The sequence below is a fragment of the Heterodontus francisci genome, chromosome 9 (assembly GCF_036365525.1).
Source record: "Heterodontus francisci isolate sHetFra1 chromosome 9, sHetFra1.hap1, whole genome shotgun sequence".
Lineage (NCBI taxonomy): Eukaryota > Metazoa > Chordata > Chondrichthyes > Heterodontiformes > Heterodontidae > Heterodontus > Heterodontus francisci.
The window spans coordinates 33332541-33404629 of NC_090379.1; the positions used below are offsets into that span (position 1 = coordinate 33332541).

The 72089-nt window shown below is 42.9% G+C and overlaps 1 protein-coding gene across 1 annotated transcript; it reads right to left on the minus strand.

Annotated features, from left to right (window-relative positions):
- Window positions 1–17642: 17642 nt before the first annotated feature.
- Window positions 17643–57961, minus strand: golga5 (golgin A5). The gene is made up of 13 exons (XM_068038756.1): window positions 57783–57961; window positions 50382–51003; window positions 45810–46028; window positions 42673–42892; window positions 38130–38253; window positions 32540–32743; window positions 31446–31616; window positions 26647–26775; window positions 25048–25146; window positions 23860–24082; window positions 22265–22370; window positions 22039–22102; window positions 17643–18025 (listed from the first exon to the last, which is right to left on the minus strand). The coding sequence occupies exons 2-13, from the start codon at window positions 50959–50961 to the stop codon at window positions 17939–17941; spliced, it is 2226 nt and encodes a 741-aa protein (XP_067894857.1). The 5' UTR covers window positions 50962–51003; window positions 57783–57961; the 3' UTR covers window positions 17643–17938.
- Between the last annotated feature and the right edge of the window lie 14128 nt (window positions 57962–72089).

The following is a 72089-nucleotide window of genomic DNA, read 5'->3' on the forward strand; positions in this document are numbered from 1 at the left end:
CAGCATCCCCTGTGGGAGTGTTTTGAAGGGCTGTTACAAGTGAATTTAGAAATTTTTGTAACAGCTGTGGGTGAGAAATTCTGCTCGTGTTGATGCGCGGGTGGCCCTTCTGCTTGGAATGATGCAACTTCTTTGGTCTGAGTCTAACCTTGCTGCACACCAGGGAGTGGTCGGTGTCGCAGTCCGCACTGTGGAAGCTGCGTGTGATTTGAACACTGTTTAAGGCGGCTCGCCTTGTGACAATGAGGTCTAGCTGGTGCCAACGACGTGATCTTGGGTGCCTATATAATGATGTCTTAATCAATAGCGACCATTTTACACTATCACCCAAAGCCAAAATTACATCCAAGGTCCATAATTAGTAGTCATTTTCTCACTCTCAAACATGCACACCCTCTTTAAATTAATACTTAATGCAAATTTTACCTCAAGCTTTTGAAATTTAAAGTTGTTTCTTGATGCACTGGCTAGCATATTGATGTTAAATCCCTTTCAGCCATTTTGACTAATTTTCGTTCAGCTTCTCATGGATAAATGATAACTTAATATGACTTCTGAAGAATTTATACAAACACAGTGATTAGAACATTGTGATTGAAACTGTGCCTGAGTGATTGCTTCAAATGAACCATGCTTTCAGATTCCTGGCAATCCCTTTGTGTGTTGCCTGATTTGGTGGAAATGAATGCATGCAGTTGCCCTTGGCAAGATGGACTTGCCTGTAGGAACGATTGTAGTACAAGTGACTCAAACCATTTGTCTTCTAAATTGCTTTGATGCAGTTGATTTAAATACCCAAATTTTAAAATATTAATCTGCGACATTCTTCAATGTCCCATTTTAACGATGCTATAAATGGACAAAAATGGAGGCTCAGCAAGTTACTCCATCAAGGAACTGAGATATACACCCAACGAAGGTGGTTTAGTACTTGGTTACCTGAATGTGAGGCAATATTTGTGATACTGCAATTGGCCTCAGCATAGAGTTAAAGGACAATTCAGACTGCTTTGGCATTGCTGATGGCTTTTATTGACCACTAGAGGTGGACATCGGCTGAAAATTGAATCAGATCTAACAATGATGCAGTTGGATGGGCTGCCAATAATGTGTTGATTGATAGTAAGTGGGCCATTTGTGTGACAACGGAGACTAAACAGCCTGCAGAACTATTCCATAGCCAAGGAGTATATAAAAAATAATGGTAAATTTAATCAAAATTAGTGCAATTTGTAGATGGAGCAGTTTAGAAATACAGAGAGATGTGTTTAAGTCGATTCTTCCTGGCATCACATCAGTAAAGGTAGAACTCAGATGTATGTGAACCAAATTGCTGTACCATCATTATAATAAAAGCAAAATACTGCAGATGCTGGAAATCTGAAATAAAAACAAGAAATGCTGGAAATACTCAGCAGGTCTGGCAGCATGTGTGGCGAGAGAAGCAGAGTTAACGTTTCAGGTCAGTGACCCTTCATCAGAACTCTGATGTTTGTGTTGATTGTTCTGATGTTCATTTCCAGCATTTCTTGATATTATTGCTATACCATCATTGTCCACTTGAGGGTAGCTATGAGCATGGACTACAGCAGCAGCTAGCAATGCCCAGATGAATTGAGCCATCTTTGTTGAAGACAAATTAAGTAAATAAGAATTGCCATTGAATTTGCAACACAAACTCAGTACAATTTGAGTAATTATGTAAATACAATTGAAATAAATACAAAGGAAGGAAATCTATGGTAAGCTGGCCCACAAGAAAATTTAAGAGATGATTTCTGATATTGGATCACTGAAGGGAAGCTAAGGAGATCTATTCTTGGAGAAAATACATCAAGGAAATATATTATTACAACTTTCAAAATAAGATTTTATGCAAAACAGCATAGATAAATAGAGGCCATGGTTATAAACAAAAGAAGCCATAAACTTAAACCTTTGGGGTGAATTCCCAACTTCACTTTCTTGAAGTGCCTATTGTAAATTGGTTCATGCAGATCAGTGTGAAGCTCTGCACAAGAAGCACTACACTGTAAAAAAAAAAACCCTCAATATTTTAGCTTAAGTCATTGACTTATGAAATAAACCGTCACCTAGATATCACCTACAATTGCAGCATCCAACAGGGAAATGGATCAATTTTCAATCAACTAGTAGTGCGTGTGTGTGTGTGTGTTTGTGAGAGTGAGAGTGAGTGAGCGAAAGAGACGGACGATCCTAAAACATTTTTTAAACATATGAAAGTGCAAGCAGTTTGCTGGGTAAAGCTAAGCGTTTTAAGGATCCAAAGAGAAATTTTTAAGTAGAGGAGAGAACACGCAAAGGTATTAAATGAGTACTTTGCTTCTGTCTTCACAAAGGAAGCAGATGTTATGAAGATTACACTAAAAGCAGAGAGGGAAGTTATAATAGATAGAGATGATGTATTAAAAGGATCAACATGACTGAAAGTTGGTAAGTCACCAGGGCAAGGTGGAATGAATTCTCGGTTGCTGAAAGAAGAAATGGTAAAATAGCAGAGGCATTGGTGTCACGGACCTGTAATTATTTTTTCTCCTTGGATTAAAAACAGTGTGTGTGCCATTACAACTTTGTTAAAAACAGTGCGGGAGAAAGTTCTGGAATTTCTGAGACACAATGTACCAGCTGCATTTTCTGTTACCCTGAACAACAGCAGGAGAGGTCACATGGGGCAAAGTGTCCACTTGGCTGTGTGTGGAACTGGCAGAAACCAGTTAGTTCTGAGAGACTTTCCAGTGAGGCAAATTGAAGATAAAAGGAGCTGTTTTATTCTCTCTCAGCGGAAATTCTACAATGAACTACAAGCCAAGTTAATTCCCTGAATAAAGAAGAAAAACCTCCTTTTTCAAGACACCGTTTGAATTGCTGTGCTCATTGTTCAAAGAACTGTTTAATTGCTAGCTGCAGCTGAAGAGTTGAATGCTTATCTTCTGAAGGACTATTTTCATCAAATGCACATCAGAAGACCTCATCCATCAGGAACATAACCTACAAAGACTTGCTTATTTATTTATTCCTAAGAGACAGCTAATTTTTTTTTAAACTCCACTTTTAAAACCGGTTAACTGTTAGGTTTTGAATGTATGTGTGTGAATGGGGAGTTAGATTAAAATAATTTATAAGGTCTTTAGACATAGGTTTATCTTAATAGTGTTTAAGATTTAGTTTTTTTAATAAATAGTTAATTTGTTGTTGGCTAAAGATACCTGGTTTGGTCTTTTTCATTCTGGGGTTACTAGAGTGTTTAATTTAGCTGTTTTTCCAATTGGATGTGAAAGCTTAATGACGTGCTGCGACCTGTGGAGTGAAGGGACTGAATTGACATGCGTCGCTTCTGCCGCGGTCGTAACATATTTAATTGGGCGACTCAGTCCGGTATCAGAATCATTAATTGCTCGTCTCTGGGACAACACATAAATTGGGGTCTTGCCTCTGGCATCATATTAATTGGGGTCTTGCATCTGGCATCATATTAATTGGGGTCTTGCCTCTGGCATCATATTAATTGGAAACTCAATTATCAGAATCCAAATCTAACGCCAATTATGAAAAATAAAAGGAACCAGGTTTCTTGTGTAATAAGGTACAGTCTATACCATTATAATGGCATTAGTAGTTGCAGCAGAGTTTCTTGGTAAGGAGAATGTTTCCCTCAGTGACGTGATAACTTTTAGCTAAGAATAAGCTAAGAGAATTGGCAGAAAAATTGGGGTTAGAATTGAAATCAGGTGCCAAAAAAGCAGAGCTATTTGATTTAATAGTCCAACATTTAAAATTAGAAGGTGATGAGGAAAAAGAAGGTAGTTAGTCATAGACTAATGCAGTGGAACTAGCCAGAATTCAGTTAGTTTAGAGATACAGCACTGAAACAGGCCCTTCGGTCCACCGAGTCTGTGCCAACCATCAACCACCCATATATACTAATCCTACACGAATCCCATATTCCTACCACATCCCCACCTATCTCTATATTTCCCTACCACCTACCTATACTAGGGGCAATTTATAATGGCCAATTTACCTACCAACCTGCAAGTCTTTTGGTTTGTGGGAGGAAACTGGAGCACCCGGAGAAAACCCACGCAGACACAGGAAGAACTTGCAAACTCCACACGGGCAGTACCCAGAATTGAACCCGGGTCGCTGGAGCCGTGAGGCTGTGGTGCTAACCACTGCGCCACTGTGCCAAAAACTTGAAACAGAAAAAGAAACAGCAACGTCATTGGAAAAACTTAAGCTTCACCAAGAAAAAGAAATAGCAATAGAACTGGAAAGGCTTAGACTTGAATTTCAAAGAGAAAGTGAAAAAGCAAAGGAATTTGAATGAAAAAAAATGGAACTAAGACAAAGGGGTGGTCTTGAATCCAGGGAATATTCTGGTCAGGAAGAATCTGAATCCAGCAAAAAGCAGTTTAAAAATTTATACAAGCTCTTCCTAAGTTTGAGGAAAGGGACTTGGAGGCATTTTTTACATCTTTTGAAAAAATAGCCTAACAGATGAAATGGCCGAAGGAAAGCTGGACACTGCTCATGCAAAGCAGGTTGGTAGGCAGAGTTCATGAAGTTTATGCCATACTTCCTGACGAGGCTTCTGCAGATTATGAGATGCAAAAAAAGGCTATTCTCGCTGTGCATGAGTTAGTTCCTGAAGCTTACTGTCAGAAGTTTTGGAACTTACGGAGATTGGCTGTGCAGAGGTATGTAGAATTTGAGAGGGTGAAGCAAATTAATTTTGACCGTTGGATACTGGCATTAAAGATGGACACCATATTTGAGAATGTTCGAGAGTTGATACTCTTGGAGGAATTTAAAAACTCCATTCTTTCAGTAGTAAGAACTCACGTAGATGACCTGAAAGTTTTGAAAGCTAGGCAAGCAGCGGAAACTGCTGATGATTTCGAGCTTGTGAATAAGCCTAAATCTTTGGTCCGCCACCCCCTTAAACCACAGAAGGATAGAAAGTGGGAGAGTGAAAGGAAGGCAAGTAGCCGGGGACAAGAAGGAACAGCTGGGAATGTCCCAGGATCACCTCCTGAGGCCAGGAAGGACGGTGCTGAGGATAGGAGTGAAGTTTGCAAGCCGAAGTGTTATCATTGCCACAAAATGGATCATATTCATTCAGAATACTGGAAATTACGAGGTAAACCCATAGGACTTGTTGGGGTACGCAAAGCTAATACAGAAGAAAAGACTGTGACTCACAGTATAGCAGACCAGACAGCTTGAATGACAGCTGTAAAACCAGATGCAAAAATTAAGGAGAGTGTAGAAGTTAAGAATAAGATACCTGAAAGATATAATTAATTTTTGTCAAAGGGGAAAGAAACTCCATATTCTGTAAGTGAGGCAGGAAAACCTATCATTATACTCAGGGATACAGGAGCAACCCAAACACACTTGCTGGGGAAAGATATAAAGTTTCCACCAGAAAATGCCTTGAATGCTAAAATTTTAGTTAATGGGGGAGGGGGAGTATATATCTGTACCATTATATAAAGTATGCCTAGAGAGTGACTTAATATCTGGGATGGTAACTGTAGGAGTTATCCACAGTTTGCCAGTAGAGGGAATTGATCTACTCCTGGGAAATGATTTGGCTGGATCAAAAGTATCAGTTTCTCCTATAATTACAGAGGAACCAAGTAATGTTGGGGAAACAGAGCAATTACAGGAACAAGTTCCAGGAATATTTCCTGCGTATGTAGTCACCCGAGCAATGGCGAAACAGGATCCATTGTTGGAGGTAAAAGTGGCACCACAGGCAGATAGCCAAGTATCTGAAACCTTATTTGGGGATTTAGATAATCCAAATGAGATGTTTAACAGAACAGGGCGGCACAGTGGCGCAGTGGTTAGCGCAGTGGTTAGCACTGCAGCCTCACAGCTCCAGTGACCCAGGTTCAATTCTGGGTACTGCCTGTGTGGAGTTTGCAAGTTCTCCCTGTGTCTGCGTGGGTTTCCTCCGGGTGCTCCGGTTTCCTCCCACATGCCAAAGACTTGCAGGTTGATAGGTTAATTGGCCATTATAAATTGCCCCTAGTATAGGTAGGTGGTAGGGAAATATAGGGACAGGTGGGGATGTGGTAGGGATATGGGATTAGTGTAGGATTAGTATAAGTGGGTGGTTGATGGTCGGCACAGACTCGGTGGGCCGAAGGGCCTGTTTCAGTGCTGTATCTCTAAAAAAAAATCTTCTATAATTGCAGCACAGCAAGCTGATCCAGAGATATGCCGACTAGCACAAATGGTTCTGACAGAAGCTGAGGCGAAAGGAGTTCTGGAAGGCTATTACATGGCAAATGGAGTTTTGAGGAGGAAATGGAGACCCCCTCATAGATCTGCGGACGAAAATTGGACAGCTGTTGAACAGATGGTGGTACATGACATTCCTTTTGTAGGATATAGGGGAATTCAGAAGACCAAATCACATTTAAGCCAACATTATTACTGGCCAGGTCTTACAAAGGATGTGAGACAATTTTGTAGGACGTGCCATATATGTCAAATGATTGGAAAACCACAACCAACCATAAAACCGGCACCATTAGTTCCCATACAAGTGATTGAGGAACCATTTAGCAGGGTATTGGTAGACTGTGTAGGACCCTTGCCAAAAAGCAAAACCAGGAGATCAATACATACGTACTATCATGGATATGATTCCTCAGCTCCAGATCCAGCAATACCTCCTTAGGGATGTGTTCTTGGGGAATTTATCACTTTTGCAAAACAGTACATTAAACACTTCAAGAATACTTTCAAGATGGCTCCTGGGCTGGAAGCTCCCTAGCTGTTCAACTCTATCCATGGCCATCTGCTCCCATCCCTAACGTTTTCTTCCCCAATCTGCCCTCTTAAACTGTTTAAATTCCCCTGGCTCTTTAAATCAGTTCATTTTAGCCCTATCTAAAAGTTAACAGTTAGTTTAGTGTATGTTACCTGGGCCCACTGCCCTCCCCCAGCCACACCTGCTCTTTGTTTTCTCAATGAAATTGATCCGGATGAAACTGACGAGAACAGCTGCCGATACTTTAATCTCCGATCCTGCTGTCTTCACAGTCCAGAGTGTTTGCAGCCACGGCATGCGGTAAGTCCATTGAGGTGAAGAAGGAGCTGCGGGACCCGAGAGAAGTCCTGAGAAAAGGTGCCCCGAACACCCAAAACATCCACGAACGGCCCCCCCGGCCGCAACTTCAAAGCGCCCGCGGGAGATGGCTCGGAGAGCATCTGCAGCGCACTGTCGGCAATGCTGCATGCCTTTATTTAAACCACGGCAAAAAAAAAAAACCCTTAGCAAATGTAATCACCTCTAAGTCTGCCAAATGATGCTTCACCTCCCGAAGGACGTGGATGAGCATTCCGGACGTCGATGGTGGGCACTGAGGAAATGGCTTATTACCTGCACCAGATTCCACCCCCCCTCCCCCCCCCTTTACCCCCCTTCCACCCCCCCCCACCCCCGTCCCCGCTCCACCCTCTCAGCTCACCCCCTCACAACCCCGTCCCAGCCCGCCCCCCCCTCGCACCATCTTCACCCCGCACCCCCTTCCCCTGCACCCCCCCCCCCCACCCCCTCCCTCTACCCCTCCCCCTTGCATCCCCTCCTCCCACCGGCACCATCCTACACCTGTGTAGGGGCCCCAACAACCCCACTGCCTTGTGGGCGTCTCGGGAGAGACCAAGGCTAAGGGAGTAAACCCTAACAGAAAATCCGGAGCGGAACCCCGTAGGCGGTCATGTGTCACCTTTGGCATGTTTCCGGCAGTTCCTGCAGCCATACTGGTGCCAAACGTCGTGTCCTGCACTCCTTTGGACCCCACCAGAAAGGCCGAGAGGGGGGTTTTGACGACTGGGCAACTCTCAACCTCCATAAATTTGCCCAGGCATGCGCCATGGAGAGGTCACTCCATAGTTGCCTCACAGCGACTGAAACAACACGGAACGCAGCAGTTACGGGTTATAAGTCCAGATAAATTGGCGTAGAAACTGGGCGCCACGGGTTGCCTTTGTCATGGGAGAGGTCATTGCACCTCACTGGACAGCTACCGCCCGCCTCAAACCGGGCAGCCCCCGGTCAATAAGGTTCTGTCCCGCCACAGTCTGCCTGCTTCAATGGGTGCTTGGAGCTCAGGGTCATTGCCCGAAAGGTGGACTGATACACCACACCAAACAACATGAAAAAAGGAAAGAAGGTACCAGCCCTTCGCTTTGCAAGCTGGAACGTCAGAACTATGTGTCCTGGCCTGTCGGAAGACCTTACACAAATCAACGATTCTCGGAAGACCGCCATCATTAACAACGAGCTCAGTAGACTCAATGTAGACATTGCAGCACTTCAGGAGACTCGCCTCCCCGCGAGTGGCTCTCTAGCAGAGCAGGACTACACCTTCTTCTGGCAGGGCAGGGATCCTGAAGAACCAAGACAGCATGGAGTGGGCTTCGCCATCAGAAACTCCTTGCTCAGCATGATAGAGCCTCCTTCAAATGGCTCGGAACGCATACTGTCCATCCGACTGCTCACCACCTCTGGTCCAGTACACCTACTCAGCATCTATGCTCCAACACTCTGTTCCGCACCTGAAGCTAAAGACCAGTTCTATGAACAACTCCATAACATCATTAGCAGCATCCCCAACACCGAACACCTATTCCTGCTGGGGGACTTTAATGCCAGGGTTGGGGCCGACCATGACTCATGGCCCTCCTGCCTTGGGCGCTATGGCGTTGGAAGGATGAATGAGAACGGGCAGAGACTGCTTGAGTTGTGTACCTATCATAACCTCTGCATCACCAACTCGTTCTTTCACACTAAACCCTGTCACCAGGTTTCATGGAGGCACCCAAGATCACGTCGTTGGCACCAGCTAGACCTCATTGTCACAAGGCGAGCCGCCTTAAACAGTGTTCAAATCACACGCAGCTTCCACAGTGCGGACTGCGACACCGACCACTCCCTGGTGTGCAGCAAGGTTAGACTCAGACCAAAGAAGTTGCATCATTCCAAACAGAAGGGCCACCCGCGCATCAACACGAGCAGAATTTCTCACCCACAGCTGTTACAAAAATTTCTAAATTCACTTGTAACAGCCCTTCAAAACACTCCCACAGGGGATGCTGAGACCAAGTGGGCCCACATCAGAGACGCCATCTATGAGTCAGCTTTGACCACCTACGGCAAAAGTGCGAAGAGAAATGCAGACTGGTTTCAATCTCATAATGAAGAGCTGGAACCTGTCATAGCCGCTAAGCGCATTGCACTTTTGAACTACAAGAAAGCCCCCAGCGATTTAACATCCGCAGCACTTAAAGCAGCCAGAAGTACTGCACAAAGAACAGCTAGGCGTTGCGCAAACGACTACTGGCAACACCTATGCAGTCATATTCAGCTGGCCTCAGACACCGGAAACATCAGAGGAATGTATGATGGCATGAAGAGAGCTCTTGGGCCAACCATCAAGAAGATCACCCCCCTCAAATCTAAATCGGGGGACATAATCACTGACCAACGCAAACAGATGGACCGCTGGGCTGAGCACTACCTAGAACTGTACTCCAGGGAGAATGCTGTCACTGAGACTGCCCTCAATGCAGCCCAGCCTCTACCAGTCATGGATGAGCTGGACATACAGCCAACCAAATCGGAACTCAGTGATGCCATTGATTCCCTAGCCAGCGGAAAAGCCCCTGGGAAGGACAGCATTACCCCTGAAATAATCAAGAGTGCCAAGCCTGCTATACTCTCAGCACTACATGAACTGCTATGCCTGTGCTGGGACGAGGGAGCAGTACCCCAGGACATGCGCGATGCCAACATCATCACCCTCTATAAAAACAAAGGTGACCGCGGTGACTGCAACAACTACCGTGGAATCTCCCTGCTCAGCATAGTGGGGAAAGTCTTTGCTCGAGTCGCTCTGAACAGGCTCCAGAAGCTGGCCGAGCGCGTCTACCCTGAGGCACAGTGTGGCTTTCGTGCAGAGAGATCGACTATTGACATGCTGTTCTCCCTTCGTCAGATACAGGAGAAATGCCGTGAACAACAGATGCCCCTCTACATTGCTTTCATTGATCTCACCAAAGCCTTTGACCTCGTCAGCAGACGTGGTCTCTTCAGACTACTAGAAAAGATCGGATGTCCACCAAAGCTACTAAGTATCATCACCTCATTCCATGACAATATGAAAGGCACAATTCAACATGGTGGCTCCTCATCAGACCCCTTTCCTATCCTGAGTGGTGTGAAACAGGGCTGTGTTCTCGCACCCACACTTTTTGGGATTTTCTTCTCCCTGCTGCTTTCACATGCGTTCAAATCCTCTGAAGAAGGAATTTTCCTCCACACAAGATCAGGGGGCAGGTTGTTCAACCTTGCCCGTCTAAGAGCGAAGTCCAAAGTACGGAAAGTCCTCATCAGAGAACTCCTCTTTGCTGACGATGCTGCTTTAACATCTCACACTGAAGAATGCCTGCAGAGTCTCATCGACAGGTTTGCGTCTGCCTGCAATGAATTTGGCCTAACCATCAGCCTCAAGAAAACGAACATCATGGGGCAGGATGTCAGAAATGCTCCATCCATCAATATTGGCGACCACGCTCTGGAAGTGGTTCAAGAGTTCACCTACCTAGGCTCAACTATCACCAGTAACCTGTCTCTAGATGCAGAAATCAACAAGCGCATGGGTAAGGCTTCCACTGCTATGTTCAGACTGGCCAAGAGAGTGTGGGAAAATGGCGCACTGACACGGAACACAAAAGTCCGAGTGTATCAGGCCTGTGTCCTCAGTACCTTGCTCTACGGCAGCGAGGCCTGGACAACGTATGCCAGCCAAGAGCGACGTCTCAATTCATTCCATCTTCGCTGCCTTCGGAGAATACTTGGCATCAGGTGGCAGGACTTTATCTCCAACACAGAAGTCCTTGAAGCGGCCAACATCCCCAGCTTATACACACTACTGAGTCAGCGGCGCTTGAGATGGCTTGGCCATGTGAGCCGCATGGAAGATGGCAGGATCCCCAAAGACACATTGTACAGCGAGCTCGCCACTGGTATCAGACCCACCGGCCGTCCATGTCTCCGTTATAAAGACGTCTGCAAACGCGACATGAAATCGTGTGACATTGATCACAAGTCGTGGGAGTCAGTTGCCAGCATTCGCCAGAGCTGGCGGGCAGCCATAAAGACAGGGCTAAATTGTGGCGAGTCGAAGAGACTTAGTAGTTGGCAGGAAAAAAGACAGAGGCGCAAGGGGAGAGCCAACTGTGCAACAGCCCCAACAAACAAATTTCTCTGCAGCACCTGTGGAAGAGCCTGTCACTCCAGAATTGGCCTTTATAGCCACTCCAGGCGCTGCTTCACAAACCACTGACCACCTCCAGGCGCGTATCCATTGTCTCTCGAGATAAGGAGGCCCAAAAGAACAAAGAACATATGGCAACTCGATTGCCAAAGGCCATTCCTTTGAAGTCAATTACTGCTAAAATAGTAGTAGAAAAGTTAACCCAGTTCTTTGAGGTATGGGTTACCACTTGAAGTTCAATCGGATCAAGGTTCTAATTTCATGTCTACGATATTTCAAGAAGTCATGGCCAATTTGGGGATTAGACAGTTGAAATCTTCAGCATATTACCCACAGTCACAGGAGCTTTAGATAGATACCACCAAACTCTCAAAACAATGATTAGAACATACGGTCGCGAATATCTGCATGACTGGGATGAAGGACTAGACTTTCTTTTATTTGCCATCAGAGACTCACCGAATGAGTCTACAGGCTTCAGTCCTTTCGAATTGGTTTACAGATATGAAGTTAAGAGGTCCTCTAAAACCTATAAAAGACAGATTCTTGGAACAAAGGAATGAATCTTCGATATTGGACTATGATTCTGTGTTCCGGAATGACTCACAAAAGCTTGCGGTGTGGCTCAGGATCACCTTAAAGCATCACAAGCCAACATGAAAAAATGGGCAGACAATTATGCAAAAGCCTGCGATTTTCAACCAGGAGATGAAGTATTGGTGTTGTTGCCTTTACAGTGGGAAGCATTAAAAGCACAGTTCAGTGGCCCATATAGCGTGATCAGAAGAGTGGGTAAGGTAGGTTACTTGATTGACACCCCTGACCGCCTGAAGAATCGGTTGTGTCACATCAATACGCCAAAGCAATATTATCGCAGGGAGGAGGATAAGCAAGTACAGGTATGCCAGGTAATCGGGACTGTTCAGAAGGAAAATTATAGTGAGGATGAAGCAGGCCGAGAAAATTCTCAGATTGAACCTCCAACTATCAGATTAGTGAATACAGAATGGCTAGGAAAATTGGACAACATGCTTTTGCACTTAGAGGCAAAACAATGTGAAGACCAAACCAGGCTTTTCACAACATTTAAAAGAGTTTGTAGGGATAAGCCAGGATGTACAATCTTATTCACATATGATCACAGAATCACAATAATACAGTGCAGAAGTGGCCCTTCAGCCCATCGAGTCTGCACTGATGCATTAAAGACACCTGACCTGTCTACCTAATCCCATTTGCTAGCACTTGGCCCATAGCCTTGAATGTTATGACGTGCCAAGTGTTCATCCAGGTACTTTTTAAAGGATGTGAGGCAACCCGCCTCTACCACCCTCCCAGGCAGTGCATTCCAGACTGTCACCACCCTCTGGGTAAAAAAGTTCTTCCTCAAATTCCCCTCAAACCTCCTGCCACTCACCTTAAACTTGTGTCCCCTTGTAAGTGACCCTTCAACTAAGGGGAACAGCTGCTCCCTATCCACCCTGCCCCTCACCTTAAACTTGTGTCCCCTTGTAAGTGACCCTTCAACTAAGTGAACAGCTGCTCCCTGTCCATGCCCCTCATAATCTTGTACACCTTGATCAGGTCACCCCTCAGTCTTCTCTGTTGCAGCGAAAACAACCTAAGCCTATCCAACCTCTCTTCATAGCTTAAATATTCCATCCCAGGCAACATCCTGGTGAATTGCCTCTGCACCCACTCCAGTGCAATCACATCCTTCCTATAATGTGGTGACCAGAATTGCACACAGTACTCCAGCTGTGGCCTTACCAAAGTTCTGTGCAACTCCAACATGACCTCCCTGCTTTTGTAATCTATGCCTCGATTGATAAAGGCAAGTGTCCCATGTGCCTTTTTCACCACCCTATTAACCTGCCCTTCTGCCTTCAGAGATCTATGGACGAACACGCCAAGGTCCCTTTGTTCCTCGGAACTTCCCAGTGTCAGGCCATTCATTGAATACTTCCGTGTCACATTACTCCTTCCAAAGTGCATCACCTCACACTTTTCAGGGTTAAATTCCATCAGCCACCTTTCTGCCTATTTGACCATCCTGTCTATATCTTCCTGTAACCCAAGACACTCAACCTCACTGTTAACCACTCGGCCAATCTTTGTGTCATCCGCGAACTTACTAATCCTACCCCCTACAGTCATCTATGTCATTTTATATAAATGACAAATAGGGGACCCAGCACAGATCCCTGCGGTACGCCACTGGACACTGGCTTCCAGTCACTAAAACAGCCATCTGTCATCACTCTCTATCTCCTACAGCTAAGCCAATTTTGAATCCACCTTATCAAGTTACCCTGTATCCCATGTGCATTTGCTTTCTTGATAAGTCTCCCATGTGGAACCTTGTCAAAGGCTTTGCTGAAATCCATGTAAACTACATCAACTGCACTACCCTCATCTACACACCTGGTCACATGCTCAAAAGATGTGGATATAGGGGGAACCGTTCCTTTAAAACAACATCCTTACCACTTGAGTCCAGACAAACAGGCCCAAGTAAAAGCAGAAATCCAGTACACGCTGGAAGACAATTTGATTGAACCCGGTCAAAGTAGCTAGAGTTCACCAATAGCTCTAGTGCCAAAACCTGACGGTCAACCCAACTTTGCATAGACTATAGAAAGGTCAATGCGGTAACAAAGGCAGACTCCTACCCAATTCCACGTTTAGAAGACTGTATCGACAGGGTGGGCAGTTCTAGCTTTCTTACTAAGATCGACTTGTTAAAGGGATACTGGCAAGTTCCTTTGACTCCTCGAGCCAAAGAGATATCAGTTTTGGTAACACCTGTCGGTCTTCATCAGTGCCGGGTGATGCCATTCGTGTTAAAAATTGCCCCAGCCACTTTTCAAAGATTAATCAGGTGGTAGCCAGTGTTCCCAACTGTGTAGTGTATCTCGATGATGTACTAATATACAGTAACACTTGGCAAGAACACTTAAATCAGCTAAAAATTCTGTTTAAAAAGTTGCAAGTCGTGGACTTAGTGATAAATCTGGCAAAAAGCGAATTCGGAAAAGCAAGACTAAATTACCTCAGACACATAGTGGGACAAGGACAGGTATTGCCAAAAATGGCAAAGGTACAAGACTTAGTAGCATTCCCTATCTCTAAATCTAAATGGGAAATAATGAGGTTTTTAGGGATGTGTGGTATTTACAGAAAATGTATAAGGAATTTTAGTACTGTGGCTGTTCCATTAACCGATTTGCTACAAAAAAGAAAAACAAAGTGGTCTGGTCAGATGAATGCCAGGCAGCTTTTGAAAAGCTAAAGACAATCCTAACTAATAAACCAGTGTTGGCTGCTCCAAATTTTGCTAAACCCCTTAAAATAGCAATTGATGCCAGTGAACTGGGGGTTGGTGCAGTCCTATTACATGATGAGGAATCGGGCATAGAGAAGCCAGAGTACTTTTCAAGAAAACTAAATTGCCATCAAAAGAAGTATTCCACTGTAGAAAAAGAAATATTGGGACTTTTGCTGGCTCTCAAACATTTTGAAGTATATGTCCACCAGGACTTTAAAGAAATATTAATATACGCTGACCATAACCCATTAACGTTCGTGGAAATTTAAAAACCGAAATGCTAGAATCTTTAGATGGAGTTTGTTCCAGCTTTATCATTTAGAAATTATAGTTATTTCAGGGAAAAATAATGTTATCGCCAACTCTGTCTCAAATTTAACCACGCTACCTGATATGGATGGCAATGGTACAAAGAAAATGCTGTAAATTATTAGTAGAGTGAATGGTGTGTGAATGTGAAAAAATAGCAGTGTTATTCCCAATTTCTATTTTTTTCACATTGTAATAAAATGCATTTCGGGAATGGCGTTTCATTTTGTTAAGGGCGGAGGTGTCACGGACCTGTAATTATTTTTTCTCCTCGGATTAAAAACAGTGTGTGTGCCTTTAAGACTTTGTTAAAGAACAGCATATCTTTAAGGGAGAAAGTTCTGGAATTTCTGAGACAGTGTACCAGCTGCATTGTGTTACTCTGGGAAACAGCAGGAGAGGTCACATGGGGTGCAAAGTGTCCACTTGGCTGTGTGGGGAACTGGCAGAAACCAGATAGTTCTGAGAGACTTTCCAGCGAGGCGAACTGAAGATAACAGGAGCTGTTTTATTCTTTCTCAGCATAAATTCTACAATGAACTACAAGCCAAGTTAATTCCCTGAGTAAAGAAGAAAAACCTTCTTTTTCAAGACACCATTTGAATTGCTGTGCTCATCATACAAAGAACTGTTTAATTGTTTGTTGTAGCCAAAGAGTTGAATGCCTATCTTCTGAAGGACTATTTTCATCAAATGCACCTTAGAAGACCTCATCCATCAGGAACGTAACCTATAAAGACTTGCTTATTTTATTTATTCTTGAGACAACTTTTTTTTTTAAACTCCACTTTTAAAACTGGTTACCTGTTAATTTTTGAATGTGTGTGTGTGTGTGAATGGGAGTTAGATTAAAATAAGTTATAAGGTCTTTTGACCTAGATTTATCTTAAGTGTTAACTATTTATTTAAAAAAACCTAAATCTTTTAAGTTGTTGTTGTCTAAAGATACCTGGTTTGGTCTTTTTCATTCTGGGGTTACTAGAGTGTTTAACTTGGCTGTTTTTCTGATTGAGTGTGAAAGCTTAATAATATGCTGCGACCTGTGGAGTGACGGGACTGAACCCACAGTGCATTGCTCCCGCCACGGTCATAACATTGGCCACAATCTTTCAATCCTGATTGGATAGAGTAGTGTCACTATTCAAAAAAGGGGAGGGGGATAAACCAGGAAACCACAGGCCAGTTAGCCTAACATTTGTGGTGGCAAGTTATTGGAAACCACCATCGGGGACAAAAAAAAATTTGTTAAAGGTAAATTGTGTCTGACAAACGCGATAAGGTAGAGAGGGCTGATCAAGTTACAGCAGTAGATGTATATATGAACTTTCAGAAGGCATAAGACAAAGTGCTACACAGAAGGCTTAAGACAGAAGCCAGGAGGTATAAAAGGGGAAGTAGCAGTATTCATACGATATTGGCTAAGTGACAGGAAGCAAATGGTAGTGGTAGATGTATGTTTTACAGACTGTGAGGTGGTTTGCCCCAGGGGTCAGTTTTGGGTTCATTACAATTTTTATGAATGACCTAAACTCGGTGTAAGGAGCAGCATTAAAAAGTCTGCAGATGATATGAAACTTGGCAAAGTAGATCACGAGACAAAAAACAGAAAATGCTGGGAATATTTAGCAGGATCAGGCAGCATCCGTAGAGAAAAAAACAGAGTTAATGTTTCATGCTGCCTGACCTGCTGAGTATTTCCAGCATTTTTTTGTTTTTGTTTCAGATTTCCAGCATCCGCAGTCTTTTGCTTTGAGAGAGCAGACTGAGGATAATTATAGGCTTCTTGACAGGATGGTGAAATGGGCAGAAGCATTGCCATGGAGGTCAAAAGTGTGAAGTGATACACTTTGGGAGGTCTCTGATGGAGGGCAGTATACTATAAATGGCATGATTTTTAAAAGTGTAGATGAGCAGGGACAGCTTGGTGTCCATGTATACAAATCCTTAAATGTGGAAAGGTGGCTAACATTTGTGTTATAGAGGAATAGAGCCTAAAAGCAAAGAGATCATGCTACAACTTTATAAATCATTGGTTAGGCCTCAGCTGGACAATTCTGGACACCACACTTCAGAAAGATGTAAAGGCATTGGAAAGGGTACAGAAGTTTACCAGGGATGAAGGACTTCCATGAGGAGAGCATGGGAAAGTTACGACTGTTCTCCTTGGAATAAAGAAGGTTAACAGGTGACCGAATAGGGGTTTTCAACATTTTGACGGGTTTTGATAAAGCAAATAAAAAGATATTCCCTGTGGCAACTGGGTCAAAAACTCGAGGTCATGGATTCAAAATCTTTGGTAAAAGGTCTAGAGAGATGAGCAGAAATGTTTTTCACAAGATTGTCGGGATCTGAAACACTATACTTGAAAATGAGGTGGAAGGCGACTCCACAAATAATTTTTTAAAAAAGGGAGTTGGACAGGTACATAAGGATGATATTTACAGGGTTACAGAGAAGAAAAAAAATCCGGGATGTAAGACTAAGCACGACTTCTCTTAAAGAGCCAGAATGAGTCTAATAGAATCATAGGAACTTGCAGCCTATGAACACTGAAAAATGTTGAGATCTGATCATGAAACAGGACCTCGAAGGCAGTGAGCTGCACAACCTTTTCTCATTTCTCTGCTCTTATGATTTTGTGCCATTACATTATAGTATCAAACATCATACCATACATTGAGTCAAAATTTTTGGAATAGGTTTATTAAAAGTTATTGCACAAATCAAGTCATATCTGTCCATCAATATAACTACATAACTGCATTTGTATGTACAAGTTCTAAGGAAGGGGAGTGGGAAAGTTCCAAGATAAAATGCAGAAAAGAATTAAACTTTTTAAACTCTATTTCTTATTCCCATGATCAAAGCAAAGGGTAAGCTAGTTCTACAGTATATACACAGACTTGTTGGTCTGTAGCCATGTGCTACATAAATATATTTAAAGATCTGGATTCAGCTTCGATGGGCTCATGCCGGTTTCTTTTCATTGGCCATCTGGTCGGAACGAACCATGGTGTATCTCTGGTGTGTATGTCAGAAGCACTATCATTACCCAGAAGTGTAGCAGCACCTAAAGTAACAAAATCTTTTAGTTGAACATGCATGGAATTTCTGGCAGGAACATATACGACGTCACCAAGTTTCTCATTGTGATGCTGAGGGGGCCATCTCCCTGCTGTTTGAGGTACACTGATTGCCAGTATCAGAGAACCAAATTTATAAAAGGAAACACTTGTAAAAAGTTGAGCTATTCAATCTTGAAAGGAGGTGACCAAGAGTAGCGCCCACGGAAGTATTCAAACTATAAATAGGATACAGAAGGCAGGTGAGAACTACTGTTTCAAGCTGAACCGCAAGAGTAGGAAAATGGGGCACAGGTTGAAAATAGTGAAGGCATATTTAGGATTTACATCAGAAAAATGATCAACACATAGAAAAACAGGTTTCTAGCTAGAGGGAGGCAAAAATCAATTAAGCAACAACGAATGTTGTGATTGAAGGTTGACGGGCCGGGCAAACTGCACCTTTGTTTCTGGATGGATGAGCTTAAATGGCCAAGGTACCTTCTGTATTAGTACTGAACTGTGAACATTACAGCGAAATCACCAATGTTGTCCCTGTATTTGTAAATCAAGGTTTTCGCTTTGGGTGTGATTTACACTCAAAATAGCCCTAGCTTTGAGAAGTGCCTCCCTTCGCCCCACCAAGTTTCTGTTCAAATTCATTTGCATATCACAGAACATGAAACGAGCCATGACTAGTGTAATTGCGTAGCATTTTAGAACGCAATGTTAAAAACATATGCATTAAAATGTATTACTTGATATATTTAAGAGTGGTGCAGCTTTATTACTACAGCTGAAAATGGGTTTATTATTTTGAAGCATTTTGATCAGTGTCGAGACCAGCACTTTAAATGCCTGTTAAAAAAAACTATACACAGCCATTTTCTAGTTATTCTGGCATACAGTAGCCAGTTCCTTAGCAAGTTAAAAAAAATATTCAAAAACTTTTAAAACATTCCTATTAATGCCCTTAGCCTAAAGAAAAGCAAATTTTTAGAGCCTCCTCAAAGGTCCGTAAATGAGCATAATTAGTGGAAACTTGCAATAGTAATTAATTAATCCTGAGGGTGTGGCTATGTTTATGGGTGGGGCTGGCTATTCGCGCAATGTTATTTAAAATGAGCGCAAAAGATTATGGAAACTCTATTCGTGCCCGATGCAATTTCCGCTTAAAATTCCATGATCTTTGACATTAGTTTGGCTAATTTCTGGTGAATTGTGCCGGAAAAAAAATGCACAACCTCATGGGAACTGCAAGCCTAAATATTTTAATTGCAAAGCCCAGTACAATGCTTTTAGGTATATGTCTGTGAAAATGCCTCGCTTCACCTGCTCACCGATTATGTTTCTTTGATTGGGGTACAAAAAGCCAGTCGTTTGTTATATTAAGAAATTAAGCAATTTGATCATCCTCAAAAAAAATTCATTCCTCACAACGAATACAACTTTGTTTCCCTTTATCTGATGCTTTTTTGTGATGCTAATTTCTTTTTAGATGGATGTTGATAGGAATTTCATTGTATTCTGATTTCCTATATGCTCCATCCATGAATCTGCATGAATCGTAAATTTACCAAGAACTTTAACACATTAACTTGGAGGTGCTTTTATATTGCAGTAGCCTTGTTGGGCTCCCTAAACGTAGGTCTTGCACTGCTGACTGCAAGCCAAATAAAGAACTGCTGGGACTCTCAAAGACCAGCTAAGATGGGAATTCCTGACAGCCACCTTTAGTTTTACATGTGATTTGTGGATAGCTGCACACAACCCATGCAGGGGAACCTCAGCAACCTAAAAGCATTTAGTATATCTGTACAACTGCTTTTATATTTCAATTTTGTTACTAAATGTGAACACATTGCATAAAGTAAGCTCTATAAAAATACTGTCAATTGCCTGAAAGATGGTCAAGCACAAAGCAATGAAAGTGCATACATAATTGGGGAACAGGTTTATGCTTCGATCAGAATGAAACCAAACTTTTTGAATTATGCAAGTAAGCACAACTGCATCTGTCAAGACAAGAGATTTGTGGGAATCAAGTACTTTTGTTACTCAGATTAATTATATTTAATACATTTAAGGTATCGGTACAAACAATTTAGAAAATGGTCATGCTGGCACTGCAATGTCAGTCAACAATCTCTTTGCTGCAAACACAATCTATATACTACCTCCATAGCAATTAAAGGCTCTAGGTTCCCCTAATAGAGACGGAAAGGCAGCAAATTTTGGTTACAAAAAGGTGTTACTGTGATAATAACAAGTCAGACCATTAACAATCCAGAGATAGCAGCAGAAACGCATGGCTGCCACAACTGAGCTTTTAACTCTTATATTGGAGTCTATAGTTGTCTATATTGGAGAAGGTGTGAGCAGAGCAAAGGCACTTCTCGTTAAGGGAGGCAACAAAAAAGGGAATGACAGCTCATGGCATCCTTGCACTTTCTAGACAACATTGACAGTTCTGAGCAAGTCTCGATTAAGGAATGGTACATGTCAGAAGGTTGAAAATATGGATATTGCCACAACTACAAACTTCAGTAACAGCAAAGACAGCTGCCAAGTTTTATTTCTGTACTTTCCTTGAAACTGAAATTGTTCCATGTGTTTTTTAGACTTATAAGCAAGTGTGCCAAATTCTAGCACTAAGGCAAATCATTTTAAAGTTCAAGAGTAAACAGCTTACTTTGTACGTCATTAACAAGTTGAAAGGTTGAAAATGTTGAGTTCTGTTTGTAATCTATTGCATCCGACTAGTGCCTTTTTTGGAATAATTATAGCATATTAAATCAGGTTAGAATCATTAGCTTTTCTTTTTACTTAGTCATTTAATCTGTTAGTGAGAGGAAAGCCAAGACCCAAAAATTCAACTGAACAATGCTGTCCTCTATTTTTCCCCCTTTTCAGGTCCACATTACTGACACCCAACCTCTAGTGCCTGATGCTAGGAGGTTATGAGGTATACAGAACAGAAAAAAAGATTCACTAGCATAGAATAGCCAACAGTGCTTTCACAAACTCTGATATTTCATCTCTGGCTCTGGGAAAGGCAGACCAAACCACAATCGTACAGCTCAATGAATTCCATACTTTTGGACATCATTCAGGCTCTTTTTCAGTTTTCATTCCCAGTAAGGGCTATCTAAAATTGGAAAACTTTAGGATCAGTCTATATTGAACTTTTCAGTCTCTGACACTTCATTATGATCCAGGAGTGACTTCACTTTTGCAGGTAAGTTGAGATGTGGCTACAGAGTATTAGGTCTCTTGCCAGTGTTCTTGGGCAGAGATGATGTTTGGACAGGGAGACTATAGGAGACAAAGAGAGACAAACTACCTCCATTCCCCACACCAGAATAAAAAAAATTGTATTTATAAAAATACATTAGAAAGGTTTCGACTTTATTCCTCTATTTCTTTTCTTTGTGCAGCCTATTTCTCCTCAGCCTATATTTTGCAATGAGAACAGTTCACTGTACCTCTTTCAGCTGTATGTACTCTCCTTAGCAGATTTTTCATTCAAAACTGGCCGCTTAACATTCTGTGCAGTCTGCCCATGTGAGTGGCCAAATGATGGAGAGGTCACTCTACTGATCACTCAGTCTATGATATGCCATGGGGTTGGGGGAAACCCATATCTTCTGAGGAGACTTTGAGCGCTCAAGCAACCACACAATTTAAATTTTGTAAAGGGTGACTATTTTAGCATCGGGATTAAGAGCAGCAGCAATAGGAGCGAAAGAGCCAGTAGCAGTCGGGTAGTGGCAACAGCATGCATTGGAGCTGACAAAGCAGCTGGAAATGCAGGTCTGAACTGAGAACAGCAAGAGGCTTGAAAAACAGCAAATGGGCTACCTAATGTGCCCCTAGCAAAGATCACTGAGACACCTTAGCACCACCCATCTGAACTTGTTCCAGTGGCTGCTTTAAATTGAATAAAAACCCAAATGCTGAAACATACCATCAACCAGAATACTTCAGACATACATTGTAACTGGTAAAAGAATAAACTCACCATATAAATAATTACAAATACCCTTGCAATTGGATACCGTCTCAGAAAAATTCCTAACCGGATGCTGTGAAAGACATGAGGCATTATTTCCAGTGCCATCGTCATACAGTAGAAACAGAACATTAAAACATGTCTATGAAAAAAATTCAAGATCAAATGTACATATACCAGTCACAATTACATTCTGTAAAAAGAGTCAAAGCAAGATTTAGCAGCAGAAATTTACCTGAATCGGTCTATTGTATTTGCTGCTTTGCGGACTTTCCCGTACATTCCTGCTGTGGTACTATCTGTTTCACTGAAAAGAACGGGGACATTCCTCATACGAGCACCTGTTTCAAGTACCATATATTCATTAAAGTATATCAATTCACAGATGGATGATTTTTTTTCCTAAAGCAAATGTAAATGAAAACATTGGCCCATATTTGGTGGTCAGCAACAAAGTGCTTGCTGCTGACCTTGAAGAAAGCAGCCTACAGAGATCTAGCAAACTCTGTGGATTTCACATTTTCCAACATTAATTTAATTCTGGCGTCAGCTATAGGGAATCTCCAGTGTCCAGCAGCAGTGCTGTTATCAAGCAGGCTTAGCAACCAACCACACTGCAGCATTCTCAAACAGAGCAAACCAGGAAATAAAAACCACTGATTATCCTTCATTTTCAATCATTTCACAGACAGTAAAATGAAGATTGGGAAATACACATGGGATTAAGGTAGATAAAATATTAAACTTGTTTAAAAAAAAGTTACTTTAAAAGCTCCAAGGAATTATTATAAATGGAGAAATTTGATATTTGATCAATACAAAGTTAGTTTTTTTTTAAGGGCCAGAGAGGTTGTTCAGCAGTAATTAAAACTTAGTATGACATTAAAAACCCAGTTACACCTCATTCAACAAGGCGTAAACGTTTCAAGGGTTTTTATAGCAAGACAAAACAGAGAAAGCTCACAGCAATTCAAGTTTCAAATTTCAAATTTCTATTTGCGAGGACTTCCAACAGTGCACTCTATGGAAGAGCAGGGAATCACTGACAGCAACTTCTGGATTCCCACACTTAATTGCACATGTGCAGGTGCCAGAAGCTGATGGCAGTTTCACAGAGTAATGTCAGTGAACGCTGATGGTTTTACTATCATTACAACTGCAAAATCCCAAACAGTAGCCAGAACTTCTCTCCATGTCAGAAAAATATCACTGATTTATGGTGCAGTGGGGTAGTACTTGTCATGCCATCCAAATCGTCATCAAACATACATCTTTTAAACACCTTGTTATATAGTGATGCCATGTCCTAATCATCTTTTTGTTGCATAATGGAACATTAATATGGAAGTTAAGCCTTAAGTTAAGGGAAACCATTAAAAGATTATACTCATTCAAATTAAGTCATCAAATTTGTTCACTACTGCTACTGAAACCAAACATGATTGCAGGGAATACATCGGGGAGAGAAATCTCAATTCTTATTTCACTGGTGAAAGGACCTGGATAAAAAGGGCAAGTTTTACAGTCCTTTGACAAGTGAGATTCAATTCACAAGCTCACTCCTAACCAAACATCAGCCACTATTACTTTGAACAGTAAATTCAAACCATACAGAGTCCAGAGCAAAACTGATTTTACACTGGAAATGATAATAGATAAAGTTTGGTTGCATTCAATGAAAACCCTTTATAGAGAAGTACCACAATTGTGAATAAGACCATTTAAATCAGAGGCTTAATCTTAAGTTTATATAGCCCATTCTCCAGCCTTGAAGACCTAAACCAAGAACTTTCCAAAGTAGCTCATGTGACTGAAGTGATATTTGCCTACCTTCATTGTTTTCCAATATAGGTACATTAATAGCAGGCCCATTAACATTGCTTCCCTGTACACTCTTAAGCTGCTGTTCAAGGCGTTCCAGCTGGAAGACAAGCGAGTTCTTCTCAGTGCTGAGGGCCTCCAGCATGGTCTGTTTCTGGATCAAAGTCTCAGTCAGTTGGTGAAGCCGGTTCTCCAGCTCGGTATGGCTGCTACTCATAACTTTGTTTGTAAGCTGGAGGCGGGTGGGGAAGACAAAACTCAGCAACTGAGTAACCACGGAAGTTTATAATGCAGAATGAGAAGATTTAGACCATCAATACTGGCTCTTTGATAGAACAGTCTAAAACTAATCTCACTGCCCTGCTGCTCTCCCCATAGCCATGCTTCATTTTCTTTTTTGCCCGCTTTGCTTATCTGCTTTGCCCTGAATTAAAATGCAATAGTCTTTCCCTCAACCATTCCCTGTGTGACAAAGCAAAACAATTAAACAGAGTTGAAAATGCACTTATTGTTTTATGGAGAATTATATATATTTAGCATGTGTTTCTCCAACTGACGATAATTATCCGATCTTAAAATATGAGATAAACACATTAACAGAAGATGCAGTACAACTACTTTTCTGTGGTGTGCCATTATTCTGTGCTTAAAAAAAAAAAATCACAAAATGTCTTTGGCAGAGGACTGTACTTTTCCTCCTGAATAGAAACTGTCACTCAATTCCATTGAAACAGCTAAAACTACTTTACAGTGAGGTTATCTGTTAATCCACATGATTGTGTATTTGACTTTTGAATGGAAAACCACAAATGCCATCATCAGGGCAGCAAGAAATGCTACCCACATTTTAAATGTATGTGCCCCTCAACAAAAGGATGCCATAGCCTCCAGACTTGCATCCTCCTTGATTCAAACTTCATTTTCCCTCAGCCTCCCATCAGAACAGTCATAGCTTCTGGATCCCGATTCTTTTCTTCCAATTTCTAACTCTCAAGTCCCAGATTCAAGCATTCCCATTTTGAACTTCCTCAACTATCAACATGACATGACTTGACCACTTCAATATTCCAAAATAGCCCCTACAGGGCAAGAGTCTTTGATATTCACTACATCAGAGTCAATATGGAAAATATTTTGAAGCTGTGAAGGTAGACAACCAAATTTTACACAGAATACAAAAGACATTTGAACCAGCACCTGGTTCCTGAGTTTCTGAATTTCCTCCTCTCGGTCCTTTATTCTAGTCTGCAATGTGTTCTTTGTCCGGTGTAGCTCCTCTTCTGTGTACTGAAACTCCTGCAAATCCAACCCAGAGTGATAAATGTAAATAGACGATTATTAATAGCTTAATTAAAAAAAATCAAGCTTCAGTAGCTGAATTACTCTAGCAAGCTTTGGGCGGCACAGTGGCGCAGTGGTTAGCACCGCAGCCTCACAGCTCCAGCGACCCGGGTTCAATTCTGGGTACTGCCTGTGTGGAGTTTACAAGTTCTCCCTGTGTCTGCGTGGGTTTTCTCCGGGTGCTCCGGTTTCCTCCCACAAGCCAAAAGACTTGCAGGTTGGTAGGTAAATTGGCCATTATAAACTGCCCCTAGTATAGGTAGGTGGTAGGGAAATGTAGGGACAGGTGGGGATGTGGTAGGAATATGGGACTAGTGTAGGATTAGTATAAATGGGTGGTTGATGGTCAGCACAGACTCGGTGGGCCGAAGGGCCTATTTCAGTGCTGTATCTCTAAACTAAACTAAAATAAAATCTCCAACTATACAAATGTATACAAACACCCCAATATCCGCACACCTGAATGTCACAGCTACCCTCTTCCATATGGTTTATCGAGCAAATTCTGTCCGACTGAGACAAGTCCCTAACTTATCATTGTGAACTATTTTTATAGTCAAGCAGTGTTCTGACTGAGTACAACTCATATTTTGAGAAAAGCTCTTTCCTCTCAAACGTATGTAGTGCCCTAAACAGCCACAGTCCAGCGACACTTTACAAATCTATCTTGAAAAAATTAAATTTTAACTAACCAAGCGAATGAAAGTGATATTTTTCTCGGCTTGCTTGAAAAGTGGGAAAGTAGCAGCATAAGGGTGTATATATTTACAAATTTTAACTTAACAGGTCAACGTTTAGTAAAACATTAGATGTTAAAATACATTTTGTTCATCATACTAATGAACCTTGTATCTCCTAACGAAAGATTGACTAAACTGCATTTGAGCCAATGCTGCAGAGCAACTTCTGAATAACCATGTCATATTAGAAAGGTAAACTATTTTTCTTCACTGATTGAGATAATTGTTTTGAATTTCAAACTATAGTTTAAAAAGTATTTTCTGCAAATTTTTTTCCATCTTACTTTGTACAGTATATGCATATAATACATGTATTTAGATTTCACGTGTTTGGGGAGGGGGTTTTCAATATTTCAAGTGTTCTAACAACCATAATGCAGTGCAGCTTTGAGCAATAGAAAACAAACCAAAATAATATGAACAAAAGACAACACTATCAATATTGAGATGATAGAGGTTAATAAAGTTAAGGCAACAATAACAATTTATGAAATAAAAACAAGAAATGCTGGAACCACTCAGCAGGTCTGGAAGCATCTGTGGAAAGAAAAGCAGAGTTAACGTTTCGGGTCAGTGACCCTTCTTCGGATGCTTCCAGACCTGCTGAGTAGTTCCAGCATTTCTTGTTTTTATTTCAGATTTCCAGCATCTGCAGTATTTTGCTTTTAATAACAATTTATGTTTTGGTTTGAAAATTCACAGGAGATACACTTGCCTGTTTCTGTCGCTCCAGTTCGGCCTCCAGTTCCTTTTTGGTTCCCATTAGTGCATTGACTTGTTCCTGTAGCTCTTGGATTTGTTCCCTGGATGACTCTGCCTCACCCAACTGCTGAGTCTCTGTATCCTGTCATTGAATTCAATTTCATTGTTAACATATTAGCCTCAAAGAAATTGAATACTTTAAATGAATTTAAAGTAACTCTTACAATTATTCAATTTTAAGTCATATCATTGTAAATCCTATGCTTAAAATAGGAATGGAACAGAATTACAAAATTACACTTTATAGCAAAAATGGGATCCATAAAAAAGGAAAACAGCGATGGTGCTCAATCACTATTCAATTAGTCTGAACACTATGATTTAATAAGTGCAATAAAACATTTTAAATTAGTTTTCTCCTATTTCTACTTGTTAATCTTTATGTATTACACAAGATGGTGATATACTTGAACATATTAGCATTGAAAGGGAGGAAATATTAGCTGTTTTAGCAGGCTTAAAAGTGGATAAATTCCCAGGCCCAGATGATATGTATCCCAGGCTGTTATGTGAGGCAAGGGAGAAGACTGCAGGGGCTCTGACACAAATTTTCAAATACTCTCTGGCCACAGGTGAGGTTCCAGAGGATTGGAGGACAGCAAATATGGTACCATTATTTAAGAAGGGTAGCAGGGATAAACCAGGTAATTACAAGGCCGGTGAGTCTAACATCAGTGGTTGGGAAACTATTAGAAAAAATTCTGAGGGACAGGATTAATCTCCACTTGGAGAGGCAGGGATTAATCAGGGATAGTCAGCATGAGTCAGGGGGAGATCGTGTCTGACTAACTTGGTTGAATTTTTTGAGGCGGTGACGAAATGTGTCGTTGAGGGTAAAGCAGTTGATGTAGTCTATATGGACTTCAGTAAGGCTTTTGATAAGGTGCCGCATGGGAGATTGGTTAAGAAGGTAAGAGCCCATGGGATCCAGGGCAATTTGGCAAATTGGATCCAAAACTGGCTTAGTGGCAGGAGGCAGAGGGTAATGGTCGAAGGTTGTTTTTGTGATTGGAAGCCTGTGACCAGTGGTGTACCGCAGGGATCGGTGCTGGGACCCTTGCTGTTTGTAGTGTACATTAATGATTTAGACGTGAATATAGGAGGTATGATCAGTAAGTTCGCAGATGACACAAAAATTGGTGGTGTCGTAAATAGTGAGGAGGAAAGCCTTAGAATACAGGACAATATAGATGGGCTGGTAAGGTGGACGGAGCTGTGGCAAATGGAATGTAATCCTGAGAAATGTGAGGTGATGCACTTTGGGAGCACCAACAAGGCAAGGGAATATACAATGGATGGTAGGACCCTAGGAAGTACAGAGGGACCTTGGTGTACTTGTCCATAGATCACTGAAGGCAGCAGCACAGGTAGATAAGGTGGTTAGGAAAGCATATGGGATACTTGCCTTTATTAGCCAAGACATAGAATATAAGAGAAGGGAGGTTACGATGGAGCTGTATAAAATGCTAGTTAGGCCACAGCTGGAGTACTGTATACAGTTCTGGGCACCACGCTGTAAGAAAGATGTGATTGCACTGGAGAGGGTGCACAGGAGATTCACCAGGATGTTGCCTGGGCTGGAGCATTTCAGCTATGAAGAGAGACTGAAAAGGCTAGGGTTGTTTTCCTTAGAGCAGAGAAGGCAGAGGGGAGATATGTTTGAGGTATACAAAATTATGAGGGGCATTGATAGGTTAGATAGGAAGAAGCTTTTTCCCTTAGAGGAGGGGTCAATAACCAGGGGGCATAGATTTAAGGTAAGGCGCAGGAGGTTGAGTGTGGATTTGCCGAAAAAATTTTTCACTCAGAGGGTGGTTGGAATCTGGAACACACTGTCTGAAGAGGTGGTGGAGGCAGAAAGCATCACAACATTTAAGAAGTATTTAGATGAGCACTTGAAATGCCATAGCACACAAGGCTATGGGCCAAGTGCTAGAAAATGGGATTAGAACAGTTAGGTGCTTGATGGCCGGCACAGACACGATGGGCCGAAGGGCCTGTTTCTGCGCTGCATAATTCTAAAGTGCACTTACTTTGAAGCCACTGACAGCTATAAATCAAGGCTGTATTTGCTGACAATGCAACCACTAGGTGGCGCAGTGCTTACACATGCACAAATGCAGGCTCTCCAACTGGAACGTCACTGTCTGCGACGTTCAGGCAGCTGCCAGGATTAAAGATGGCATTGCTCAATTTATCACAGAAAATGCTTATGGCTAGATCATTCTAGCAAATTAACCTTACATTAAGTTGGATGGAAGGTCAGTAGTATGCAACTATGTAGTTATAGGATACGAACTGTGGTTCATAAAATGGAATTTTGAGATTGAATTTCCATTGGAAGATAGTGAATTGGCACCCCGATCAATAGAAAAGAAAATCGGGCAGAGTATAAAATGTGCTGCCAATTCATTATTGTGATTCGTTTATGAGACTGACCAGGACTGATTGCACCCGAACGCAGCTACTAGCTCCCACCCCACTGGCCACTCTCGCCCCTCAGCAACTCGCTTTCTCCCCCTCCTCCCCACCAGCCGCTTCCATCCCTCAGCCGCTCACTCCAGACCTCGCTGCTTCCCCCCCCACTTCCCTGGCCGATTGTTCCCGGCTCGCACCACCCCGCTCTCTGGTCGCTCGCTCCCTCACCACCTCCCGCCGCTAGCTCTGGGCCGCGCCGCTTCCCTCCTCTCGGCCACTTGCTCCCATGTTTCATCAGACACCAGGCGCCGCCTGAAGAAGCAAGGCAAGGGGTGATGGGCCGATGTAGGAGCGAGTGGCCGAGAGGAGGGAAGCAGCGCCACCTAGAGTGGGGTGGCACGAAGCGAGGATCAATCGGCCAAAGGAGTGGGGGGAGCAGTGAGGTCTGGAGCGAGCAGCTGACGGGAGGAAGCGTCGAGGCCTGGGGTGAGTTGCTGAGAAGTGAGAGCTCCAGCCTCAAAGTCTCCCATTCAGCCACTTCATCCAGCCGAGTGGGGGGCTGGATACCCGATGAAGCTTTATCGTGCATGCGCGAAGATGGACCTGGCACGGATACGCGATGCATTGGTGCTGTGCGATGACCTCATCCTGCACATGCGCCACTACGTCCTTGCAAGATGTAGTTGCTCATGTGCGCAGCTTGGTGCACTCTGATGAGGTCAGCGCGCCGGTGCGCTGTCTGGAATCATTTTGAAGATGGAAATGTTGGCATGAGAGCAGGGGGTATTGAAATGGCAAGCGACCGGAAATTCGGGATCATGCTTACAGACTGAGCAGAGGTGTTCCGCAAAGCGGTCACCCAATCTGCTTTTGGTCTCCTCAATATAGAGGCAACTACATTGTGAACAGCGAATACAGTATATTTAATTGAAAGAAGTACAAGTAAATTGCTGCTTCACCTGGAAGGAGTGTTTGGGGCCTTGGTTGGTGAAGAGGTAAAAGATAAAAGCATTTTAACATATTAACTTTGTTATAGCACCACCTAGTGGCAGACAGCCATCGCAAACGATTTAGGAAAATTTTTTGCTTACATGGATTAGAAAGTCCTAAACTTCAGACTAGGAACATATGATCCCTGAAAAACTGATACCCATAACCTCACCTAATTTGTGCCAGGTGCCCACAAAAACGCCACTACATATTAAAACAATCCCTTGTGGCAGCTCACCACCACCTTCTCTAGGGCAATTAGGGATGGGAAATAAATGCTGGCCTGGCCAGCGACGCCCACATCCCATGAATGAATGAAAAAAACCATAAACATATATAAAACTTACCTCACTGGCCGTGGGGGAATTTGCAATTTTGACCCATAGTTTTGTGCGCCTGCTCAAGGCCACGGCAGGAAGACCTGAAAAACTGTCAGACTTGTGACTCACTTGAATTTTGCTGGCGAACTGCAGACGCCGAATGGGTGCATTGCTGCAGCTCATTTGTTTTGGACAGCGGAAAGTCAGCTGGCTTCTTTTCTGAAAAATAATTCTCAGCACTTGGGCATTGCTGGCAAAGCTAGCATTTATTGCTCATCTCTAGTTGCTCCAGGGGAGTTGTGGTGAGCCTTCTCCATTAATCACTACAAAGTGTTCCATACAAGTGAGCGGCTTGCTGGATCACTTCATCAGGCAGTTAAGAGTAAACCATGTTGGTGCGGGACTGGAGTCACATTTTAGCTAGAGCAGGTAAGGATGACGGGTTTTCTTCTCTAATGGGCATTCTTTTATGGATCAACCAGCATGTTGGTTGGTCCTGTTGTTGGGGGTGGGAGAGGGGGAGCGGGGGGGGGGGGGAGACGAATACAGTTCCCAAGGGTTGCGGAGGGAGATTTTCTGGGGCCAGAGGAGACAAAAAAAAAATACCTCCTCCGAAGTGGCCTGCAGTGGTCCCTTCAGGCAGCGCAAAGCCCAGTTCAATTGAGGCTACACCACCCGTTTGCACATCATAATTCCAATCGGGGAATCTACAACTGGCATAGGGGCCTGATTTTTATATTTCAACAGCCTCCAGACTATTTCAGTCAGGCGTGCATTCAATGCCTACCTGAAAACTGGATCAGGTGGGCAAATGGATGTCCAAAGTACCATTCAGACTTTCTTGTTGGAGCTACCTGTTTTTTCAGACAAGAAACGGGTGGATGGCAGTTGAAAATTCCCATGCAACCAGCCCCGCTCCCCAGATAGTGGTCTGAACAGTTTCTGTTCAATCACTGCTAAAGCTAGCAAAACGGTGCATCATTTTGAGAGCGAGTTTTACAGTTGAAAGTATGCAGCTGATTACCTGTAGTTCTACTCTCAGTTGTTGGATGTGACCCAGCAGTTTTTGGACCTCTTCACGTTGCATGTCACGCTCATGTCGCAGTTCCTCCAGTTCCATGGTGCTGACAGCATGATTTTCTAAACCTTCAAATCCAGAACCCTCTTTTAGGCTGTTAATCAGTTTCTCTTTGGACTGTTGAAAAGATGTGCATTAATACTTCATAACAACAAATTTGTTTTAAATTGTTTTGAGATAATGATCGAGAAAAAAAAGTGTGTAGCATGTCACTTACAATTCCACAACAAAACATATTCATACGGGAATTACCACATTTAAATTTTTACATCATTATCTCTCTTCGGTAAAACTTCAATAAGTTCTACTCCAAATAGTGTCAAAGTGGATCACTGGATCAGTGATCGCATCAAAGGCTTTTCTCTGATTTTATATTTAAGAATTTCCCCTAAAATTAGTCATCTCTGGCAGCAAACTGCAAAGATTTAAAATGATAGAGATAATATTAATATGGAAATTGACTCAAGCTACCCAATTTACTTTTGTCCCCAAAGTACACTTTTGTTAGCAAGATTCAAATTCTGAAAAACAATGAAATGTTCAAGTTACTTTTTTTTTAAAAAAAGCATTTCGCTCTCAAGTATGATTAAAATAAATTATTTGATTTTCAAGTATTAGATATTTGCCTAAACATAGTTGTGTCCATCATAGCTCTTCGTGCAGCAAACTTAATCCCATTTCTTGCTCTTTTCCTTTTATATTGTTTCTTGTTGAATACTTAGCCAAGGTTCTCTAAATGATATAATTATGCCTCAATAGCTACTCGTCATAAAACATTCTGTAATAGCTCTGGTGAAAAATATTCTAATTCCCTCTTTGTTATTAGTAATAATTCCAATTTTATGCCCCATTGTTAACAATTCCCTTTTCAGCAGAAACTTGCTATCAAAATAAAATCTGGAATGGGGCTCTTTTTGCACATTTCACACATTTATGTCTTGGGACCCTGGTTACACAAAAATGATAAATTACCAATTTTACAGTACTTTCTAAAAACAAATGGAGAGATTTTCTCTACTTCTCCATAACCTGGTCCTTACTTGAAGGATTCTGGTAGCTTTTTGCTTGTAGTCCATTAGCTCCTGTTTAACTAAATCCAAGCTGGTCTTAACGACTTTGAGTTGTTGCTGCTGATCATCTGCCCTCCTTTTCTCTTCAATTGCCTTTCTCTCAGATGCTGTCAGTGTTTCTGCCAGACTTTGGCGCTCGAATTCCACCTTACTGAGTCTGGCTGCAAATTCATTCTGAACAGAAGTTACGAAGGAGGCACATCAGAACAACTCAAGCATTTTATATATACTTGGGAAAAGATCAAGTAAATTTTAACCATTTTCGTGGCTTAAAGGCAAGCATAAAACATTGCTGAACAATGTCTGGGAATAATATATAATTTCATATAACAAAATTAACAAAAAGGAATACGGCACATTAAGTCCTTGCAGTTGCTCAACCTCAAGTATTCACAGAAAAGTAGCTTTGTACCTATTTCCCACTCATTGTCCAGGGTCACATATGAATGACAGCCCCTTGGACAATACATTGGAGGGGAATAGGGGGATTTAAAAAAAAAATCATGCATTTGAATTGAATGGCTTGCTAGGCTAATTCACAGGACAGTTAAGAATCAACCACATTGCTGTGGGTCTGGAGTCAAATGTAGGCCAGACCAGGTAAGGACCACAGATTTCCTTCCCTAAAAAGGACATTAGTGAACCAAATGGGTTTTTACAACAATGGTTTCATGGTCACCATTAGACTAGCTTTTAATTCCAGACTTATTAACTGAATTCAAATTTCACCATCTGCCATGGTGGGATTTGAACCTAGTCCAGTGACATTACCACTACGCCACTGTCTCTGCTTTTAAGTTCATCGTACTAGGTTTGCCTGTCATTGAGAAGACAAGGTCCATGAAGAGGAGCTGGGAGCAGAAGCTAAGTAATCGTATTTGTTGACCTTCCTTGAAAATTCAATGAATGCACAGGTCTCCACAAGGTCAGACGTCATGAATAACGAACTAATCGTCGTTCTAAAGTTAGTCGAGAGCTGGGGCAGAGGAACTAGAATTTGCCAAAAATACTTAGAGATATAGTACTTTTCTCAATTTAGATACAAATTTCTACTAATTTCCAGGAATAAAAAAAGCAAAACCTTTTTTAAAATGGCATAGATATACACATTTCTTTTATATTTGTCTCTCTAATACAATGATGAAATTGTAAGGATTAGAGCATTTGCATGGCTTAGATCATAATAAGAACTAGGAGTAGGCCGTCCGGCCCCTCGAGCCTGCTCCGCCATTCAATAAGATCATGGCTGATCTTTTCGTGGACTCAGATCCACTTACCCGCGCTCCCACCGTATCCCTTAATTCCTTTATTGTTCAAAAAGATATCTACCTTAGCTTTAAAGACGTTTATTGAAGAAGCGTCAACTACTTCACTGGGCAAGGAATTCCATAGATTAACAACCCTCTGGGTGAAGAAGTTCCTTCTTAATTCAGTCCTAAATCTGCTCCCTCTAATCTTGAGGCTATGCCCTCTTGTCCTAGCTTCACCTGCCAGTGGAAACATCCTCTCCACTTGTATCTTATCTATTCCCTTCATGATTTTATATGTTTCTATAAGATCCCCCCTCATTCTTCTGAATTCCAATGAATATAATCCCAATCTACTCAGTCTCTCCTCATAAGCCAACCCCCTGAACTCCGGAATCAACCTAGTGAACCTCCTCTGCACCCTCTCCAATGCCAGTATATCCTTTCTCAAGTAAGGAGACCAAAACTGCACACACTACTCCAGGTGCGGCCTCACCAGTACCTCATACAGCTGCAACATAACCTCTCTGCTTTTAAACTCAATCCCTTGAGCAATGAAGGACAAAATTCCATTTGCCTTCCTAATTACTTGCTGTACCTGCAGACCAACCTTCTGCGATTCATGCACAAGGACACCTAGGTCCCTCTGCATAGCAGCATGCTGCAACTTTTTACCATTCAAGTAATAATCCTTTTTACTGTTACTCCTACCGAAATGAATGACTTCACATTTATTAACATTGTATTCCATCTGCCAGACCTTTGCCCACTCACTCAATGTATCTATGTTCCTCTGCAAAGTTTCACAGTCATCTGCACACTTTGTTCTGCCACTCATCTTAGTGTCATCTGCAAACTTTGACACCCTACACGTGGTCCCCAACTCCAAATCATCTATATAAATTGTAAATAATTGCGGTCCCAACACCGATCCCTGAGGCACACCACTAGTGACTGATTGCCACCCAGAATAGCACTCATTTATCCTCACTCTCTGCTTCCTGTCAGTCAACAAATCCTCTATCCATGCTAATACTTTACCCCTAACGCCATGCATCCTTATCTTATGCAGCAGCCTCTTGTGCGGCACCTTGTCGAAGGCCTTTTGGAAATCTAGGTACACCACATCCACTGGGTCTCCATTGTCCACCTTGCTCGTAATGTCATCATAGAATTCCAAAAGATTTGTCAAGCATGACCTGCCCTTCATGAACCCATGCTGCGTCTGCCCAACGGGACAATTTCTATCGAGATGCCCTGCTATTTCTTCCTTGATAATAGACTCAAGCATCTTCCCCACTACAGAGGTTAAGCTAACTGGTCTATAATTCCCCATCTTTTGTCTACCTCCCTTTTTAAACAGTGGCGTCACATCTGCTGTTTTCCAATCAGCTGGGACTACCCCAGAGTTCAGCGAATTTTGGAAAATTACCATCAGTGCACCTGCTATTTCTCCCGCCATCTCTTTTAGTACCCTGGGATGCATTCCATCAGGGCCAGGAGACTTATCAATCCTTAGCTCCATTAGCTTGCCCAACACTACCTCTTCCGTAATAATGATTGTTTCCAGGTCCTCACCTACGTTCGTCTCTTTGTCAATTACTAGCATGTTATTAATGTCCTCCACTGTGAAGACCGATACAAAATACCTGTTCAATGCCTCGGCCATTTCATCATATCCCATAACTAAATTCCCCTTCTCATCCTCTAAAGGACCAACGTTTACTTTAGCCACTCTTTTTCGTTTTATATATTTATAGAAACTTTTGCTATCTGTCTTTATATTCTGTGCTAGTTTTTTCTCATGTTCTATCTTACTTTTCTTAGCTTTCTGTTGACCTTTAAAGTTTTCCAAATCTTCTAGTTTCATGCTGCTTTTAGCCACTTTGTATGCCTTCTCTTTCAATTTGATAGCCTCCCTTATTTCCTTAGACACCCATGGCAGATTACCCCTTTTCTTCCAGTCCTTCCTTTTCACTGGAATATACTTTTGCTAAGCACTTTGAAAAATTGCTTTGAAAGTCCTCCACTGCTCGTCAACTGTCCCACCGTAAAATCTTTGTTTCCAGTCTACTTTAGCCAAATCCTCCCTCATTCTATTGTAGTCCCCCTTGTTCAAGCACAGGACCCTGGTATTGGATTTTATCTTCACACTCTCCATCTGTATTCTAAATTCAACCATACTGTGATCACTCCTTCCAAGAGGATCCCTAACTATGAGGTCATTAATTATTCCTGTCTCATTACACAGGACTAGATCTAGGATAGCTTGCTCCCTCGTCAGTTCCATTACATACTGTTCAAGAAAACTATCACGGATACACTCAATGAATTCCTCCTCAAGGCTACCCTGACTGAGCTGGTTCGACCAATCTACATGTAGATTAAAATCCCCCATGATAATTGCCGTACCATTTTTACAGGCATTAGTTATTTCTTTGTTTATTGCCCGCCCCAATGTGATGTTATTATTTGGTGGCCTATAGACTACGCCTATTTCTTCTTAGAGTTTCTAATTTCCACCCAAATGGATTCAACCTCATTCTCCATAGAACCTATATCATCTCTCAGCACCGCCCTGATGTTGTCCTTGAGTATCAGAGCTACACCACCTCCCTTACCTTCCTGTCTGTCCTTCCGAATAGTCTGGTACCCCTGAATATTTAACTCCCAGTCGTGACCAACTTGTAACCATGTCTCCATAATGGCTACCAAATCATATTTATTCGCGATGATTTGTGCCGTTAACTCATCAACCTCGTTACGAATGCTACGAGCATTCAGGTAAAGTGCCTTTATGCTAGCTTTCTTACCCTCATGATTCCCAACATCTCTAATAATAACTCCTGAGTTAACCTTCCTTTCTGCTTCTTTCATAGTCTGCCTTGAACTTAAACCCTCCTGCACACGTTAGCCTGCTGCTTACCTTTTTATTTATCATCATACTCCCTGTCGTTTTCCCTTTCCCTTCCCCCCGAGTCACTAGTTTAAAGTCCTAGAGACCACCCTATTTATCCGTTTCGCTAGAACACTGGTTCCAGATCGGTTCATGTGGAGACCGTCCCATCGGTACAGATCCCCCCGGTTCCCAAAACTGATGCCAATGCCTCATGAAATGGAACCCCTCTTTCCCACACCACTCCCTTAGCCACGTGTTTACTTCCCTAATATTCTTATCCCTAAGCCAATTTGCACGTGGCTCGGGCAGTAATCCGAAGATTATGACCCTCGAGGACCTGTTCCTTAATTTCGCTCCTAGTGCTTTATAATCCCCAAACAGGTCCTCCATCCTAGCCTTGCCTATGTTGTTAGTCCCAACGTGGACCACAACAACTGGATCCTCCCCCTTCCGCTCCAATATCCTTTCAAGCCGGTCAGAGATGTCCTGCACCCTGGCACCGGGCAGGCAACACACCATGCGGGACTCCCGATCCGTCTTGCAAAGGATACTATCTATCCCCCTAATTATAGAATCTCCTATAACTACCACTTGTCTTTTTGCTCCCCCCTCTTGAATGGCCTTCTGCACCATGGTGCCATGGTCAGTTGGCTCATCCTCCCCGCAGCCCTTTTCCTCATCCACACATTTTATGAATAACTTTGCAATACTTTTTCTTAAGGTTAAATGTAATGTCAAGATTGGATTGCAAAGCATGATGGTCATCCTCATTGAAATGTGTCACAATAAAAAGGTGAAGTTGTGCAGCTGGGGGGGGGGGGGGACCACATTTCAGGTTAAGTCAGCAACAGAGAGATTGGGAAGCTGAAAGGTGACATTTTTTCCACCACTACAGGCTTTGCAATCTGCCAGTATTTTCTCTCACATGTGCTCTGCAGTTGCAGCATCTAGAATATATGGTACTTGCAAAAAAGTATTCTGAATGAACAAAATTGTCAACCCCCTTTTTTGTGATTTGGCTTCTTTTTGTGATTTGGCTTCTTTTTGCAATGACAAGGGACAGGGCAGGGAAAGGACTTGGAGCACAAAGATAAGAAGAAAGAATAATCCACTTACAAAATTCTCAGACTTTTTTTTTTAATAACAGTTCTCACATTTTGATTTCTAAAGTTTCTAGCTTCAGTTGTTTGCAATCTGATGCAGGCAAAGTTGGTGTTAACAGTTTTATCTGAAACTAGGTCTGCTTCCAGCTTCAAAACTGCATTACGTGGCAAACTATTTGACTTGTAATTAAATACATCCACATGCCTTGGTTCGTTATAAGTTACAAACCAGACCAAGTGAAATACCCAATATAAACAAGGCAAATGCAACATGCTAAATGTTCAATTGACTATGATATTCGGCTACAAACCTGCATTTGTTTGTAGCTGTCTTGTTCTCGTTTCAGTGATGACTCTGCTTCCAGAAGTCTCTCTTGCATTGTCTGTAAGGATTGGTTGTGCAAGCTGCTCCCTTCACAATGATCTTGCAGTATTCTTTCAGAAAAAAAACATACATTATAAAACCACCTCTGGGATTTCTAGATGTAACATGTAATAAGCACAGCATGCCTAATTGATTGGGGCTTTTATAATAACTATATACTTAACGGAGTCTGTCGATTCCAATTTGCCTGTGTAATATCCTTAATTAGAAACACAATCAAATTATAGCCACAGGACAATGTTTTACTACTTCAAAAAAGGAGGAATGCAAACATATAACAGTGATTTAGGTGGTGCAGCAATGTTCTATTTTGGGCCCCAAGTCTGAATCCAGTACGATTGATTGAATTAAATCCTCTCACTTCCAATAGCACAGATAAGTGAAATTACTTTGGCTGATTGGAATCCAACCCATCATAGAATAGCAACTGTATGTAACAAGAGTAAAACTACTGATAGCCAAGTATGTGAGTTATACCGATATCATTAGCCTGATGGGAAAAAATAATTAAGTAAGGAAGCCAGCTTATTAACGGATATCGCACCACCCCTTGCACAGACCCTGTGGACTGACAGCAGATTGCCTATCATTGCCCCTCTCCGCATCTCCCTCCAGAATGTATGTTCACTTGCGAACAAAGCCCTTGCCATCCATGAGCTTACTGTACATGATCACATTAACATCAAGGTCCTGAAAGAGACATGGTTGAGGAGTGTCATCACCTTTTCCCTGAATGAATGTTCACTCCCTGGCTATATTTTCCACTTGCCCTACTCAAACCTCTGCAATGGTAGTCCTAGCCCTCATCTCAAAATCACTCCTTGGTTTGTCTCCCTACTCTTCTGGCAAATTCTCCTCCTTTCAGCATCTCACCTTGTTCCTTCACGCCTCTCATTTAAAACATTATCCTGTATTGCCCACTTAAATATCACACCAAGATTTTCACTTTGAAATCTTCTCTGCTTTCCTCCCTCAGTACAGAGCAATGCCTCATCCTTGGTGATTTCAACCTCCATCTCAACTCTTCTTGCTCTCTCGCCCAAGTTCACTACTCTTTTCCTTAAATCTCTCTCTGCCATTTCACGTGGCCTTGGTACTCTCATTGTAACGATAAGTGATAAGGCAATTGCTGATCATTTCCTTGTATCACTATCTATCCATATTCCCCTCCACACTTACTTCTGTGTCCAACCCTGGAAAAAAAAACTTACCCTCAAGTCACTTACTGCTGCACATTCCAATTCCCAGCCACCTAGGCTTTGGACCACAATTCATCATGACATTTCTGAATCTATCAATCTGCTAGATCATACACTCTCCAAGACCTTTTCCCCATTCAAACCATTACATTCTCTCAGCCTTGTTGTTTCCCCTGGTTTACACCTCATCACCACTCTCTTAAGAAGTCCAAGTGACACAGATTTGAACATCTGTGGTGGACAACTGGTTTAGTCAGCCAATGGCAAATCTGGCTGAACCACAAAGCATTATTGGGTCTTGCTCTCCATTGCTCAAACTCTTCACTATTGAGAGATCATCCAATAATACAAAGATAGCCCGTGGCTTCTCTTCACCACAAACCATCTTCTTAAACCATCCTCCCTAACTCTTCTACTCTTACCTCCAACAAGGGCGAGGAACTCATGGACTTCTTTGTCACAAAGATTAAGACAATCCATTCAGCTGCCTCACCTCCTTCCGTTGCTTCCCGTTGCCCACTGGGGCAAAATTTCCCCATCATTGACCAATGCCCTCTCCCTGAACTAACATCTTTCTCTCGATTCTATCCCATCTTCTGCCTTGCTCTCTCCAAACTCATCTTGTCTGCGAGACTGAACTCCTGCTCCCTAAATCTTATCCTGATCAAGCTGTTAACCAACCAACTTCCCTTCCTGGGCTACATGTTGGCTAATATTGTAATGGCTCCCTCTCCTCAGGTACACTCCTCCTCAAATCTGCATCATCACTCCCCTCAAAAAGAACACCGTTGACCCTTCCTTCTTGCAAACTACCACTCCATCTCCAACCTCCCATTCTTCTCCAAAATCCTGGAATGTTGGCACTTCCCAAATCCTTGCCTAACTTTTCCATAATTTCATAATTGAATTGCTCTAATCAGGCTTCCCACCTCGTCACTAATGGAACAGCCCTCGTCAAAGTCACAACTGACATTCCTTGTGACTGTGACCATAATAAACTACCCCTCCTCGTCCTTCATGACCTCTGCAGCCTTCGACACAGCTGACCACACCAATCTCCTCCAACACCTCTCCTTCATTGTCCAGCTGGGCGGAACTGCCTTTGCTTGGTTTCATTCTCATCTATTAATTGTAGCCAAAGTCACCTACAATGATTTCTATTCCTGCTCTCTCACCATTTCCTCTGGAGTCCTGCAATGATTTATCATCTACATGCTGCCCCTCACCAATTTCATCCGAAAATTTAGCATCTGTTTCCACATGCACATTGACGACAACCTGCTCTACCTCACCCACTGCCTCTGAACTGGCAGACTGCTTGTTCAACATCCAGTACTGGATAAACAGACATTTCCTCCAACTAAGTATTGGAAATACCAGAGCCACTGTCTTCGCTTCCCTGCCATAAACACTGTTCCCCAATTTGCACCAAATCCTGTTCCATCGCCCCTCTACTCACTAAGCTACACTGGCTTCCAGTTAAGCAATGACTTGATTTTAAAATTCGCATCCTTGATTTCAAATCCCTCTTTGCCCTCGCCCTTCCCTATCTCTGTAATTTCTTCCAGCTGTACAACCCTCAGATGTCTCAAATGGAACACGTTTGGTCCCCAGCCAAACCATGTGTGGTTGCAAGTACAATCTTTTAAATGTATATTTAAGTATGCTTAATAAATCTATGACACTTGATGTCAACATTAAAGAATATTACTAATCTGAGGAGTAGATAGAACATCTAATCATAAATAATACCATCTTAATGTTCGCACCGTGAAGTACAAAGACTGAAGTTGGGGTTAAGGCAGAGAAAAGAGAACTTCACCCTGTATCTAGTTCTGCTACGCCCAACCCAACAGCATTTGTTGAGAAGGTTGGGTGCCCTAAATAGGAAAGTGCTTCATTCTCCGCTCCCAACACCCCTCAGCTTAAAAAACAGATTAAATCATCGCCAAAGCACACTAACAAATTAAATGATGCCCTAATTCCTCCCAATATCACATTATTTCTAGTCAATTGTGTGGGTAACAATTTTTTTAAAAATTCATTCATGAGATGTGGGCATCGCTGGCAAGGCCAGCATCTATTGCCCATCCCTCACTGCCCTTGAACTGAGTGGCCATTTCAGAGGGCAGTTAAGAGTCAACCACATTGCTGGGGATCTGAGTGACATAGGCCAGACCAGGTGAGAATGGCAGATTTCCTTCCCTAAAGGACATTAATGAACCAGATGGGTTTTTACAAAAATCGACAGTGGTTTCATGGTCAACATGAGACTAGCATTCCCGATTTTATTAATTGAATTCAGATTTCACCATCTGCCCAGGTGGGATTTGAACCCATGGCCCCAGAGGATTATCCTGTGCCTCTGGACTAGTAACCAGTGACATTACCACTACACCCCGCCTCCAGGATTGTCAACGATGATGCAACCATGCCTATCTTTGGAATCTGAAATTTCAACTGGCTGGTAAAATGCCCTTTAAAAGGTTTCTTGCATCTCCAAAAATTGACAATGGGAGTAGAAAGCCAAAACAAGAAAATTAAGTAAAACAGATATATTAGAGAATAAAGTTTTCTTTAAGAAAATAGAGTGAATAGGAAAGTGACATGAGGGAAAATGAGGACTAGTTAAATGGTTTCATTTTTCTTATTTTAATATAAAATTATGCTTTGGTATTTCATGTAGTTTAGGGTCAATATTACAGTAATAAAGGTATTCCCAGTGTTTGAGTACTTGTTACTATGTTAATTGTTTATTAGGCCAGCACAAAGCATGAACAAGAAAACTAATTCAGTCATACAAGGAAAACAGGAGGTTCCCTGTTGCAAGTCTGAAGAGTAATATGTTAATGACATTTAAAAAAAAACAAGGACTTTTTGTAATTATGTGACATAGGATATATTTTTGCACAAATTGCAGAGCATTAGACAATGAGATAATTTTCTGATATCCAATTCATTTCAAGTAATCCTGAACCAGATACAGCCAAGGTCCAAAGCAGATGAGGATTCCCCCTGACAATGTGGCACTACCTCTATCTTTAAAGAGCATCCTTCGATGTACTAATTCATTGCACTTAGGACCTCGTCAAATGAGATTTAATGAGTTTATCCCACTTATCCAAGGTAGATTTGAAACAAAAATTTAGCTGAAAGAATCAGTGTTCAAAAAACTTGCAACACCTAAACTCAGTCCCTTTTATGAGCTTTGTGCTATATTGGAAATGAGAGTCCAAGGAAAAATGTACATGCCAACAAATTCATTAAAACCTGTTTTTTTCATTCTGCAGTAGCTCCAGTGCTTCGTTACGCGTCTTCAGAAGCTGATCTGCCTCTTCCAGTCTTACTTTGAGCACAGCCAGCTGAGAATCTTTGGCACCCAACACCTCGTTCAGATCATCCACCTGGGAACGCAGTTCCCTACCTATCCTGTCAGACTTCGAGTTTTCAGTATTCCATTTCTCAATCTGTTTTCTGGCTTTATTTAACTCTAAAACAACAAATGTTTAGAAATAAACAATTAGACAATATACAGATGTGGGAGGCCATTCAATCCATCTTAGCACATCCAAACAAACATCAGGGTCTCTTCCCCCACCCCCCACATGTAATCTAACTACATCTTTAATTAATTCAGGATTTTTAGCTCTACTACCATACCTAGATTGCCTTTTCAAATCTTTATCACTCTTTGCATGAAGAAATTGTTCTTTCATCAGTTTTAGCCGATGCCCCCTTATTCTCGTGTCTTGCTTTACCTTATCTATGCCATTTAATACCTTGCATACTTCTATACAAGGTCGTCTCTCAGTCATCTCCTGTCAAAGCTAAGGGACACAATCTTATCCAACCTTTCCTTGTATCTGGTTTCAGGGATCAGCAATGTTGTTGCTCCCTGCACTGCATTCATCACTTGGATGCTTCCCTCATATTTTGGGGGCCATAAGAGTGGTCAAGGTATGGTCTACATTATTGTAGTTTTAGCATGACATGCTATAACTTACACTCTACTGATCTAAGAATAAAATTCAGCATTCCATTTGCTTTGTTTTTTGCTGATGCAAGGCAAAATTACATATTTAAAATGGAAATTCAGTCAAACTTGTGACGCAGCAAATTAATTTATCACTGTAGAGTGCATAAATTATTGCGACTCAGGCTCAAGACTGTAATTTCCCTGTATTAAATTTCCAATTCTGACTGGTCCATCCAGGGAAAGAAACCGCACTCAGTAAAACTCCTCCACTCTTCAGTAAATTCAACCAAGCTATTGCTTCTCTTCACTTTTCACAGGTCCAATGGTATTTTCATTCTCAATACAATCAGGAAGCATTACTTGACACCATAAGAGAGTCTGGAATTCTGTTTAATTCATCATACGGCTTTGTAGATAGCAGCAGCTATCAACAGGTTCCACCTCCCTCTCTGAGGTATTGATTCATTTTGGCACACAACCTTTTGGTTGTCAGCAACACTCCACTGGTGGTGATTATTCTTCACTTGTAAATCTAGATAAGTGAGTACCAACTGTGAATAGTTGCTACCCATGGGGGAAACATTGTAGCTGAGCTCAATCCTGTCTTCCTCACCTGAATTTCATATTTGTGCACTTTATAGAAGAGGCCATTGGACAGCTGTCAGAATCAGCAAACCTGGCTGTTTCTCCTCTCCCTCGCCCAAGAATACAGAGATAAGTGTAGTCACTAGGATAGCAGTAGAGTAAAATGGTATGTATGCGAAATTTCCTACCTCTACTTGAACTTTGAAAAACAACCAGCAATACAAATTAGAGTCTAAACATGGAATGTGTCAACATTCTGGGGGTTACCATTGACCAGAAACTGAACTGGACCAGCCACATAAATGCTGTGGCTACAAGAACGGATCAGAGACTGGGAATCCTGCGGTGAGTAACTCACCACCTGTCTCCCCAATGCCTGTCCACCATTTACAAGGCACAAGTCAGGAGTGTGATCGAATACTCTCCAATTGCCTGGATGGATGCAGCTCCAACAACACTCAAGAAGTTCGACATCATCCAGGACAAAGCAGCCCACTTAAAAGATTTCAAATGACCTACCCACATCCTGAGAACGAAGTGATCACCTGGAAGGGGGTGAGGTTGAGGGTGGATTTGAATTAATTTTTTTTTTTTTTTAACAATTGTTGCTTCCCTCCTGCCCCAAATCCACCTGTTCCTGTGGTTACCATTACCCCTCCCCAAATCAAATCTGGGATCTTTAATGTGTATATGGCTCAGTACAATGACACATGGCATACTTATCAGCCAAACAATTTGAAAAGAATGTTACTCTTCAAACATATTAAAACATAAAAATAAAGAGAGCTGGATCATAAGCAGCTGAATAAACCAGCCTTCTTTCTGCTGTTAGTTTTAGTACTTTGCTTGAATTTGAACAATTGCTCCCAGAACATAAGCTGGTGATGAAAACACTTAACTTCTCTGCAGCAAAATATTTTATATAGAGTCATAGAGTTATACAGCACAGAAACAGGCCCTTCGGCCCATCGTGTCTGTGCCGGCCATCAAGCACCTAACTATTCTAATCCCATTTTGCAGCACTTGGCCTGTAGCCTTGTATGCTATGGCATTTCAAGTGCTCACCTAAATACTTCTTAAATGTTGGGAGGGTTCCACTATCACCTCTTCAGGCAGTACGTTCCAGATTCCAACCACCCTCTGGGTGAAAACATTTTTCCTCGAATCCCCTCTAAACCTCCTGCCCCTTACCTTAAATCTATGCCCCCTGGTTATTGACCCCTCCACTAAGGGAAACTGTTTCTTCCTATCTAACCTATCAATGCCCCTCAATTTTGTATACCTCAATCATGTCCCCCCTCAGCCTTCTCTGCTCTAAGGAAAACAACCCTAGCCTTTTCAATCTCTCTTCCTAGCTGAAATGCTCCAGCCCAGGCAACATCCTGGTGAACCTCCTCTGCACCCTCTCCATTTTAGTTTTACATTTTTAAGCCTGCCTTTGTTTGCAGTTCACTCATGCCACCTTTGACAAGAATCATAACCAATGTTCCCTCTAAATTGTGTGGGTGTACGGATGAGCAGGGAACAAAGATGCACCACACAAGCAAAACCCCCTTTAAGATGCGCGGTCACGCTTTTAAGTTACAGGAGCCACGGAGTGCAACAAGCTGGCTGTGCACAACAAACAGAAGTTAGAGGGAGCATTGATCATGACAGATAAAGCATTTACTCTTCCTGAGCCTAAATTATGGACTAGACATAAAAATAATTTTGTGCTATTAGAAATGCATGAGCCTGGAATCCCAATTATATAACTGACACCTACAGGGGGCTAACTTTCCCCGGCAAATTATAGACAGATAACCAATGCATTCTGAAAGGCCCAAAGTTACTATTCCTGTCATACCTTCTTGTGTTTGCTTTGATCTCTGAATCAACGATGCCATTTCTTGGTTCAAGGAGGAGACCTCGCTCCGCAGCAGCTGGTTCTCAAGCCGAAGGTTCGATAGCTCTAGTGACTGACTCTCATCTTTAGCTGAGAAACTTAGGCTGGATGTATTACTCAATGGTTCCTCTTTTGAGGACTCCATTTGGGTATCTTGACTCACAGAACCTTCTGAGGCATCTGAATGTATGAAAAACAATGATCAGTAAATGAAATAAAAGCCATGCACAAAAATTTATTTTACACTTTTGAGGGCTAGGTGTCATAAAGTTAACTTCTACAGGACCAATAATTGTGGAAATTTCAAAATCTGCTTCACTGATACAGTTCACTAACTTACCATAGTGCAAATCCAGATCTGCACATCATGCAAACATTTTAGGATTAAACTTTGCAAGTCATCTGGTGAGCAGCCTTATTCAATGGTAATTGGAGTGTTGTGGGGTAGGGTCTACACAGCCGTCTGGCAGCACCCTAAATTTTCTGATTACTTTTAATGATACGGAAAAAAATGCGCGCACAATGTGGTGATCTCTGTGTCCAGTTCTCCAATCTGTGCTCCCATGGAATGAGGCTCCATGTTGGGAGTGGTGTCTTTTACAATTCACTAATCTCCAACGTTCAATTAGAACAAAAAAAAAAGTAACATGCAAGTTACAAATACATTCCACTAGGCATACATACATGCTTCACTTTGGCCCACCAGGATCCATGGGGAAAAAAAATTACCAAACAAAAAAGGAAATCATATTCTTCTACAATGTCAGTATCTAATTACCTGCATAATTAAATTTTGCATATATTTTACATCGGTCCTTTGTAATACTTCAAAGAGAGGAATTTTGCTTTATTTCTAAGCCTACGAGTCAGAAACCCATTACTACTGCCTTCAAAAAAATGTAGCCCTCCCTTTGTGTCCAGTTTGTCTGCTGCTCTGGATCCGAGCCCCTTACTTCTTTCCCCTATATTTTTTCTTGACCCTTTTCGGGCCTGTTTCCTATTCCCCTACTCCATTCCACCTCCCATTCCTGACAGTCAAACATGTTACATTTCAGTTTCCCCCATCATGACGCCACTCCCCACCAAATCTCTACCCCAACCTCACACTACTCCTCTATCTTCCTATTCCTATCTCGCCATCCCAGCCTCAAATCTGCTTGAGAAAGGCCCACAGCTACCCTACGTGGCGCTCTCAGTATTCTCCGAGCAGACACTGGTCACTGGCTCCATACAAGCATCAACTCCTTTCTTATGTTCTCCTACTGATCTTCCCAAACTGCATATCCGCTGGTGGCAAATCCAATCAATCTCCTTTCTGTTCCGCTCACCTCACACACCACTGCAAACAAGGTCATGGCCATCACGATTGCAATGACATCATGGCTTTGACTGAAACTGCCCTCATAGGTGGCAATAACTTGAACTTTACAGACGCTCCCTTCCTGGTTATACTTCCACCAGCTGTGTCCCCCAAAAATCATTGCAGTGACGATGTGGCTCTCATTACCAAATCATACATTATGCAATTAAACTGTGGTCAGGTTTATGGGATTGAGATTAGACAACATGGGCTAGGTCATTTCTAAGCTCCTGGAGCTGGGACAATTAGAAACTACATCAAAGCAAACATCTGAGGCATTTTAAGTGAAACAATTAGCACAATACATATTTCCCACATGGTTTCCTGGCAGTCATGTGGGAATTAATTCTCAATAATCTTGATTATAATCACATGTCCACACTGAGAGCTACTGTTAGTGAACTGAAAAGACATGAGGGTCATACACACCTTAATAAAAGCCACCCCAGGAAATGATTTCAAGACTGCAACCCAATCTCATAAGCAGGTGAACTGCTCTAACTTCACTGTGAAGTTTCTGACATTATCTGGACTGACCTTTACAGCACAGGAGAATTCTGTTATCTCTGCTAGCTCTTTGCAAGGACAATCCAAAAATAATCTGTTGTTGCCCATTTTCTGCTTCCAATATTTATCTAATTTCCCCTTAAAAGTTGCAAGTGTCTCAAATATTCCTTGTGGCAAACCATTCCACGCTCTGACAACTATAATCAGAGAACTTTCAGCAATACTGCCTTATCAATAATTATACAACAGACATGACTGGACTGTTAAATAAACAGTAAATATCTGGATTAATTGCACCATTCTCCTGATTAGTGATGAAAGCAGAGGCCTTTAGTTTTATCAGTACACAGCCAAGTCACCTCATCATGGAAATTATGTACACAAATACTTAGATTTTGGACAAAACAAATACAAATCCTTTGGACATCTGTTTATCAATAATGTTCTCTTTCAAAGTCATACTGTCCGAACATAGATTGAAATTTGTCAATTTCAGAGTGTACTACTAGGAAGTCAAAAGATACGATGGAAAGAGGTAACGAACAAACAAAGGTTATTGTGAAAAATAAAAGCTCATGGTGTAAGCGGGTAACTAGAACTAGAACATTACAGCGCAGTACAGGCCCTTCGGCCCTCGATGTTGCGCCGACCTGTGAAACCATCTGACCTACACTATTCCATTTTCATCCATATGTCTATCCAATGACTACTTAAATGCCCTTAAAGTTGGCGAGTCTACTACTGTTGCAGGCAGGCCCCTACTACTCTCTGAGTAAAGAAACTACCTCTGACATCTGTCCTATATCTATCACCCCTCAACTTAAAGCTATGTCCCCTCGTGTTTGCCATCACCATCCGAGGAAAAAGACTCTCACTATCCACCCTATCTAACCCTCTGATTATCTTATATGTCTCTATTAAGTCACCTCTCCTCCTCCTTCTCTCCAACGAAAACAACCTCAAGTCTCTCAGCCTTTCCTCGTAAGACCTTCCCTCCGTACCAGGCAACATCCTAGTAAATCTCCTCTACACCCTTTCCATAGCTTCCACATCCTTCCTATAATGCGGTGACCAGTAACATATTGGCATGGATAGAAGATTGACTAGCTAACAGGAAACATAGAGTAGGCATAAATGGGTCATTTTCTGGTTGGCAAGATGTAATGAGTGGTGTGCCACAGGGATCTGTGCTGGTGCCTCAACTTTTTACAATTTACATAAATGACTAGGATGAAGGGACTGAAGGTATGGTTACTAAATTTGCTGATGACACAAAGATAGGTAGGAAAGTAGGTGGTGAAGAGGACATAAGGAGGCTACAAAGGGATATAGATAGGTTAAGTGAGTGGGAAAAGATCTGGCAAATGGAGTATAATGTGGGAAAATGTGAAATTGTCCATTTTGGCAGGAAGGATAAAAAGCATATTATCTAAATGGTGAGAGATTGCAGAGCTCTGAGATGCAGAGGGATCTGGTGTCCTAGTGCATGACTTGCAAAAGGTTAGTATGCAGGTACAGCAAGTAATTCGGGAAGCTAACAGAATATCATTTATTGCGAGGGGAATTGAATACCAAAGTAAGGAGCATATGCTTCAGTTATACAGGGCATTGGTGAGACCACATCTTGAGTACTGTGTACAGTGTTGGTCTCCTTATTTAAGGAAGGATGTAAATGCGTTGGAAGCAGTTCAGAGAAAGTTTACTCGACTAATACGTGGAATGTGCGGGTTGTCTTACGAGGAAAGGTTGGACAGGCTCGGCTTGTATCCGCTGGAGTTGAGCAGAGTAACAGGTGACTTGATTGAAACATACAAGATCCTAGGGGTCTTGACAGGGTGGATGTGGAAAGGATGTTTCCTCTTGTGGGAGAAACTAGAACTATGGGTTATTATTTAAAAATAAGGGGCCACCCAATTAAGGCAGAGATGAGGAGAAATTTCTTCACTCAAAGCGGCGTGAGCTTTTGGAACTCTCTTCCTCAAAAGCAGAGTCTTTGAGTATTTTTTAAGGCAGAGGTAGATAGATTCTTGATAAGCAAGGGGGTATAAAGTTACCAGGGGTAAGTGGAGTAAGCTGTTCAGCCATGAACTTACTGAATGGCGGAGCAGGCTCGGGGAGCCGAGTGGCCTACTCCTGCTTCTAATTCGGATGTACTTCGGCAGTCAGGCTAAACTGGAACGAATATTTATCATTTTTTCCCTTTTCCAAAAGGAGGGAGAAAAATGAAACAAATTTAAAGCAGTCTCTTAAATGATACCTGCCTTAATTTCCCATACCAGCTATCCTGATGGCGCCTGAGTCAGATTAGAATTTACACATTTTTATGCTATATGAAGTGGAAATAAGTTGAGACTGTATGAAGTAATTTGACTTAAGAGCTGTTTAAATAGAAAAAAGCTTTCATTCAATTGGTTTTATAGTGGATTTGGATACAGATCTCTTTAAAAAGGCAATGTGAAAACGAATAGTACCATCCAGTTTACTCACACACAATGAATGCAATTTTCTAATTTTGAAATTTGGCAAAATAGCATTTAAATGACAATGGTATCCAACCATGAGAAATCCAAACATTTTGCACATCCGTAACAGTGTTTAAGTGCAGACAATTGGAAATTATGCAAAGAGAAACGCCATGATTTATTTTTATTGAAACGATTTCATACCTGGTCCAGCAGCAGAGTCATCCTTGACAATGCTCTCTTCAGTTGTCTTCATATTAACGGTGCAAGTAGATACCGAACTGAGACTGGAAGTTCGAGAATGACTTTTTGGTGTGGAAGGTTTTGCTGTCTCTCGTTTGTTGTCCACCCTTCCATTTAATGATTTTTCCGAACTATTTAGGAAATCAAAAAGTTGGTCATCATTTGGTTCAATCTTTTTTGGTCTTACAAATTGCGTTGAGGGTCTGCTTAGAGAAGAGCTTGCAGGCGCACCGGCTGTAGCTTCAAAGGTCCGTGGTGACGAGGATACATTAGAAGCTCCAGCAAGGAGGATGGCCTTTTGTCTCTTAATGTTACCAGCAGCAGAGGAAACATAACCAATATTAGTGTGGACTTGTTGGTCAGATTTACTGCTCAGCTGATTCAGGGCAGAATATTGGCTGGAAGAACCGGCTTCAGCGCTGACAGTGTTTGTTGCAGTTACATTTTCAATGGGTGTAGTTAGTAGTGCTGCTGCTGCGCCCTGGTCCACTTTATTCAAGAAGTCTTCCGCCTTCCCTGCAAGCTCAACCAACCATGACATCCTGAACTGCTGTCAGAGCTGAAGGAAGTATTACAACATGACCTATTCACAAAAGAGCAAAAAGCATATTTTCAATCCAATTACCTAGAATGCATATGCAATAAATGGTAAATGGAAACAAAGAAAATCAATTTATTGATCAACCTGGTCCCAAAAAGTGCAGAACATTACATGCTCGGAGATGCAGGGCGTTCTGGGTGCCCTAGTGCATGAATTGCAAAAGGTTAGTATGCAGGTTCAACAAGTAATTAGGAAAGCAAATACAATGTTATCGTTTACTGTGAGGGAAATTGAATACAAAGGTAGGGAGGTTATGGTTCAGTTATTCAGGACATTGATGAGACCACATCTGGAGTACAGTGTACAGTATTGGTCTCCTTATTTAAGGAAGGATGTAAATGCATTGGAAGCAGTTCAGAGAAGGTTTACTAGACTAATACCTGGAATGGGCAGGTTGTCTCATAAGGAAAAGCTGGACAGGCTAGACTTGTATCCGCTGGAGTTTAGGAGAATAAGAGGCGACTAAGATTCTGAGAGATCTTGAGAGGGTAGATGTGGAAAAAATGTTCTCTTGTGGGAGAATCTAGAACTAGGGGTTACTGTTCAAAAATCAGGGGTCACCCATTTCAGACAGAGATGAGGAGAAATGTTTTCTCTGACGGTCATGAGCCTTTGGAACTCTATTCCTCAAAAGGCAGTGGAAGCAGAGTCTTTGACTATTTTTAAGGCAGAGGTAGAAAGATTCTTGATAACCTTTTACCCCCTTGCTTATCGGGGGTAGGCAGGGATGTGAAGTTGAGATTACAATCAGATCAACCATGACCTTATTGAATGGTGGAGCAGGCTCGAGGGGCCGAGTGGCCTACTCCTGCTCCTAATTCATATGTATGTTCGTATACCAACATCTGTTACTGCTATAAAAACTGCTGCTGAATGGTGAGCAGTATGCTAACGCTTACAGGACTAAATCAGTACTAAATAAAGCTAAATTACAGAATACAAACTACACAATGATAGTGGCATTAATGGGATTAGTCTCATGAGGCAGAGGGGGAAGATTAATCGGACCCATTCAGCAGAATGAAGAAGCATGTTACATTGCACCAGTGAATTCTGCTGGGCAATGCCGAAAAAAACGATACGCACAAAGCATTATTTATACCTTTCTTTCACCAATGTCACATGACACAAACATTGCAAAGCACTTCACACAGGTTATTATTTTTGGAGACATTTTGCAGTAGAAATGTCCTACACACAATGAGATTAATCATTAGCCAATCTGTTTCTGTTGGTGCTAAAACTTGCGGAATGGATGTTGACCAGAACAATAGAGTGCCACGGAATCTTTACCACCCACCCGAATGGATAGATGAACCTCAGTTTCATGTCACTTGAAGAGTGGTATCACAATAATGCAGGCAAGAAAGAACATGACCTCTATTTGAGCCAATAGCCTTCGGACCCAGACCATTAAGTCATCTGGACCAGATCCAACAGCACATTTTATACAGGGGATCTGAAAACAATGAACCATAAAAATAGTGCAGCAACTAAAATAATGCAGTAAAGAAAAGGAAATCAGTCATCTGGGAACAGAATGTTGCAATAAAATCAAAATATAAATGAAGAATATTCAGAATCTAAATGTTAGGACCGAGGTGGGAGGAGTGCACTGTTAATTCAGTCCCACTTCACAGGAGAAGTGGGACTGAATTAACAGTGCACTCCTCCCAAGGCCACAACATATTCTTGACATTTTTCCACTTGTTGAAACAAACAGTCAATAAGATACGCTATTTGCCCCAGAATAGAACACACTAAACAGGTTGCTTTACAGATTATAAAATAAGTCCTAAATAGTAATGAAATAAAACAATATCACATAGATCAAATTTCTAGAAATCCAACATTAAATTTTAAAAAGTTCCCTTTACCTTAGTTCCTTCACACTCACATACACACATATATATTCCGGTTAACCAAAAGAAAAGTAAAAAAGGATTTTTAGATCAGAGCTCTATTACAGAGAAAAAAAAACATACTCAGGCAGATCACTTGCCCACCCCTAAAATAAAAGCAGATAAGACACGCTGCACCAAACTGGCAAACAGTCCAATCTCCAAGCACGTGTAGACAGGATCGTTAGATAAAAGGAAAAGCAACCAAGAGCAAAGAACCAAAAGTTGGTTCCAGAAAAAGGTGAAATTTTGAAAAAATAATTAGCATCAGCCAAATGAAATCTATCCAAATTCCTAATCCTTCAACTGATAAAATATGTATTCATACCAGGTTTTCAATTTTTTTAGCATGCTAAAGGTTAAGTGATGACAAAGACGACAAACAAAATGACAATGAGAGAAATATTAATCTTGTTTAACAAGATAAGGCTATCCTTACTGTAATCCACACACAACTTCAAAACCATTTGGCATTCCTGAATCCATGACAGTTGGAATAGAAAGTGCGTTGCATTTAAATGCTCATCGACTACAAAGCAGATGTTCCACCATCACAAGTTGCACCACTGCCTTAAACACCAGTTTTAAATCTACACCAGACAGCACCGAGAATGTGATTTGTTACTGATTACACATCACCTCATCTAACATCACAAGACTAACACTTTCTGGATGGTTGTGAGATACTACCCAGAAGGAGCAGCGCAGTGGTTAGCACCACAGCCTCACAGCTCCAGGGACCCTCGATTCTGGGTACTGCCTGTGCGGAGTTTGCAAGTTCTCCCTGTGACCGCGTGGGTTTTCGCTGGGTGCTCCGATTTCCTCCCACAGCCAAAGACTTGCAGGTTGATAGGTAAATTGGCCATTGTAAATTGCCCCTAGTGTAGGTAGGTGGTCGGGAATATGGGATTACTGCAGGGTTAGTATAAAATGGGTGGTTGTTGGCCGGCACAGACTCGGTGGGCCGAAGGGCCTGTTTCAGTGCTGTATCTCTAAATTAAAAAAAACAACAGCAGAAAACATGTGGTATGAAATGAGTCCACAAACACCAGGTTGGGCACCATTGGTCATTTGTTCACATGAAGGATTTACTCATCGTATGCAAATCACAACTACGTAGGCAGCCCTTTAGTATTGAAGCCTTATAATAGAAAATTTACAGACTTGCTGTACATTGGACAGTTGAATTTTTATTCATGGCGACCCCTGAATGCGGATGGTGACAGATTTAGTGATGGGAGTGCCATTGACTATGAAGGTGAGGCTCTCCTGGTGGAAATGGTTATCGCCTGGTACTTATATGGCATGAATGTTGCTTTGCCTGTACGCTACATGTGGGCATTGACTACCTTATTATGTGATCACCAGCAAAATTCTGACCTTATGCTAGCAGGAAAGTCACTGAAGAAGCATCAGCTGATAGACGGGCCTGCTGCCCTGCGGAATTCTTGCGGAGATGCCCAGGGGTGAAAATGATTGGCCTCTAACAGACGCAACCATGTTCCTTTGTACTGGCTACGACATATCCCACTAGAGAGTCTCCCACCCACAGATCCCCACAGTAATTTTACTGAGGCGCTTTGGCGCCTCACTTGGTCAAACAGCTAAGAGACTGACTGTATAGTGCCTTTAATGACAGCAGAAAACAGGTGAATGCAGAATTACTGCAGATCCTGCCACGTTTTATATTGCAGGTAGTTTATTTACAATAAAGATTTCCATACAGAGACTCATTGACGGTCTCTCCCGTGCCTGTAACTTGTTCTCCTCGACTATAAGCATCAAGAAAACCGTGGTCATGGCAAAAGGTGTTGCATCTCTGCCCCGATCACACTAAATAACACCCCACTGTAAGTTGTCAGCAAATTCTGCTACCTTGGGTCCATGGCGACAATCTGTCCTTCGATGCAGAGCTCGATACACGCATAGGGAAAGCAGCTACCGTCTTTGGCTGACTTGTGAAACGCGCATGGGATAACACCAAACTGAACCTTAGGACCAAGCTGATGGTTACAAGGCTGTGTTCTCGGCACCTTACTGTATGGCCGTGGAACACGGGCGACTTACAGCTATGAGGAAAAGAAGCTCTATAATTTCCAACTTTGCTGTCTGCAGCGCATTATGGGTATATCCTGACAGGACAAAATCACAAATGTGACAGTCCTCTCAAAGGCAGAGCTCCCAAGTGTGTTGGCACTAATCAAACAGAGGCAGCTTCAGTGGATTGGACACGTCCGCAGGATAGAAGACGGTCACATATCCAAGGACTTTCTGTTTGGTGAGGTAGCCGGGACCAGATGACCAGTGAAGGTCTGCTTCAAGGATGCTTGCAAGCATGACATAAAGGCTCTAAATGTCAACTATTGCACTTGGGAGTCACTAGCTGGCAAAAGAGGGAAGTAGCGACACATCCTGCAAACTGGTGTGCACTTCCACAGTGCCACAGAAATAGACAGCAACCTAGGGGCTAAAAATTGAGGAAATTAAGGAAATTCATATCAGCAGAGAAAATGTATTGGAGAAACTTAAGGGACTAAAATCTGACAAATCTCCAGGACCTGATGGCCTACATCCTAGCGTCCTAAAAGAGATAGCTGCAGATATCGTGGATGCAATAACTATGATTGTCCAAAATGCCTTAGATTCACGAATGGTCCCATCAGATTGGAAGCTGGCAAATGTTACAGCACTTTTCAAGAAAGGAGGGATGAGAGAAAACAGGGAACTACAGGCCAGTTAGTCCAGCATCAGTCGTTGGGAAAATTCTGGAATCTATTATTAAGGAAGTCTTAATGCACTTCGAAAAGCACAGTATGATTAGAACAAATCAACATGGTTGCAAGGGGGTGAAAAGTATCAGTGGTAGGTGGGAACATGGAGTTGAGGTTACAATCAGATCAGCCATGATCTTGTTGAATGGCGCAGCAGGCTCGAGGGGCCGAGTGGCCTACTCCTGCTCCTAATTCGTATGGTTTTACGAAAGGGAAATCATGTTTGACAAATTTATTAGAGTTTTTTGAGGATGTAACTGGTAGGGTAGATAAAAGGGGAACCAGTAGATGTGTATACTTGGATTTCCAAAAGGCATTCGACAAGGTGCCACACAAAAGATTAATTGGCAAGATAAGGGCTCATGGAGTTGGGGGCAATATATTAGCATGGATAGATGAATGGTTAACAGACGGAAAATGAGTGGGCATAAACAGGGCATTTTCAAGTTGGCATGCAGTCCATAGTGGAGTGCTGCAAGGATCAGTGCTGGGGCCTAAGCTATTTACAATCAATATTAATGATTTAGAAGAGACAGAGAGTAACGTATCTTGAGTTTGCTGATGATACAAAGATAGGTGGAAAGGTAAGCTGAGGGGAAGACACAAAGAGGCTGCAAAGAGATTAGACAGGATAAGTGAGTGGGCAACAAGATGGCAGATGGAGTATAATGTAGGGAAGTGTGAAGTTATGCACTTTGGTCGTTAGAATAGAAAAGCAGAATTTTTTTTTTTTAAAAGGTGTGCAACTTGTAAGTGTCGATGTTCAAAGAGACTTGGGTGTCTTGGGTGTGCTTGTACAAAGGGACGCAGAAAATTAACATGCCGGTGTAACAAGCAATTAGGAAGGCAAGTGGCATGTTGGCCTTTATTGCAAGGGAATTGGAGTACAGGAATAGGGAAGTATTGCTACAATTGTACAGGGTTTTGGTGAGAACACATCCAGAATACTGCATGCAGTTTTGGTCTCCACATTTAAGAAAGGATGCACTTGCATTGGAGGCAGTGCAGCAAAGGTTCACTAGATTGGTCCCTGGGATGAGGGGGTTGTCCTATGATGAGACACTAAGTAAATTGAGTCTATATTCTCTGGAGTTTAGAAGAATGAGAGGTGATCACATTCAAATATATAAGATTGTAAAGGGGTTGGATAGGGTAGACACAGATTATTTCCGCTGATTCGGGAATCTAAAACAGAGGGGCACAGTCTCAAGATCAGTGGCCGATCATTTAGGACTGAGATGAGGAGAAATTACTTCATGCAAAAGGTTGTGAATCTTTGAAACTCTACCCCAGAGTGGATGCTCCATCGTTGAATACTTTTAAGGCTGGGATAGATAGAGTTTTGGTCTCTCAGGGAACCAAGGTATGGCAAGTGGGCGGGAAAGTGGAGTTGAATCCTAAGATGAGCCATGATCGTTTTGAATGGCAGCACAGACTCGATTGGCCATATGGTCGACTCCTGCTCCTATTTCTCGTGTCGTGTACCACGATGAGCAGTTGCTACAGAAGCGTTGCAACAGGCGCCAACGTCAAAATCAACAATACTCAACGTCACTTGGCAAGTTCACATGCAGCAGTTGTGGCAGAACCTGCCTCTCAAGGATTGGCCTGCACAGTCATCAACAAACCAAGAGAAGACACCCCACTTAAATGGATTGTTTGCTGCATGTCCATCATCTTTCGCAGATGGAAAGATGCCAACCATTCCATAATGTAAACAAACCACCCTGAAACAGGTAGCCGACATGTCGAACAAGAGGGTTTTTTTCCCCACAGCCCTCGAAAGCTGCTGTCGTGTACAGTCAACTGGAATACTTTCTAAAATCGATTATGTACAACAAGAACGGGCTAATTCATATAAAATGCGGATTTTTCAGGGAAGGCCTAATCTCTCAATATAAATTAAATAACAGTTCAGGAAATTTCAAGCCAGTGGGCATGGTAAACAGTCACAGCTCCTCGCTGCCCACGAATCACAGCGAGCGCGGTGCTGTCACTGGAGCCCAATAACGAGTGGGATGTCGGAGAGTTAAAGAGAAGGCCTGACCCCAGGCCGATGCAGTAGTAACCAGCCCCCATACACACTTACCAGCTTTCCAATAGCCTCACCGCACTTGGAATGGACTCCCGGGGAGGGAGGTGGCGTGTCCGGCTGCCAGTCACAGCTGTCTCACCAGGATCCCGCTGGTTAAAGTCTCTCGGCCGCTCCGCCTCCACCTTGATGCAGACGTGGAGCAGAATGCGGAACTACTCAATGAGGACCCCAGTCACAGGGTGACTGCGCAACCTGCCTGACCGAAAAACGGGCGGCGTGATGACGTAATAGCGATGACGTACGCCTCACGTGCTTACGCATGGTCGCACTGTGGAGCATTGCAATGTCGCCGCAGGGTCCTAGTTGCCCCGAATGCACTTCCGGGGACCGTATCCCTCTATTCCCATCCTATTCATGTATTTGTCAAGATGCCTCTTAAACATCATTATCGTACCTGCTTCCACCACCTCCCCCGGCAGCAAGTTACAGGCACTCACCACCCTCTGTGTAAAGAACTTGCCTCGCACATCCCCTCTAAACTTTGCCCCTCTCACCTTAAACCTATGTCCCCTAGTAACTGACTCTTCCACCCTGGGAAAAAGCTTCTGACTATCCACTCTGTCCATGCCGCTCATAACTTTGTAAACCTCTATCATGTCGCCCCTCTACCTCCGTCGTTCCAGTGAAAACAATCCGAGTATATCCAACCTCTCCTCATAGCTAATGCCCTCCAGACCAGACAACATCCTGGTAAACCTCTTCTGTACCCTCTCCAAAGCCTCCACGTCCTTCTGGTAGTGTGGCGACCAGAATTGGACGCAATATTCTAAGTGTGGCCTCACTAAAGTTCTGTACAGCTGCAGCATGACTTGCCAATTTTTATACCCTATGCCCTGATCGATGGAGGCAAGCATGCCATATGCCTTCTTGACTACCTTATCCACCTGCGTTGCCACTTTCAGTGACCTGTGGACCTGTACGCCCAGATCTCTCTGCCTGTCAATACTCCTAAGGGTTCTGCCATTTACTGTATACTTCCCACCTGCATTAGATCTTCCAAAATGCATTACCTCACATTTGTCCGGATTAAACTCCATCTGCCATTTCTCCGCCCAAGTCTCCAAACGATCTATATCCTGCTGTATCCTCTGACAATCCTCATCACTATCCACAACTCCACCAACCTTTGTGTCGTCTGCAAACTTACTAATCAGACCAGCTACATTTTCCTCCAAATCATTTATATACACTACAAACAGCAAAGGTCCCAGCACTGATCCCTGCGGCACACCACTAGTCACATCCCTCCATTCAGAAAAGTACCCTTCCACTGCTACCCTCTGTCTTCTATGACAGAGCCAGTTCTGTATCCATCTTGCCAGCTCACCTCTGATCCTGTGTGACTTCACCTTTTGTACCAAACTACCATGAGGGACCTTGTCAAAGGTTTTACTGAAGTCCATATAAATAACATCCACCGCCCTTCCTTCATCAATCATCTTTGTCACTTCCTCAAAAAACTCAATCAAATTAGTGAGACACGACCTCCCCTTCACAAAACCATGCTGCTTCTCGCTAATAAGTTCGTTTGTTTCCAAATGGGAGTAAATCCTGTCCTGAAGAATCCTCTCTAATAATTTCCCTACCACTGATGTAAGGCTCACCGGCCTATAATTTCCTGGATTATCCTTGCTACCCTTCTTAAACAAAGGAACAACATTGGCTATTCTCCAGTCCTCTGGGACCTCACCTGTCACCAATGAGGATAAAAAGATTTCTGTCAAGGCCCCAGCAATTTCTTCCCTTGCCTCCCTTAGTATTCTGGGGTAGATCCCATCAGGCCCTGGGGACTTATCTACCTTAATGCTTTGCAAGACACCCAACATCTCCTCCTTTTTGATAATGAGATGACTGAGACTATCTACACTCCCTTCCCTAGGCTCATCATCCACCAAGTCCTTCTCTTTGATGAATACTGATGCAAAGTACTCATTTAGTACCTCACCCATTTCCTCTGGCTCCACACATAGATTCCCTTCTCTGTCCTTGAGTGGGCCAACCCTTTCCCTAGTTACCCTCTTGCTCTTTATATATGTATAGAAAGCCTTGGGATTATCCTTAATCCTGTTTGCCAAAGACTTTTCATAACCCCTTTTAGCCCTCCTGACTCCTTGCTTAAGTTCCTTACTACTGTCTCTATATTCCTCAAGGGATTCGTCTGTTCCTAGCCTTCCAGCCCTTACGAATGCTTCCTTTTTCTTTTTGACTAGGCTCACAATATCCCGCGTTATCCAAGGTTCCCGAAACTTGCCAAACTTATCCTTCTTCCTCACAGGTACATGCTGGTCCTGGATTCTAATCAACTGACATTTGAAAGACTCCCACATGTCAGATGTTGATTTACCCTCAAACAGCTGCCCCTAATTTAAATTCCTCAGTTCCTGTCTAATATTGTTATAATTAGCCTTCCCCCAATTTAGCACCTTCACCCGAGGACTACTCTTATCCTTATCCACAAGTACCTTAAAACTTACGGAATTATGGTCACTGTTCCCGAAATGCTCCCCTACTGAAACTTCGACCACCTGGCCGGGCTCATTCCCCAATACCAGGTCCAGTACAGCCTCATCCCTAGTTGGACTATCTACATATTGTTTCAAGAAGCCCTCCTGGATGCTCCTTACAAATTCTGCCCCATCCAAGCCCCGAGCACTAAGTGAGTCCCAGTCAATATAGGGGAAGTTAAAATCACCCACCACTACAACCCTGTTACCTTTACATCTTTCCAAAATCTGTCTACATATCTGCTCCTCTACCTCCCACTGGCTGTTGGGAGCCCTGTAGAAAACCCTCAACATCGTGACTGCACCCTTCCTATTCCTGAGCTCCACCCATATTGCCTCACTGCACGACCCCTCCGAGGTGTCCTCCCGCAGCGCAGCTGTGATATTCTCCTTAACAAGTAATGCAACTCCCCCACCCCTTTTACATCCCCCTCTATCCTGCCTGAAGCTTCCAAATCCTGGAACATTTAGCTGCCAATCCTGTCCTCCCCTCAACCAAGTCTCTGTAATAGCAACAACATCATAGTTCCAAGTACTAATACAAGCTCTAAGCTCATCTGCCTTACCTGTTATACTTCTCGCATTGAAACAAATGCACTTCAGACCATCAGTCCCACTGTGCTCCGCAACATCTCCCTACCTGCTCTTCCTCTTAGTCTTACTGGCCTTATTTACTAGTTCCCCCTCATTTATTTCACTTGCTGTCCTACTGCTCTGGTTCCCACCCCCCTGCCACACTAGTTTAAGCCCTCCCGAGTGACGCTAGCAAACCTCACAGCCAGGATATTTGTGCCCCTCCAGTTTAGATGCAACCCGTCCTTCTTGTACAGGTCCCATTTGTCCCTGAAGAGATCCCAATGGTCCAGATATCTGAAACCCTCCCTTCTACACCAGCTGTTCAGCCACGTGTTTAGCTGCACTATCTTCCTATTTCTAGCGTCACTGGCACGTGGCACAGGGAGTAATCCCGAGATTACAACCCTAGAGGTCCTGTCTTTTAACTTTCTACCTAACTCCCTAAACTCCCCCTGCAGGACCTCGTCACTCTTCCTGCCCATGTCATTGGTACCGATGTGTACCACAACGTCTGGCTGTTCACCCTCCCCCTTCAGAATGCCCCCTATCCGTTCAGAGACATCCTTGACCCTGGCACCAGGGAGGCAACATACCATCCTGGAGTCTCTTTCACGTCCACAGAAGCGCCTATCTGTGCCCCTGACTATAGAGTCCCCTATAACTATTGCTCTTCTGTGCTTTGTCCCTCCCTGCTGAACAACAGTGCCAGCCATGGTGCCACTGCTCTGACTGCTGCTGTTTTCCCTTGATAGGCCACCCCCCCCACCAACAGTATCCAAAACGGTATACTTGTTAGAGATGGGGATAGTCACAGGGGATTCCTGCACTGACTGCCTGCCCTTTCTAGCGGTCACCCATCTATCTGCCTGCACCTTGGGTGTAACCACTTCTCTAAAACCCCTGTCTATGACTTTCTGCCACCTGCATGCTCCTAAGTGCATTCAGTTGCCGCTCCAACCGATCCATGCGGTCTGTGAGGAGCTGCAACTGGGTACACTTCCTGCAGATGTCGTCGTCCGGAACGCTGGAAGCGTCACAGACCTCCCACATCTCACAGGTGAAGCACTTCACCCCTCTAACTGACATTTCTAGCACTAATCAATAAATTAATTTAAGATAAATAAATACTTATTAAATCTTTACTAAATTGTTATAACTATATGGTCCCTAGCGCTAGATTCCTACTATAAATATTAAATGCCAGCTAAATACAGTAATCTCCTCCCTCTGGTTTAGTTACTCTACTTATTAATTAGTTAATTAGGGTTTTAATCAATTTTTATCAATGTTTTATTTTCAAATTCAGTAAAAAAAAAATCCCTGCCAGCCAATCAGGTCACAGCTTTCCTGTGGCATCACTTTCAGTTTTTTTTTACCAGAGGTAAGTTTTTTATACTTACCGGTCCAGAACTCTGCCCTCCGAGTCTTTTCCCAGTCAGCTGTGCTCTTTGGAAGCTCTGGGCTCCCCTCACTCTGGGGACAGGTAGGAAATGAAAGGAGCTCCTCGCTCCCTCCTTACCGAACTTCCTCACTTACCAAACTTCCACTGTAGCACTCTATTGCAACCCAAGTCAGCACTCCAATGCAAGCAAAGTCAGCACTGTAAGATGGCTCACTTTTTTCTGACTCACTCTAGCCCCCTGAAAACTGGTTTAAACCAATTCTCTAATTAACAAGGTGCAGCTGCAAGCAGAGGCTGAGTGAACCCTGTTTAAATCTGGTCTAAAACTCACCTTCCCCAACCCTAACAGCAACTGTTAAGTTGATCTGCGAAATAAAAGACAGATTAGATTTAAGATAAAATTAACCCTTAATTATCCTCACTTACCAAACTTCCACTGTAGCACTCTATTGCAACTCAAGTCAACACCCCAGAAGGAAAGAGAAAGGGGAAGGGAGATGGGGCGAAAGAGAGAGGGGGACAGAGAGGGTGGGGGGAAAGAAAGAGAGGGGAGAGAGATGGACACAGAGAGTGGAGAGAGATGGGTGAGCGATGGACAGAGAGAAGGGCTAGGCATTGATACAGGAAGGGTGAGAGAAAGCAAGAGGGGAGAGAAAGAGATCAAGATCACACCTGATAGATGGACATCTATCTGGATTCTCTGCATTGCTACATCAAGTATGCAGGCAGACATTGACTACTTGTGCAAGCAAAAACAATGGCAGGTACTCACCAAATAAGGAGAAATGCGTTTTAAATTGGACAGTGTTTTGATGGCATTCGGTTGGCTATAGACTTAATATACAAATTAATTGCCCCCATGTCCATGGCTGAGTCAATAATTTTGCCAAATGTCTGTGGTGCAACGTGTTGGTGCCTATCCTTATGCTGGGGTTCCTTACTGGTGTCAGAAGCTATGTCATGCCTTATCCCCAAGAATCCACCCCTGAAGGTGAGTGCGGGAATGAAAAGCAGTGGTGCTTGGGACTAGCAAAGTATTTATGATTCATGGCAGCTGCCCAGCAAGTGGGCACACACTTGTAGGAAGCGCTTTGTGTGGTCGCATTCTAGTTGGACATTAATTGAATGAACCCCTTTCTGTTTATGAAGGCGGCTGGTTGGTCCTTGGGAATCTCACAATGACCACAAATCCCATGGCCTTCTCAGTCTGACTCTCAGGTCTGTCCTGTTGCGTACGTAGTCGCTGGCTCTCCTGAACAGAGCATTGGTCAGCTCTTTGATGCAGCAGTGCACTGCGGATTTAGAGACCCCACACATATTGCCGGTGGATCCCTGGAATGATCCAGAGGCATAAAAGTTTAGGGCTACATAATCTTCAGGGCCACAGGCATAGGGTGACCACCAAAACCCATTGGTTGCAAATCATCATTCAGCAGCGCACAGAGGTCTGTGACGGTCTCTCTGGACATCTGCAGTCTTCTCTGGCAGTTGCGCTCAGACATCTGCAGGTACGTCATCCGAGTCCTATCGACTCGCTGGCATATCTGGGCTCTTCTTCGCCTTGGCAGCTGCTGCTGCTTGTGTCTAGGAGAATTCTCTTGAGCCGTAGCTGCCTCTTGGGCCCGCCACGGGTGGAGATGCTTCATCACAGCAAGAGGATCGAGAAAAACTGGGAGAATCATACACACTAAAATAAAAGCAAAATACTGCGGATGTTGGAAATCTGAAATAAAAACAGAAAGTGCTGGAAAAACTCAGCCGGTCTGGCAGCATCTGTGGAGAGAGAAGCAGAGTTAACATTTCAGGTCAGTGACCCTTCTTCAGAACTGGCAGATATAAGAAATGTAAAAGATTTTAAGCAAGTATAGTGGGGATGGGGCAAGAGATAACAAAGGAGAAGGTGCAGATTGGACCAGGCCACATAGCTGACCAAAAGGTCACGGAGCAAAGGCAAACAATATGTTAATGGTGTGCTGAAAGACAAAGCATTAGTACAGATAGGGTGTTAATGGACTGAAAACTGAATAGCCACAAGCACAAACATGAAAAAAAAGAAAAAAACAGTAGAAACAAACTGAACAAACTAAAATAAAATAAACACAAAAAAGAAAAGAAAAAAGAAAAAATAACTAAAGATAAAAATAAATTGGGGGGCCCGCATGCTCCGAAATTATTGAACTCAATGTTCAGACCGGCAGGCTGTAGCGTGCCTAATCGGTAAATGAGATGCTGTTCCTCGAGCTTGCGTTGATGTTCACTGGAACACTGTAGCAATCCCAGGACAGAGACGTGAGCATGAGAGTAGTGGGGGGGGGGAGGGGGGGGGGGCGGGTGTTGAAATGGCCACTAACCGGAATCTCGGGATCATGCTTTCGGACTGAGCGGAGGTGTTCCGCAAAGTGGTCACCCAGTCTCCGTTTGGTCTCCCCAGTGTAGAAGAGACCACATTGTGAGCAGCTAATACAGTATACTACATTGAAAGAAGTACAAGTAAGTCGCTGCTTCACCCGAAAGGAGTGTTTGGGGCCTTGGATAATGAGGAGAGAGGAGGTAAATGGGCAGGTATTACACCTCCTGCGCTTGCAGGGGAAGATGCCGTGGGAAGGGGACGAGGTGCTGGGGTAATGGAAGAGTGGACCAGGGTGTCACAGAGGGAACAATCCCTTCAGAATGCTGACAGGGGAAGGGAGGGGAAGATGCGACTGGTAGTGGCATCACGCTGGAGGTTGCGGAAATGGCGGAGGATCATCCTTTGGATATGAAGGCTGATGGGGTGGAAAGTGAGGACAAGGGGAACCCTGTCGCGGTTCTGGGAGGGAGGGGATGGGGTGAGGGTAGAGGTGTGGGAAATGGGCTGGACACAGTTGAGGGCCCTGTCAACCACAGTGGGGGGGAATCCTTGGCTGAGGAAAAAGGACGACATATCAGAAGCACTGTCATGGAAGGTTGCATCATCACAGCAGATGCGTCGGAGATGGAGAAACTGGGAGAATGGAATGGAGTCCTTACAGGAAGCAGGGTGTGAAGAAGTGTAGTCCAGGTAGCTGTGGGAGTCGGTGGGCTTATAATGAATATTAGTAGACACCCAGAGATGGAGACAGAGAAGTTGAGGAAGGGAAGGGAAGTGTTGGAGATGGACCATGTAAAGGTGACAGAAGCAAAGTTGATGACGTTTTCCAGTTTGGGGTGGGAGCAGGAAACGGCACCGATACAGTCATCAATGTACTGGAAAAAGAGTTGGGGGAGGGGGCCTGAGTAGGACTGGAACAAGGAATGTTCGACATATCCCAGGCATAACTAGGGCCCATGCGGGTACCCATAGCAACACCTTTTACTTGGAGGAAGCGAGTGGAATTGAATGTGAGAACAAGTTCAGCCAGGTGGAGGAGCGTGGTCGTGGATGGGGACTGGTTGGGTCTCTGCTCAAGGAAGAAGTGGAGAGCCCTCAAACCATCCTGGTGGGGAATGACGGTGTAGAGTGATTGGACGTCCGTAGCGAAGAGGAGGCCGTCGGGGCCAGGAAACTGGAAATTGCCAAAATGACGTAGGGCGTCAGAAGAGTAACAGATGTAGGTGGGAAGAGACTGGACTAGGGGAGAAAAGGTAGAGTCAAGATAGGAAGAAATAAGTTCAGTGGGGCAGGAACAGGCTGAAACAATGGGTCTGCCGGGACAGTCCTCTTTGTGGATTTTGGGAAGGAGGTAGAAGCGGGCTGTCCGGGGTTGCGGGACTATGAGGTTGGAAGCTGTAGAGGGAAGATCTCCAGAGGAGATGAGATCAGTGACAGTCCTATGGACAGTCGCTTGATGTTCGGTGGTGGGGTCATGGTCCAGGGGGAAGTAGGAAGAAGTGTCTGAGAGTTGGCGCTGAGCCTCTACAAGGTAGAGGTCAGTACGCCATACAACAACAGCACCACCTTTGTCTGCAGGTTTGATGACCATGTTGGGGTTAGACCTGAGAGTACAGAGTGCTTGTAACTTCAGCTTCCTTCAAAAGGTCAAGCCCACCTATCTGGGCCAAGATTTGTGTTAATTTTGATTCTGCAGGATTCCATTACGAGCTCTATGGTATGGCTTGATTTTGCTCTCACAGCTTTTCAGTAAGTGTAAGCTATCATGACCATACTGATACCATTTGAATTGCCTACCTTGGACCCCCGGAAAAAACAACCTATACAGTTGCTGAGTTCTGCACCCCCACCCCCAACAGACCAAATGCATCAGGGTTTGTTGTGTATTTTTTGAACTCAAGAACATCCTATGAGCGATGCTTGACAAGACTGAGATGGGGTTACTAAGGTTTATCTCTAATTATCAACACAAAACTGGACTCAAATCTTTCAAATTGAGGGCTGTGTCTTTCCAGAATTTGAGTTGGAAGAAGGATCAAGTAGGCTGCTGTAACACAACATTGCCAAATTAAATCACAGGATTGTTGGGCAGTATTAAGAGTATGTATCTCAGAATATTCAGGGTGTAAATATGTCTACTGTGTGCAGATTGACCAAATTTTAATTTTATGTTTAAGAATGTAGAATTGCAGAGAGCCAAATGCCTTGTGCACATTTGTTCCAGGTGTTGCTAGGGAAGTGAAACTAAAAGTGAGCAATGATCAAACTCTCATGCCTTGGAACTGGAAACCAGATTAAGCTGATTTATAACTTGTATATGTGTTGAAAAAGAACCTTAAGGAATTGAATATTCACTGTAGAACTGATACTTCTAAAGAAGAGCACCTTACCAGTTTTTCCCCATGTTGGTATTTAGGTTGGTAATTCTGGATGTTGAACATGTCACTTCCGGCTCTCAATCACATGGCATTTGCCCTGTTTGCAAATAGAGTCATAGAGTTATACAGCACAGAAACATGCCTTTCGGCCCATCTTGTCCGTGCCAGCCATCCAGCATCTATCTATTCTAATCCCATTTTCCAGCACTTGGCCTGTAGCCTTGTATGCTATGGCATTTCAAGTGCTCATCTAAATACTTCTTAAATGGTTGTGAGGGTTCCTGCCTCTACCACCCCTTCAGGCAGTTCCAGATTCCAACCACCCTCTGGGTGAAAATTTTTTCCTTAAATCCCCTCTAAACCTTCTGCCCCTTACCTTAAATCTATGCCCCCTGGATATTGACACCTCTGCTAAGGGAAAAAGTTTCTTCCTATCTACCCTATCTATGACCCTCATAATTTTGCATACCTCAATCAGGTCCCCCTTCTCTGCTCTAAGGAAAACAATCCTGGCCTTTTCAGTCTCTCTTCATAGCTGAAATGCTCCAGCCCAGGCAACATCCTGGTGAATCTCCACTGCACTCTCTCCAGTGCAATCACATCCGTCCTATAATGTGGTGCCAGAACTGTACACAGTACTCCAGCTGTGGCCTAACTAGCATTTTATACAGCTCCATCATAACCTCCCTGCTCTTATATTCTATGCCTCAGCTAATAAAGGCAAGTATCCCATATGCCTTCCTACCCACCTTATCTATCTATGCTGCTGCCTTCAGTGATCTATGGACAAGTACACCAAGGTCCCTCTGTACTTCCTAGTATTGTATATTCCCTTGCCTTGTTAGTCCTCCCAAAATGCATCACCTCACACTTCTCAGGATTAAATTCCATTTGCCACTGCTCTGCCCATCTTACCAGCCCATCCATATTGTCCTGTAATCTAAGGATTTCCTCCTCACTATTTACGACACCACCAACTTTCGTGTCATCTGTGAACTTACTGATCGTACCTCCTATATTCACATCTAAATCATTATTGTACACTACAAACAGCAAGGGTCCCAGCACTGATCCCTGCAGTATACCACTGGTTACAGGTTTCCAGTCGCAAAAACAACCCTCGACCATCACCCTCTGCATCCTGCCACTAAGCCCATTTTGGATCCAATTGTCCAAATTGCCCTGGATTCAAATGTTGCTGCATTTACCTTAGTTGAGTGTAGCATTGTCCTGGAGTCTCCAGAAATACGAGATTAATCTTTTGAATACTGATGTGAACAACCCTGGCGAAAAATCATTGGGACATTAATAAAAAATGTTGATTCAGGTTCTTTGAAAACTTTAATGTTGGAGATGGTGAAAAAGCTTTTTGACTGGTTGGAAGTGGAAGGTCATGTCATGAAACCCCCAGGAACATATCCAACAAGAGTTGGCAGCTTTTAGTTGTGTATCTTAGTATAACATTCCTGACCTTGCCTTCTCTGATGCTGAACGATCTGTACTTAGTGAAGGACTCAGCTTATCCTCTTACACCGTGCCTCAATGAATTTCGCACTCAGCAGATGTTGAGCTCTTCTTCCATCGCCTTTGTCTCTGGACTCACTTCTTTGGCCAGGATACCTCCCCTTGATCAGTAAACCCACTCACCCGCCTCCAGTATTCTTCCTCAAGCTGGACCCCTCCCTGTGGCCTCTTACCCGCTCTTGGACTTTTCATTGAGAACTGTTTGATGTGATTTAACCCCTTATAGTGACTAAACCAAATCAGGAGTGCATCCCTATGAATCTCCTTTAATTACATTCAAACCAGACAAATTCTTATGGACACTTATTTGGGTCCAAAAAATTGAACTAGCTTTCCCTCAAAGAAAGAAATCTAACAGAGAATATTACCATCTTTCAGATAGCCTATTTTTAATAATTATGGCTAAGTCATAAATATCCCAGATATTATAATGGTCTGGGAAACTTTCTTCAGTACGTATCTGTCCAACTAAAGAGATACAGAGAGGGGGTTCTTGTAGTTGTATTCAGAATTTATATATATTATATATTTTATAAATTTATTATAGAATTTAACATACAATATACTTTTTAAGTGGATAAGTATATCACAAATATTACTAAGAGATGTAACACATAATCTTATTTCTAACATAGAATCCAAAAGTTTAACCTTGTTAATGTTACAGCAAAATATCTTAGAATGGGGCGGCACAGTGGCGCAGTGGTTAGCACCGCAGCCTCACAGCTCCAGCGACCCGGGTTCAATTCTGGGTACTGCCTGTGTGGAGTTTGCAAGTTCTCCCTGTGTCTGCGTGGGTTTTCTCCGGGTGCTCTGGTTTCCTCCCACAGCCAAAAGACTTGCAGGTTGATAGGTAAATTGGCCATTATAAATTGCCCCTAGTATAGGTAGGGGAATATAGGGACAGGTGAGGATGTGGTAGGAATATGGAATTAGTGTAGGATTAGTATAAATGGGTGGTTAATGGTCGGCACAGACTTGGTGGGCCGAAGGGCCTGTTTCAGTGCTGTATCTCTAAATCTAAAAAAAATCTAAAATATCCATCAAAATTTAAAGTAAACTCTTACCTGAAATTCCCTAAATAAACCATGGGGTGAGAAGTATCGTTTGAGGAATTCAGTACTTCTAAATATTTGCTTCAAGATAGCCTCATGTTTACACTGTTTCTAAGGTGTCATATGACCTTTCATCATATAGGTGTTACCTTTCTGTGTGTGTTTTTCTCGCTTTCAAGATCCATATTTGGTAGTATCATTAACTAACATCTCCACTTAATGTTTTACTGGAGTTCCCCTGCTCTTGAGTTGTGAGCATCTATCTGGTCAAAATGTTTATAATTGTGTTTGCTTGACCTCTTGTTCCGTGTTGTATGGTAGGTTGAACCCTCTGTGGGACAATCTGCCTACATTTACCAATTTCAGCAATTAATTAAATTTATGACTACCTTTTACTGATGTCACACAGGATATTTCAATGTATGTATTTATCCTCCAAATCCCTGGCAACGGAAGTGCTGAAATAGATTTCCCAACTTGTTTCTGGTTCATATTCTATTGTAACAGGGACCTTGAAAGCCTTTGACATTTTTTTTAACTCTACCTTCTTAAAGGGGAAAATCAGTGAGTCTTGAAAACTGACCATTTATTCAATCTTTAATTCTACCTAATTAAGCCTATTATACCTATATTCCATCACATGTTAGCGTGACATCAGCCATCTCAATTTCTCTGCTCCCCTCACTCATTCTAACTTGTCTCCCTCGGAACTTGCTGCACTCCATTCTCTCAGGTCCAACCCCCAAATTATGATCAAACCTGCTGACAAGGGTGGTGATAGTACCTTGCAGAGGCTGAGCACCAACTCTCAGACACTTCTTCCTACCTCCCCCTGGACCATGATCCCACCAACGAATATCAAGTCACTGTCTCCAGGGCTGTCAGTGATCTCATCTCCTCTGGAGATCTTCCCTCTACAGCTTCCAACCTCGTAGTCCCACAACCCCAAACAGCCCGCTTCGACCTCCTTCCCAAAATCCACAAATAGGTCCGTCCTGGTAGACCCATCGTTTCAGCCTGTTCCTGCCCCATTGAACTTATTTCTTCCTATCTTGACTCTACTTTTTCTCCCCTTGTCTAGTCTCTTCCAACTGCATCCATGACTCTTCTGACGCCCTACATCATTTCAACAATTTCCAGTTTTCTGGTGCTAACCGCCTCCTCTTCATTGTGGACATCCAATCTCTCTATACCTCCATCCCCCACCAGGACAGTCTGAAGGCTCTTCGCTTCTTCCTTGAACAGAGGCCCAACCAGCCCTCATTCACCACCACCCTCCTCTGCCTGGCTGAACTTGTTCTCACATTAAACAACTTCTTCAATTCCACTCGCTTCCTCCAAATAAAAGGTGTTGCTATGGGTACTCGCATGAGTCCTAGTTATGCCTGTCTTATTGTGGGTTAGGTCGAACATTTTCTGTTCCAGTCCTACTCAAGCCCCCTCCCCCATTTTTCGGTACATTGATGACTGTATCGGTGCCGTTTCCTGCTCTCACCCGGGACTGGAAAACCTCATAAACTTTGCTTCCTATTTCCACCTCTCACCTCAACATGGTCTATCTCCGACACTTCCCTTCCCTTCCTTTCCTCGACTTCTCTGTCTCCATCTCTGGGGATTGGCTATCCACTAATATTCATTCTAAGCCTCCGACTCCCACAACTACCTCAACTACGCTTCCTCAAACCCTGCATCCTGTAAGGACTCCATTCCATACTCACAGTTTCTCTGTCTCTGTTGCATCTGTTCTGAAGATGCAACCTTCCACAACAGCGCTTCTGATATATCTTCCTTTTTCCTCAACCAAGGATTCCACCCCCCCACCCCCACTTGGTTGACAGGGCCCTCGACCATGTCCCACTCATTTCCTGCACATTTGCCCTCACTCTTCCCTCCCTCCCAGAACCATGACAAGGTTTCCACCCCACCAGCTTTCATTATCCAAAGGATCATCCTCTGCCATTTCTACCACCTCCAGTGTTATGCCCCCAACAAACACATCTTCCTCTCCTCTCCACTGTCAGCATTCCGAAGGGATCATTTCCTCCGCGACACCCTGGTCCACTCCTCCATCACCCCAATACCTCATCCCCTTTGACCAGCAGCTTCCCATGCATTCGCAGGAGATATAACACCTGCCCTTTTGCCTCCTCTCTCCTCAGCAAAACCCCAAACACTCCTTCCAGGTGAAGCAGCAATTTACTTGTACATCTTTCAATTTAGTATACAGTATTTGCTGCTCACAATGTGGTTTCCTTTACATTGGGGAAACCAAACGCAGATTGGGGACCGCTTTGCGGAATACCTCCGCTCAGTCTGCAAGCAGGACCTCGAACTTCCAGTTGCTTGCCATTTTAATTCACCACCTTGGTGTCATGCCCACATTTCTGTCCTCGGCCAGCTGCTGTGCTCTAGTGAAGCTCAATGCAAGCTTGAGGAACAGCATCTCATTCCGATTAGGCACTTTACAGCCTTCTGGGCTCAACATTGAGTTCAACAATTTCAGACCAATGCC

Excerpts from the sequence above, each read along its gene's own strand:
- golga5 (XM_068038756.1), bottom strand. The coding sequence starts at position 50,961 with ATGTCATGGTTGGTTGAGCTTGCAGGGAAGGCGGAAGACTTCTTGAAT. Across the intron at positions 42,893-45,809 it reads ATCAAAGCAAACACAAGAAG|AGTTAAATAAAGCCAGAAAA; the intron begins GTATGACAGGAA and ends TTGTTGTTTTAG. Across the intron at positions 24,083-25,047 it reads TTCAGAAACTCAGGAACCAG|CTTACAAACAAAGTTATGAG; the intron begins GTGCTGGTTCAA and ends ACCCGCCTCCAG.